This window comes from Asterias amurensis, chromosome 6, assembly GCF_032118995.1.
Source record: "Asterias amurensis chromosome 6, ASM3211899v1".
NCBI lineage: Eukaryota > Metazoa > Echinodermata > Asteroidea > Forcipulatida > Asteriidae > Asterias > Asterias amurensis.
Genome location: NC_092653.1, coordinates 1,694,278 through 1,766,049, shown reverse-complemented (window position 1 = coordinate 1,766,049; position 71,772 = coordinate 1,694,278). Strand labels below are relative to the sequence as shown.

The following is a 71,772-nucleotide window of genomic DNA, read 5'->3' as shown; positions in this document are numbered from 1 at the left end:
AGCGAGCAAACCATAATAATAGCCCAATCAAAACAAAAAGGGAAATATTCCGAGAACCAATAAAACATTAAAGACAGTACAAACTTTCTTGATGTGCAAGGGGAATTTAAAAATGTGACTTTCAAAAAAGAGGCGCTGTTCACAAAACTGTTATTTTATTTTATGCAATGTCAAGAAATATGATTGGGCCAGGGCCGGGGTGGGGCAAATTATAAGATTTAGGTCATCAACAAGTCCTGATCAATGTTTGGTAATGCACTAAACCTACAAAGTGCTTATAAAAAGCTGCCAGGTTGATGGAATTATTGCTTACTTCTTCTTGTTATAAATTCAAAATGAAGCAAATATTTCAAAATGCATTTCTCTATGTTTTCGGGGAAAAGGGTCTATTTTTGAGACAGTTCTGTTACATCAGGATACAATTGCCCGAGCTTTTCTTACCAGAAATTAAATGACAAATTATGGCCCTGATCAAAACCGAAAGGAAAATATTCTGAGACCCCTAAAAAAATGGAATTTTGAGGGCAAAAAATATGGTAAAAATGTTGATTTTGCAAGCTCTAAAAACATACTGTAATGCACGTTCTTAAAATAGAACAAGGGTGAACTTTATAGCAATATTTTTTTTGTCTCAAGTAAAGCCAAGGATGATACTTTGTAGTGATGTAAAAGGTTTTATGAAATATTTTTGTTTTTTGGTGGGGTGGAGTTGTAAATATTAGCTCAAAAAACAGTTTTTCATACCCCAAAATCGGCCCAAAGTGGCCTAAACACAAATGAACAGTTACCATGGCAACGTGTTATATTATGATTTGAAATGTTAATGTTGTTTATTTGCACCCCAAGTCCCTACCATCCACAAAGTATAAGAAAAATATTCCTTTTCTTTTACCATGGACACGTATGTCGATATTATGTGAAAAGACCCTTAAAAAGTCATTTTTCATGTTTTGGGGAAAAAAGTCTAGTTTTGAGGCAGTACTGGCCCAACAGGATACAATTGCCCAAGTTTTTGACACCAGATATGGAAAGACCAATGTTGGCCCTAATGACAGACGAAAGGAAAATTTTCTGAGACCCCTGGCAAGTTGACATTTTGGGGTCCAAAAATAGGGTAAAAATTTCGATTTTGCAAGTTCTAAAAACATACTCTAATGCATGATGCAAAAATAGCACAAGGGTGATATTTAAAGCAATAATTTTTTTTCTCAAGGAAGGCCAAGGATGATACTTTGTAGTGATATAAAAGGTTTTTTGAAATAATATTGCGTTTTGGTGGGGTGGAGTTGTAAATATGAGCTAAAAACCAGTTTTTCAGACCCCAAAATCGGCCTAAAATGGCCAAAAAACAAAATGAGCCGTAACCATGGCAACGGGCTATATATAGAATTGAAAATGCAATTTTGTTTACTTGCACCCCAAGGCCCTTCCACCAACAAAGTATAAAAAAAATTCATTTTTTGACCGTGAGCAACTATGTCAACTATTTACCTGAACTGACTCTTAATCATTGCTACTTGTGTTGGGTAACAACCTTTGCCCAACACGGTTGCCCAACGTTGGTTCAAATATCAACTGACTACATTTTTGGGTAACATTTTAACCAACATGTTTTGTCAAACTGTTTGCCCAACTATTGGATAAACGTTATTGCCCAACCACTGTTGGTTAAATTATGCCCACTTATGTAGCCAGTTGATATTTGAACCAACGTTGGGCAAAAAAGTTGGGAAATTTTTGACCAACGAGATTTGCAGTGTACTTCGTGTGACAAGGGTGTTTTTGTCGTTCATCATTATCTCGCAACTTCGACGACCAATTGAGCTCAAATTTGTACAGGTTTGTAATTTTATGCATATGTGGAGATACATTAAGTCGGAAGACTGGTCTTTGACAATTACCAATAGAGTCCAGTGTCTTTAAAGGGAGCTTTGGTAATTACTCAAAAAAGGATTGACCATAAAACATACTTGATACGAAGCACTGCAGCTATTGATGTATACTGTTTTGAGAAACGATTTACTTCTCAGTCATGTGATTTTAGAAAGGGATTCCAAAACATTTTAATCTGACAATCGTTTGCATGAAATGTTTGTTCGGATTGTCTTTTCCAATTATCGGATTATTGTTCCTGCAGAACTGTTCCAGATTGTTAGCGATACATAATACTTTCATACATAACACATAGCTTTTCTAAGTTTAACTAGAAAACTGCGAGTAACTGTTGTGAGTGACTCTACGAGTAAATGTTGTGAATGACATTGTTGGATCAACTGTTGTGGGTGACTCTGGTGAGTTTCTGTTGTGAGTGACTCTGGCGAGTATTTGTTGTGATTGAATCAATCAATCGAGTAACAGTTGTGAGAGATTCTGGCGAGTAAAATTTTGGCGATACACTTTTTTGATAGACTTTACTCTGAGTAATTGTTGTGAGTGACTCCGGTGAGTAATTGTTGTGAGTGACTCCGGCGAGTAATTGTTGTGAGTGACTCCGGTGAGTAATTGTTGCGAGTGACTCCGGCGAGTAATTGTTGTGAGTGACTCCGGTGAGTAATTGTTGTATGTGACTCTGCTGAGTAACTGTTGTATGTTACTCTGTCGGGTAACTGCTGTGAGTGACTTTGGCGAGGTTGATTAATGCTACGGCTCATGGAGTTTGTGGGGTGACTTGAAATCTGGCAGCCAGCTGAAATCAACTCCATACAATATTCTGAATTCAGCAAGTCCCCGACGAATAATCGTTTTTTTTTACCTGGATGAAATGTTATGGAGCCCTCCTGTTTGCTTCAGTTTTCTTCGCCTGTGACTTAGAAACAACCATTGACATCAATTGACATCTTGCAGACATGTGAGTAGAGATTTGAGCAGGGGCGATCGTTCTTAACCGGCCCATAAGTCAAATCATACCAAATTTCAACACAATCTTCACCTGAGCCTGCATTATTCGGTTCTCTTGGTTTCCATCCTTCGTTATAGTCCAGCGCTCTGCCGTCACTCCAGATGAAAGTTCCTTCATTGGATTGGTCGGTCAACCCAATCCAAACGTGTTTGTCGTCGGCAGAGATGAATGAAGATTTCACATACATGATCACGAAATTTTCTTCGTCAGAGCTGTGCGATGCAAGATGGCCCTGTCCGCTAATGGTAAAGAACTCCCGACAGTGGTTTTCGGCATCGGTCCACGACATTTCTTGACCCATGAAACGGTAGCAGTTGTGACGAAAGCGAGTCCATAGCGGTGGACAATCTGCACTGGTCAGCCCAATCACAGCCAGGACCATCACCGTAACTCGGAGAAAGAAAGCCATACTCTTGTTTTAGTTATCAGCCGTTTTGCAGGAGCACAATATGAAGAGAAAATAATTGACGCGTAGGTTTTAACAGTTTTCAGGACTGAGCCACTGTATACCTGTACATCTGATCGACAGATCAATGCCAGGCCCACAACAAATGCCACCACGTGATCAGATAAACGCTTTGAGGAATTGATCAGACTTTCAGCAGATCGTTTATTTCTTCATATGTTGGGGTTTCTTGGCTGAGCCGTTGAAAACAAAAATACAATAAAATGTCAGTCTGTGCAAGGACATTCCTCTTTTCGCTGAACACGAAGTTGCATGCTTGTAAATCATTGGACTTTTTCGCAGTAGTTCTACTAGGCTTTCGCGCTGTGTAAACGGGCTTTGTTAATTAACGTTCTGCGTATGCGGTTCTTAAATAACCTATGTGACTTTTATTATGTGGGATACAATTAATATCAACTCCCCCCCCCCTCCCAAAACCGGTTTACGGGCCTGTGAACATGTAAACACATTTTCCTAACAAAAAACCTAAAAATATCCCACACAATAAAAGGTCACATTCCATTTGAGATGACACCAAAATGCAAAATTGAATAAAAGCATGATCACTCATCACGAAAGTCTGGTAGGCCTACTGTGAACAAAATAATAACGCCTCCACTACCAAACTTTTCTTTTTTCTTTTCTTCCTTTCCCTTTTCCACAATGGGGCCCAAACGAGGGAAAATTAGATAAGCATATCACATATCCAAATGGGTAAATAGTTACTCACGAAATGTAAAAGAGTGAAAAACACCACTCTTTACATTTCGAGCTGTCCCCCTCACATGGTGATTATTTCATTCTTTTAGAGGGGTTTCACTCCACAGGACAGAGTGAGAAATCACTCAAAAAGATTGAAACTTCTATCTACAGAGTGGAAGGCCAGTCGAAAAAGAGTTGTCCCTCATACTCTGGGGGAGGTTTATTTATATGTATGGATAGCTTATGGAGTCAACTTTCATATGACACCAACAAGTCCGAACATAATTCATGCTTAGGCGAGCGCTGCTCACTTTTGTAAAGGGTATGAAAATTAGACTGCGCAGGAATTAGCCTTCCAATTTCTGAGAGGTAAGTCCTTTCGAGCTTACAAATTCAATCCAATATGTCGGCTACTTATTCTTCAGATCAATGGGTAACCTGAAGAATACTTAGTAAACATCTGTGACATTCCCTTTTTTTTTTTTTTTTTCAACAAACCGTATATTAATTTACAAAATCCCCATCTGGTTACTTAGTAAATCAATGAGATGTTCTAATGATCTTACAATAACTGAAATGTTGGGTGAAGGTTTTTATTCAAAGTCACAGATGGAATTACAGCTTGTAACATGGAAATTGCAACATCCTGACTCCCATGAATACACGCTGAGTCTACCAGGGAAAGTTACAAGGCTACACAAAACAATGCAATTCCTGTTCACTAATGCATACAAATTTGGTTTAATAAACCTTAAAATTCATCCAGCAAACCCAAACTGATCGCAATTTCTCATGAGTTTATCATATCCACCCTATTTGTAAGCTCCAAAGGACTTACTTCTCACAAAATTGGAAGGATAATTCCTGAGCAACACCTTTACAAAAGTGAGTAGTGCACCCAAGCATATTATTTTCGGACTTTTTGTGTCATGAAAAAATGAGAGTTGAATCCATAAGCTATTCATACAAACAAACCCGGAGTCATTTTTTATTTTTGGCAGCCATTTCAAAAGTGTGTAGTTTTTCCCGACAGTACCCTGTATGTTATATAGCATTGAAGTCTGAGTAATATTAGCCATATGCGAAATTAAAATACATATTTTGTAATGCAAGCCTCAGGCATGTCTTTTAAAATCTCTGAAACAGCCAATTAACCAACTCCATTAAAATTCAAACTAAGTTTAACAACATTAAAGTTAGTATCCGAAAGCCCAAAACGGAGACCATAAATTGATTGACTGCTTTTGCACCGTGATGTTATACAGTGTTGGTACAGGTTATTTTTCAAATCTGGCGAGTAACTGTTACGGGTAACTCTGGCGAGTAAATCTTTAGGTTGACTCTGGCGAATAAACTGACGTGAGTGATTCTACTAGTAACTTTTGTGAGTTACTCGGGCGAGTAACTGTTGTGAGTGACTCTGGCGAATAACTGTTGTCTGTGACTCTGGCGAGTAACTGCTTTCATTGACTTTGGCGAGTCACTTTTGAGAGTGGCTTTATAGGATTCTACTAGTAACTTTTGTGAGTTACTCGGGGAATAACTGTTGTGAGTGATTCTGTTGGGTAACTGTTGTGAATGACTCTGGCGAGTAACTGTTGTGAGTGTCTACAGCGAGTAACTAATAAGAGTGATTCTGGTGAGCCACTGTTGTTATGACTTTGGCGAGTAACTTTTGTGAGTGGCTTTACTCTGTGGGGAGTAACTGGTGTGAGTTACTCTGTTGGGTAACTGTTGTTGTGAGTGGCTCTGCTGAGTAATTCTTTTGAGTGCCTTTGGCGAGGTTGATCAATGCTATACGGAACGTGGAATGTGGGATGATTAATTAATAATTCTGGCAGTTAGCCGAAATCAACTTCGTACAATTCTGAATTCAGCTATGTCGCCGACGAAAGCGATTTTTTGTTTATTTGTCTGGATGAAATGTTATGGAGCCATGTTTGCTTTCATCGGCTTTCTTCGCCTGTACTCAGAAACAACACATGACACCAATCGGCATCTTGCAGACATGTGAATGAGGCTCGGAGCAGGGGCGATCATTCAAACCCGTCTGATGCTCCATACGAAACCAGATTTCACCGCAATCTTCCCCGGAGCCGTAATCATCCGGTTGTCCAGGAAGCCATTCCTCGTAGTCGAACGCTGTGCCGTCACTCCAGCTGAAAGTGCCTTCATTGGACTGGTCGGAAAACCCAATCCATACATGTTTGCCCAACGCAGAGATGAATGAAGATTCCGAATACTGGATCAGGAAATCCACTTCGTCAGAGCTGTGCACGGACGCAAGATGGGCCTGTCCGCTGATGGTAAAAAACTGCCGGCAGTGGTTTTCGGCATCGGTCCACGACATTTCATGACCCATGAAACGGTAGCAGTTGTTACGAAAGCGAGTCCATAGCGGAGGACATTCTGCACTGGTCAGCCCAATCACAGCCAGGACCATCACCGTAACTCTGAGAAAGACAGCCATACTTGTTATAGTTATCAGCCGTTTTGCAGGAGCGCAATATGACGAGAAAATAATTGGTGCTAAAGGTTTTAACTGTTTTCAAAGGCTTTCAGTTTTTGAACATCTCTTTAACACAAAGTCGCATGCCTGTAAATAACTGTTCTGTAATATTATATTTTGTCATTGTACATTTCGGCAGTAGTTCTACAGGCTTCCGTGCATGCTATGTGAACATTTCAATTGTGTGGGATATAAAAATAAGCCCACACAATACAGGTCACATGCTACATGTCACATGCCTCTACTACACATTTTTTCTTTCTTTCTTCTTTTCTTCATTTCCCTTTTCCCCAACGGGGGCCAGACAGGGGAACATTTCATAAGCATCACATATTCAAAGGGAAAAACCACTTTAGATTTACCCGAGTGGAATTGAAACTGAGAGTTAAAACAGTTCAACTTGGTTAGTTTCTACAATAAGAAAAACTGCATTACAGTCAGACTAAATTTAATAAGTTTAGTAACAGAGAAAAAGTAAGGGAACAAAAAGTACACATAACTAATACAAAATCAACCGTAGTGGAAAACTGACGGATCCAAACCATGGTCATATAGATTGAGCAAACTTGAGACAGATCCAACCAATGCCGTGAAAACCATTAAGGTTGCCCTTGCAGTTTACTCCTCAAAATCCTGACAAAGGATTAAGATTTTCTATTATATATAAAAGAACAAAACATCTAGCATAAAAGATGACAAAGGGGACACGTGGTGAAAACCATACCATTTTGTATCCTTTTAATTGTGTCAATTATAAAAAGAAGCCGTCAGTTAATCCACTCAAAAGTCCTTTTCACACTACAGGTATTTCCCGGGAATTTCCGGGAACTTTTGGTCGATCTTTTTACACTGCAAAAAAACTCCCGGGAATTTCCTGGGAAATAACTTATTCCGGAAGTTTACCCTGCTCGGGGGTAGGGTTAAGGGAGTTAACCCCGGGGTAAAACGTTTTTTTTTCCTGGAAAGGGCAGTTAGCGAAAACAAAAGCGGCTTTAACTTACCCCACCGTTTGCGTCCACTGTGTTGAGATTTCGTTAACCTCGACACGTTTCCTGGGGTTCGTTGATCGTAAGTGTGAAACGACCGTGCATATTCTTCGGAAATAGCACTCCCGGGAGTTATGAAATAGGGATAGTGAGAACGGTTGCGGGGTGGCGGTGGGGTTAAAAACTCCTGGGATGTTTTGCTGGCAAAACCAATTCTGTAAACTTCCTTTAAGGCAGCCTGGTTAAAGGGGAAGGTATACCGTTGGTGATTCCCCCCCCCCCCCCATCAAAAAAAATAAAATAAAAAAGCAATTCCTGTTCACTAATGCATACAATTTAGGTCTAACAAACCATAAAATTCACCCAGCAAACCAAAACTGATCGCTATTGCTCATGAATTTATCATATCCACCCCATTTGTAAGCTCAAAAGGACTTACCTCTCACATTGGAAGGATAATTACTGCACACCATATATACCTTTTCAAAGTGAACAGTGCTCACCCAAGCATTTATTATTTTCGGACTTTTTTGTGTAATATGAGATTGAATTTATAAGCAACTCATACAAATAAACATTTTCCCCCAGAGTCATATTTATTTTTTATTTATTTATTTATTTATTTAGTTAGTTATTTATTTATTTATTTATTTATTCATTTACTTATTTATTTATTTATTTATTTTTATTTTATTTATTTTTTTTATTTTTGGGGGGTAGCCATTTCATAAATGTGTAGTATTTTTAGACACCCTGTACGCTATGATATAATAGCATTGTGATCTGAGTACTATTAGCCATTATATGCGAATTAACTAAAATACATATTATTTGCAATGTAAGCCTCAGGTAAGTCTTGTAAAATCTAAGAAATAGCCAAATTACCATCTCCATTAAAATTCAAACTAAGTATAAAAACATTAATGTAAAGTACCCGAAAGCAAAAAAACAGAGACCATAAATTGATTGACTTCTTTTGCACCGTGTAAAGTTTATGTGCTAATTAATGTTGGTATAGTTTATTTATCTGGCGAGTAACTGTTGTGAGTAACTCTGACGAGTAACTGTTTCGGTTGACTCTGGCGAGTAACTGTTGTGAGTGACTCCGGTGAGTAACTGTTGTGAATGACTCCGATGAGTAACTGTTGTTAGTGACTCTCCAGAGTTACTGTTGTGAGTGACTCTGGTGAGTTTCTGTTGTGGGTGACTCTGGTGGATCAACTGTTTTGAATGACTCAGTTAAGTAATTGTTGTGAGTGACTCTGGTGAGTAACTGTTGTGAGTGATTCTGTTGAGTAACTGTTGTGAGTGACTCTCCAGAGTTTCTGTTGTGGGTGACTCTGGTGGATCAACTGTTGTGAGTGACTCAGCTAAGTAATTGTTGTGAGTGACTCTGGTGAGTAACTGTTGAGAGTGGTTCTGACAATTACCTATTGTGATGGACGCTGCTGAGTTATTGGTATTCTGACCCTAAAGGTTAATGATTACTTCGGATAATTCTGTGAGATGATTCAAATACCATTCTGTGCAGAGAAGAAATCAACTTTGTGCAATTCTGATATCAGGCATGTCCCCAACGAAGGAGTGATTTTTGTTTTCTCTGATGAAATGTTATGGAGGCTGCATGTTTGCTTTCATCAGGGTCTTTTTCTTCTGTACTTAGAAACAACCCTCGAAACTTCCATGTTTCATCTTGCAGACGTATGAATAGAGATTCGAGCACGGGCGATCATTCAAACCCGACCCATAAACCAAAGTTAAATGATACCAAATTACAACACAATCTTCGTTTGAGCCTGCATCATTAGGTTCTCCTGATTTCCATCCCTCATTATAGTCCAGCGCTGTGCCGTCACTCCAGATGAAAGTTCCTTCATTGGATTGGTCGGACATCCCAATCCATACTTGTCTGTCATCGACAGAGACGATCGAAGATTTCACGTACTGGATCAGGAAATCCGCTTCGTCAGAGCTGTGCACGGATGCAAAATGACCCTGTCCGCTCATGGTAAAGAACTGCCGACAGTGGTTTTCTGCATCGGTCCACGGCATTTCGTGACCCATGAAACGGTAGCAATTGTTACGAAAGCGAGTCCATAGCGGAGGACAATCTGCACTGGTCAGCCCAATCACAGCCAGGACCATCACCGTAACTCAGAGAAAGAAAGCCATACTCTTGTTTTAGTTATCAGCCGTTTTGCAGGAGCACAATATGAATAGAAAATAATTGACGCGTAGGTTTTAACAGTTTTCAGGACTGAGCGCACTGTGTACCTGTACATCTGATCGACAGATCAATGCCAGGCCCACAACAGATGCCACCACGTGATCAGATAAACGCTTTGAGGAATTGATTAGACTTTCAGCAGATCGTTTATTTCTTCATATGTTGGGGTTTCTTGGCTGAGCCGTTGAAAACAAAAATACAATAAAATGTCAGTCTGTGCAAGGACATTCCTCTTTTCGCTGAACACAAAGTTGCATGCTTGTAAATACTGTATTGTGAAATATTTTGTCATTGGACTTTTTCGCAGTAGTTCTACTAGGCTTTCGCGCGGTGTAAACGGGCTTTGTTAATTAACGTTCTGCGTATGCGGTTCTTGAATAACCTATGTGGCTTGTATTATGTGGGATACAATTAATATCAACTCCCCCCCCCCTCCCAAAACCGGTTTACGGGCCTGTGAACATGTAAACACATTTTCCTAACAAAAATCCTAAAAATATCCCACACAATAAAAGGTCACATTCTATTTGAGATGACGCCAAAATGCAAAATTGAATAAAAGCATGATCACACATCACGAAAGTCTGGTAGGCCTACTGTGAACAAAATAATAACGCCTCTACTGCCGAACTTTTCTTTCTTCTTTTCTTTCTTTCCCTTTACCTCAATGGGGCCCAACCGAGGGTTAATTAGATAAGCATAACACATATCCAAATGGGTAAATAGTTACTCACGAAATGTAAAAGAGTGAAAAACACCACTCTTTACATTTCGAGCTGTCCCTCACATGGTGATTATTTCATTCTTTTAGAGGGGTTTCACTCCAGGACAGAGTGAGAAATCACTCAAAAAGATGGAAACTTCTATCTACAGAGTGGAAGGCCACTCGAAAAGAGTTGTCCCTCATTCTCTGGGGGAGGTTTATTTATATGTATGGATAGCTTATGGAGTCAACTTTCATATGACACCAACAAGTCCGAAAATAAGTCATGCTTGGGCGAGCGCTGCTCACTTTTGTAAAGGGTATGAAAATTAGACTGCGCAGGAATTAGCCTTCCAATTTCTGAGAGGTAAGTCCTTTCGAGCTTACAAAATTCAATCCAAGATGTCGGCTACTTATTCTTCAGATCAATGGGTAACCTGAAGAACAATTAGTAAACATCTGTGACATTCCCTTTTTCTTTTCTTTTTTTCAACAAACCGTGTATAAATTTACAAAAACCCAGTCTGGTTATTTAGTAAATCAATGAGATGTTCGACTGATCTTACAATAACTGAAATGTTGGGTGAAGGTTTTTATTCAAAGTCACAGATGTAATTACAGCTTGTAACATGGAAAATGCAACATCCTGACTCCCATGAACACACGCTGAGTCTACCAGGGAAAGTTACAAGGCTACACAAAACAATTCAATTCCTGTTCACTAATGCATACAAATTTGGTTTAATAAACCTTAAAATTCATCCAGCAAACCCAAACTGATCACAATTGCTCACGAGTTTATCATATCCACCCTTCGTGTAAGCTCCAAAGGACTTACTTCTCACAAAGTTGGAAGGATAATTCCTGAGCAACACCTTTACAAAAGTGAGTAGTGCACCCGAGCATATTATTTTCGGACTTTTTTGTGTCATGAAAAAATGAGAGTTGAATCCATAAGCTATTCATACAAACAAACCTTTTCCCCAGAGTAATTTTTTATTTTTGGCAGCCATTTCAAAAGTGTGTAGTTTTTTAAGACAGTACCCTGTTTGTTATATAGCATTGTGCTCTGAGTAATATTAGCCATAATATGCGAAATTAAAATACATATTTTGTAATGCAAGCCTCAGGCATGTCTTGTAAAATCTCTGAAAGAGCCAATTAACCAACTCCATTAAAATTCAAACTAAGTTTAACAACATTAAAGTTAGTATCCGAAAACCCAAAACGGAGACCATAAATTGATTGACTGCTTTTGTACCGTGTTATACAGTGTTGGTACAGTTTATTTTTCAAATCTGGCGAGTAACTGTTACGGGTAACTCTGGCGAGTAAATCTTTAGGTTGACTCTGGCGAATAAACTGACGTGAGTGATTCTACTAGTAACTTTTGTGAGTTACTCGGGCGAGTAACTGTTGTGAGTGACTCTGGCGAATAATTTTTGTCTGTGACTCCGGCGAGTAACTGCTTTCATTGACTTTGGCGAGTCACTTTTGAGAGTGGCTTTATAGGATTCTACTAGTAACTTTTGTGAGTTACTCGGGGAATAACTGTTGTGAGTGATTCTGTTGGGTAACTGTTGTGAATGACTCTGGCGAGTAACTGTTGTGAGTGTCTACAGCGAGTAACTAATAAGAGTGATTCTGGTGAGCAACTGTTATGACTTTGGCGAGTAACTTTTGTGAGTGGCTTTACTCTGTGGGGAGTAACTGGTGTGAGTTACTCTGTTGGGTAACTGTTGTTGTGAGTGGCTCTGCTGAGTAATTCTTTTGAGTGACTTTGGCGAGGTTGATCAATGCTATACGGCACGTGGAATGTGGGATGATTAACTGATAATTTTGGCAGTTAGCCGAAATCAACTTCGTACAGTTCTGAATTCAGCTATGTCGCCGACGAAAGCGATTTTTTGTTTATTTGTCTGGATGAAATGTTATGGAGCCATGTTTGCTTTCATCGGCTTTCTTCGCTTGTACTCAGAAACAACACATGACACCAATTGGCATCTTGCAGACGTGTGAATGGGGAGTGGAGCAGATGTGATCATTCCAACCCGTCCCACTCTCCCCAAGATACCAGATGTCAACACAATCTTCCCCGCCTGAGCCTGTATCATCTGGTTGTCCCGATAGCCATCCCTCGTTGTAGTCCAGCGCTGTGCCGTCACTCCAGCTGTAAGTGCCTTCATTGGATTGGTCGGACATCCCTATCCATACTTGTGTGCCGTAGACAGAGACGAGCGAAGACTCCAAATACTGGACCAGAAAACTCGACTCGTCAGAGCTGTGCACGGATGCAAGATGACCCTGTCCGCTGATGGTAAAGAACTCCCGACAGTGGTTTTCGGCATCGGTCCACGACATTTCATGACCCATGAAACGGTAGCAGTTGTTACGATATTCAGTCCATAGCGGTGGACATCCAGCCCTGGTCAGCCCAATCACAGCCAGGACCATTACCGTAACTCGGAGAAAGAAAGCCATAATGGTTTGAGTTATCAGCCGTTTTGCAGGAGCACAGTATGAAGAGAAAATAATTGACGCGTAGGTTTTAACAGTTTTCAGGACTGAGCGCACTGTCTGATCGACAGATCAATGACACGCCCACAACAAATGTCACCACGTGACCAAGGATCAGAAAAAAAACACTTTGAGGAGTTAATAAGAACGTTCAGTTAATCATTCATTTCTTCATATTATTTGGTTTCTCGGCTGAGCCGTTGAAACCAAAATACAATTTAAAGGGATTCTGCAGTGAATTAAAATAAAACAGTTAATTTTTGCTGTCATTTATTTCTGATATATGTATTGAACATCAATAAAATGTGTTTTGTTTTTTCCCCGACATATCTCACTGGCGTAATTAGCGAATAAGTCATGCCCCCCCCCTTTTGTGGATTGTTACCGCCCCCCTACCATCGACATCACGTCGGGAATTCGAAAATATAGTGTGCAAAAAGAGTCTGACATGACATCACATGAAGGCTCCCTTTTAGGGGCGGGTGGGTTCCCCTAATCTCTTGAAAACCACTTTTAAAATACTTGCGCATTAAATAAAAAAACTAAATGAATAATTTAGGTTTAAAAAGTCATGTTTAATCGTTAAAAGTAAAAAAAAAAAAAAAAACTGCAGCCACCCTTTAATGTCAGTCTGTGCTTTGACATTCCTCTTTTCGCTTAACACAAAGTTGTATGCTTGTAAATACTGTTTTTGGACTTTTTCGGAGTAGTTCTACTAGGCTTTCGTGCTGTGTATTATACGGGCCTTTGTTAATCGTTCTGCGTAAACGGTTCTTGAATAACCTATGTGACATTTTTGGTGTGGAATACAATTAATATCAACTCCCCACTCCGAAAACCGGTTTACAGGCCTGTGAACATGTAAACACATTTTCCTAACAAAAACCTTTAAAATATCCCGCACAATAAACGGTCACATTGTATTTGAGATGACGCCAAAATGCAAGGATAATAAAAGCATGATCACACAACACGGAAGTCTGGTGAGAACTATACGTAGGCCTACTTTGAACAAAATAATAACGCCTCCACTGCCAAGCTTTTCTATTCTTTTCTTTCCTTCCCTTTTCCACAATGGGGCCCAGACGAGGGAAAATTTGATAAGCATATCACATTTCCAAATGGGTAAATAATTACTCTCTAAATGTAAAAAAGTGGAAAACACCACTCTTTACAATTCGAGTTGTCCCTCATTATGGCTCTTTAAAAAGAGTGGTGGTAATTTCACTCTTTTGTAGAGAGGTTTCACTCCAGGACAGAATGCAAAATCACAAAAAGATGCAAACTTCAATCTAAAAGAGTGGAGGACCACTTGAAAAAGAGTTGTCCCTCATATGGCTCTTTAAACAAAGTGGTGGTAATTTCAATCTTTTAGAGGGGTTTCACTCCAGGACAGAGCGCAAAATCACTCAAAAAGATGCAAACTCCAATCTAAAAGAGTGGAGGACCACTCGAAAAAGAGTTGTCCCTCATATGGCTCTTTAAAGAGTGCCTTTTCACTCTTTTGCATTTAGAAAGAGTTTTACCCGAGTGGAATTTAAAATGAGATATAAAATAGTTAAACTTGGTTAACTTGCACAATATTATTATATATAAAAACAAAACAATTGGCATACAAGATGGTAAAGGGACATAGTTCTGGTGTATTGTATTTAATAAAAAATTATCAAACAGATTTAACAATGGAAAGGTTTAAACAAAGAAATGTGTACTTTCCCTTTAAATTTGATTGCTTAATGTTGCCATGATTAAAATCCTCTAAAAAGATTTATTTTTTTCAAAGTTATTGTAGGTGACTTCTCTACTCTCTTAATGTAAAAGAGTGAAAATTTCACTCTATTGTTCGAGTGGTGTCAATTTCGCTCTTTTGAGAGTGAAAGTCAATCTGTGTCACTCTTACTGAATGAAATTGGAGCGAACTTCACTCTAAATAGAGTTGAAAGTACCCGTCTTTCACTCTAAAAAGTTTTTATATTCAAAGATAAAGATTTGAACTAATCTAACTCTTCGAAAACAATGATGTGTTTTCCTTGGCTCAACTTATTGGATCAATTAAAAATTAAAAAAGCAAAATATTGATTAAAATTGCAAGCCATTTCGTTGGCTAAATTATCGACATTTTAGCCTCTATGTTAAAATAGCATGATGCTCTGAGTAATATTAGCCATAAAATTATGCAAAATTACCTAAAATTGATATTTTGTACTGCAAGCCTGATGTATGTCGTGTAATCCCCCAAATCGCCAATTCACCATCCTCAATTAAAATTCAAACTTTAGTATAGAAACATTATTTATTTAAATTCTAAATCTGAGGTCTCGAAATCAAATTCGTTGAAAATTACTTCTTTCTCGAAAACTACGTGACTTCAGAGGGAGTCGTTTTTTTACAACCTCTCCCCATTACTCGTTACCAAATGAGGTTTTATGCTAACCATTATTTTGAGTAATTAACAATAGTGTCCACTGCCTTTAAATCTATATACAGACACACAAAAAGGTTTTTAAATAAATGTGACTTATATGCATAAACTGTGAATAATTCTGGCTAATGAGGAAAGTACTTTTCTGTAACGCTCAGTACAACATTTTGGAATGTGAAAAACAGATGCCAAAGCTGCTCTGAGTTGCATATTACATATTAATTAAGTTCTGTACAGCGGTAATGAGTGACAACATTTTTGTTGAACAACGAAGATTATTACCGAACTTAAAGGAACCGATTATGGCGTCTGGATTCTAAAGTGGGTACATGGTTGTACCCGCAAGTTATTATTACTAGGTGTTTCTAGTTTACTAGGTATTTCAAATAATACTTATCGTTATTCTTACACTATACAAGTTAGTAAGGTGAGTTTGTAGTTTTCCATATTGCCCATGCTGGACAATTTCCCCCAAAGTCAGATCATCAACGTATTTCCATCGCCTACAGCAATCTATTGAATCATCGTTGACAAGAACAAGAATGTATTAGGACCAATTGAGCTCCTTGAGGAACGCCACAAGAAATTTGGTCGACGAACAATGACCCATTAGTTAAAGGCAGTGGACAATATTGGTAATTACTCAAAATAATTATTGGCATAAAACCTTTTTTGGTAACGAGTAATGGGGAGAGGTTAATGGTATAAACCATTGTGAGAAACGACTCCCTCTGAAGTGCCATAGTTTTCGAGAAAGAAGCAGTTTTCCACGAATTTGATTTCGAGACCTCAGATTTAGAACTTGAGGTCTCGAAATCAACCATCTTAGTGCACGCAACTTTGTGTGACAAGGGATATTTTTCTTTTATTATTATCTCGCAACTTCGATGACCGATTGAGCTCAATTTTTCACAGGTTTGTTATTTTATGTATATGTTGAGATACACCAACTGTGAAGGCTAGTCTTTGACAATTACCAATAGTGTCCACTGCCTTTAAGTGATGTGTGTGCAACCATTGAGAAAGCTGCAGATGATGGGAACTATAATGGATTGTCTGACTCTGGGATTCAATAGTTTCTAAACAACTGTGTGGTTATTACGGTCTAAGGCCTTAGTAAAATAAATTGTGCAAAGTTGTGCATGATGGCCGGGTTTATCCAGTCCTTCAATAATAAAATGTAACTTTTCAACAAGAAAGTGTGTAGTGGAACAGTCCTTAATGTCTCCATGTGTTTAGCATCAAATGTTTTAAACTAAAAGTGTCTTCCATTTAGCTTTATAGGTTGTTCTAAAAAAATACTCATGCTACTGACTGGGCCCAATTTCATAGAGCTGCTAAGCACAATTTGCTAAGCATGAAATGTCTTCCTTTGTAAAAACAGGATTACCGAATTAGTTGCACATTGCTTGTTACTGTTATTCAGCTGTTGTTTGCTTATCCTGAAAATCACGTGGGAATTTGGTTGGTATCCTGTTTTTACCAAGGCAAAAAGTTCATGCTAAGCAAATTTGGGGCTTAGCAGCTCTATAAAATTGGGCCCAGGTAAGTTCAGAGCGGGGTGCTAGCGTAAAAGAGCCTTGGGCAATGCTAATGTCAGGTAAGACTGCTATTGTCATTGCGGACCGCAGGATTTGACAAGAAAAAATTGCAAGCACATTCCATTTGATTCAAAGAAAGAAGTTCAATAAGCGCAGACATTAATAAATTCATTTTTCCAAAGCAACTTATTCTATGACCTAATTAAACGCACTGGTTTTATGTACAAAAAATGTATAGATGCTTTTGAAAACCCATCGGCGCTTCCGATGAACCTTACCTTTCACATTCACTCGAAAAAAATAGTTATCCCTTTACTACCTTGAAAACTATCAGTTTAAAGATATAATAATAATAACAATATCGAAGTATGTATGTGATGAATAAATATATACATATATATATTTTTTATTTATTTATTTATTTATTTTTTTTTTTTTTTTGGGGGGGGGGGCTAATCATCCTTACTCACAGCTAGCTAAGAGCTGAATTGCGAAGGACGCGGCTACAACGTGTTCGAGAAGCTGGCATGCAAGGGCGCCTTTGGCTGCCAGCCAAATCAACCCATTATAACCACGGAGCACGGCCAGAGATCGAAAGTTTTTGATTTTTTTTCTCCCGAGGGAGAAAAACCGGATGGTTTGGGAAACCCTCATGGCACATCAGAGAACCAACGCACAACTTAACTCACATATGGCCCTGGCCGGGAATCGAACCGGGGTCACCTGTGTGAGAGGCGAGCGCTTTGCGCAAAAGCCAACCATGCAACATTATAAGGGTTTACAAGGTGCTACGGTGCATTAAAGTCACCTGGGGTATAATTTGTTTTTCTTCAAACATTAGAGTATGTTAATGAACAATCAAATTGAATTTTTTGAGTAATTGTTTGTAACGATTTTTATGTCTAAAAAATAGATAAAGTTGTTTGGGGGTGACTCCGCCTACCCCTTTTGTGACGTCAATCGAGGCAGACTTTGCCTCGATCGAACATCGAACACACGTACGTGCAAGTACATGCAAGTCCTAGTCGTGAGTTTGTACGTTTCGAAAAAATGTTTATTTCTTGCAGTTTTCCGGCAATGTCGACCACGTGTATTGCTGCTGATGTATTGCTGCTTGAGGCAGCAAATTTGTTAATAAAATGGAAACTAAATTTGTAGAACCTTAGTTAACTGTTTATTCATATTCTACTCATCAAAACACATATTTTAGTGACACAAATTTTATCTTGACAAAATACCACTTCCAGGTGACTTTAAGCAGCCACAGACAGAAACACCGGGCTAACCCCTTCTCTTTTCGATAAATGCACTGGGTTCTGTTCTTTTTCATGGCTTACACAACACAACGGCTTCACGTCCCATCCGAAAGACGAAGCAATGGTTAGAAGTCTTGCTTAAGGACACAATGTGTCATGGCTGTGGATTCGAACCCACACTCTGCTGATCAGAAACACCAGAGTTTGAATTCGGTGTTCTTAACCGCTCGGCCACGACACTTCCACGGTTTAAGTTTGAGTTGTTAAGGCATCAGTTTGCATCCTCTGCTATTTTAAAGAGTTCATTACAGAAATATTTTTTCGAACAAAATAACGTTTACAGTAATTTCGGGTGTTCCTTTTTTTGGTGGTGGGGGGGGGGCTGGGCGTTGAAAGTCTATGAGAAACCGCCTTACTCAATACGCTGACATGGGCCTTGCTCTAGGGATGTGCAATGATCCGACAGACGCCAAATCTCGCAGGTAGTCTTGATCTGATGGAGGCCTTGGGGACAACGGGGTGGTGGGCATCGTCTTGTGGTTGCTGATGGAAAAGGGTGCAGAGAGCGGTCTGGGTGCGACGTGGGAAGACACGGTGGCCAGCCTCGGTTGACGGTCGACTGGAACCACAACCATTGCAGTACCTTTCGCGTCGTTCGTTGGGGGACTCATCTTCACGTTGATTTCGGACGTAGACACTTTCCTGCAAACGTTCACGGGAATTGTGAGCCGGAGGAAAACGGGGAGGAAAACAAGTCCATGCAAGGCACCGATGAAGATAACAAGAAACATCGTCTTGAAGAAGGTTCTGAAGATGTACGAATCTGTGAAGGCGAGGACTACGACGCCGAGTATGGTAGAGAGGGAACCCTGTACGATGGGCATGCCGACGGAGTACAGAGCATGGATGATGTTGGCCTGACGTGAACCTTTGTCTGCTGTGACGTAGGCGTAGCTGATGTGTGCTGAGAAATCCACACTGAACCCTATGCAGATAATGAGGTTCGTCATGGCGATGGAATCGAGGTTGACTTGCCAAAAGGTCATGTACCCAACCACCCCTGTAACGATAGAGGCTACAGCCAGAGTAACGATGAAAGGACAGATTGGGTTCGGGATCATGAGTAAAGCTATAATAAACATAGCTCCGACCGCGATGCCTAAGTTTTGAAGCGTGTTTGGCAAGATTGATATGTATTGATCATAGAAGATGAAGGCTGGATGGTAGACTATTGCAGGTAGCTCTGAATCCTTTGCAATTTGTCTAAGCTCAGTCGTCATGAATCTTTCTTTTTCGGTGGTGTTCAGGTCTTTCGTTGTGACAAAGAATCTCGAGGCCTTAATGTTGGTGCCGTTATCGCAGAAAACAATATCAAGGGAGTACTGTTTATAGGCTGGATGTTTGAGGAAATCGTCTCGGAGTATGTTGATGAACTGGGCCTGGTTTGGTTCTTTGAAGTTGGTAGAGTTCAGGAAATCAAGATAGTCCCGTAGCCATGAAGCAGACAGATTGTGGTCTCTACTGAACGTATACTCGTTGTCTTCCATCTTTGTTAAAGTCTGTTCCATGATGTCTTGTACTTTTGGATTCCAGACGTCTCTTCTCTCGGTGAACACCAATGCAACCTGCGGACCATACTGCTTGAAGTAGGCACTTTCCATATCTAGGAAGTCAGCTGCGTATGAGTTATCTCGGGCGAGGTTGCGCAGACTCAGACCTTCTTGTACCTGAGTACATCCATAGATGGCGGCAACCAAGTAGCCAACGTATACCACTGAAATGAGTAATGTCATCCACCATCTTGTGGTGAAGGGACCGTAATACTTCTTAAAGAATATCATCAATGCATGATCGTTGAATTCCCCATCTTGGTCGGCTGGAGGCTGCGACCCACCTGCGCAGAATATCTTGTACGCTGTAGATTCGGTCTCCTCCTTAGGTTTGACTTTAAGACATGACATGCAGTGTCTGTTCGCCGCCTCACGTCTACCAAATAGAGCCATGCAGGCACCGAAGAAAGTAATCTGGTATACGTAGTCAAAGATGACAGCCACGCCGGTATACATGCAGAATATACGCACCGATCTGAAGTACGTTATAGCGCCAATACCGAAAGCCAAGGCATCTGTGATGGATGTGATGGTTATCGACATGGCAGCCTCGGAGAAGGCATAGCGCATGCGCTCTTCCACGGGCAGTCTGACGTCAGTCTGTCGCCAGGCAGCAACCATGATGAACATGTCGTCGACTCCAATACCTGAGATATTGAGAGAAAAAAATCACGATGTTGCGTATATATTTTGTCTGAGCCTGCAGCGAGGGGCCCGTTTGGTCACAACACTCCCGTAGTACATTGTCAGCTAGTGTTTTTCCCCATAAAGTTTAGAACTCGTATTAAAGTTACTGAGGTTTGAGCGAGCTCACGCGCCGTGGATTTTGCGTTGTGCGCGGCGTGAAGGGGGAGATCGCGAAGTTGTCCGATTCATAACCACACATTCTTGCACAACACATGACATCGTGTGAACATTCTCTTGTAATTCCCTACAAGTGGAACTGTTACTGGCATTGTTCAGCCACCGGTAAGGTCTCATGTTATAAACTCCGGAATATTCTTAAATGATGTCGAAAGTTAGTCTTTTTTGAGCCAAAAATTACAACAGTTATCATGTCTTTTTAATGCACGTTTATATGCAGTACGCCGTGTTTGTTTACCTCTAATACCCACTAAAGGTCATACGTGACGCACGGAGCGCAATCGGTCTAAGCTGTATCTCGTTTGTAGCCCCATAGCAAAAAAGAAAGAAAAGGTTTTTGTCACGCACTTTACCCTGCCAGCAATGATTTTTCATTGTGTGCACATTCTTTGTATTGTTGATTTATCTTGCTACTTTATATTCTACCGTTGATTTGAGGAACTTAGGGGACTTCTTTACTGACGCCCAGTAGATATTTTCCTAGTTCGGGATGGGAGACTTTTCATGTCTAAAAACAACTGGGAGTAAATCGACAGCGACCATTTTGTTTGCTTAGCGAATGCACGGTAGTTCTCGTATTGGTAAGAAACGAAATTGTGAAGATCAAAGATTTACACCAAACTTAAAAGGCCTAATGATGATGATAGTATAAAACATCCCTTGAAATATTTCTCTAGTTTCGCGGTTGGAGTTTATCGCTCAGTGAGCGTTTTATTCATTTGTTTTGCACCGATGTCATGCAAAATGTGTAATCGTTTTTTCACTATTTTCTCGTGACCGAGTTGGCTGATCGCTCTCAAACTTCTCCAGGTTTGTCAGTTTATGTATGTGATGGATTACATGAAGTGCTTACACTGCCAGCAAATGCTTTGAAGCAAAAACAATTCTGTGGTGTTCCTTTAACTTCACTGCCGTGGAGTGAGTTCTTCATTTATTGGTCTAAACATTTCGACATTGCGACTCGCCATCGTCAGGAGACTTCTTATTTTAGGTTGTATTATTGTTTACAAGGGTCAAACTTCTGGCAATCCCGGCCCTTTCTCCACCCCCCCCCCCTTCCTGGCCCGTTCAAATTTCGGTCCTCGTTGCGCAGTCTGCACTCCAGCTGTGGTATACGACATTAAGCGCGGGAACGAGAGGAAGGGTGGGTATGTTTAGTTTCACATGGCCCAAACATTTTGGCCGGCCTTTAATTGGGTTTTTAAAACAAGATCAATTTAAGATTGATTAAATATTGTTTGCTTACCAATAATAAGAAAAGGTGCCGATCCCACCACATTGATGTAAGGTACTCCGATGTAACCCATCAGACCGAACGATGAGAGCACAGCTAGGCCGGCAGATATCACCCCACACCCGGCCAACCAAGGCTTGCTCCGTACCCAGTCCAACATCACACAGGAACAAATGCTGAAGGTAATCAACAGCGTAAAAGTGATACTAAAGTCTTTGATGACATTGGAGCTGGCTTTATCTAACTCTGTCTCAAGAGTACTGGATACCTGGCGAGTGACTCTTATCTCGGTTGAATTGAAGGCTTCAACAACTTGAAGAAACTCGTCCTCCCATAGAGCACTTCGTTGGTCGTCCATGCTGTCTTGATGCCGTAAGATGTAAGACAACTGCATGACCTCTGCTGAAAGAACTTCATCCGATAAATTAGATTTGAACTTCACTCCTCCCAGCTCTCCACCAAAAAACACAGTTTTTTTGTTTGAACTGTAGACAGGATAAGTCAGATTGATCGCCTGTAACATGCTTGAGTTGTAATCGTATACAGACAGTATTGCATTTTCATTACAAGTATTGTTCCATTTGACACAGATATCAACAAAATAAAATGTATCCACCGAATCGTTGTGTAGCATCGTCCCATGAAGATTAAGAATTTCTTCATGAAGATTAAGAATTTCTTCAAAGACAGTCTCCGTCAGAACGTTTCCACCATCTTGTCTTTGTATGATTACTTTCCCCGATCGACCAAGCCTTGTCAGACGAGAGACTAAGGTGTCATTGTCGCCATGTTGTGTATAAAGCTCTTCCACTGTTTTCCGGTCTGTTTTCGCCTGCCCATTCTCCGGTGTGTATAAATTCTCTACGCTCTGCTCACTTGTAATGAACGAAATTCCAACACCGAGTACTCCAGCCAGCAACATCGGTGAGAATAGGAACCACAACGGGTGCCTGGCGATGAAACCGCCATAGTTGAAGAAGAGTTTCTTAATATTCTTCTCGATGCAATCGAATCTCATGTTGTTGTTGCTGTTGTTGTTTTGGTTGTGCTTGGTTTTTTTTTTGGTGTTTTTTTTGGGGTGGGGGGGGGGGTCGAAAACTTGAATTTGATAGCCAAGACCTTGCTGGATCTTTCCTCGTTCACAACACACAATTATAGTTTTATTGGTTTGACAATTATGATGAGATATGCAACAACGATTGTTTTTTTCTCTAGTTAGCAACAACGATCACTTCATCGTTTTGGAAACCGCTGTTTGTCTGGGAAAACCAATCCAATGTTCATGCATATATTAACGACACACTCCTGTTTTTGGTTAATAATTGATAAAGTGTGTTTACTCAGGTACGCCTGCCAATGAAACTGATCAAGCCGTACCAAGCGCTGGTTGATGTATGTAAAGGGTGGGAGGTCAACACTTAGACGTTAGATTAATGTCTGGTGATTATTTTGTCAGTCAAATTTTGAGTCATGTGCTAACAACGAAGTGCTTGTTATTTTCGAAACACATTATGTAAAGGAAATCACACGCACTTTTTAATGGTTTTGTGGTTGTTTCCTTAACACATTAATACAACAAACCGAAAACGAACAAACAAGCATTCAACACACAAACAAAATACCCAATTCAAAAACACAAACAAACAAATAAATAATTACCACAACAAACAAAAAGTCAAGAACAACATTATTGGTTGATGTTTGGTCGTGTTTTTTTAAATGGCCCCATGAACCAGCCCGGTATCGAGTGCACTACAGAAAAACGCAAGTGAAAACAATCTTTGGGAAAAAAAAACAGTAACGAACACAGTGCCATTAGGTATTTCAACTGAGCAAAAAACGTGTGTATGGAAACTTAAATAAATCCAGAGAGGTTATAATATAAGGATAACACGGCAATTTTGTTTTTTAACCGACTTGAGATTTTTAAAGAAACATGAACCAGTTCTTGAACCTAGCGGAAGGGTAATGTACAAATAACGATCGTCACAACTATAGAGATGCTGCTTTACAGATGTAGGGCGATTAAACATGGAGACTAATATAACATTTTTGAGCGGAAAAAACATCGTTTGGTAAACTACATGATATTAAAACACCGAAGAAATGCAAACCTTGAATTCCGAAAAAAATCTTATATTTCAAACAAACTCTTGAACCGAAAGAACGAACGAACGAACGAACGTCAGTGCCTCAGGTGGGCGCACATCCAACATTGATCGCGCACAATGGTGGACATGGCTCCTTATATAGGAATCAATTTCAGAAGCTGCGGGAAATGTACTGACATGTTTGGAAACTTGTACTGCATGGCTTAGAACTTCGTGGCAAATTGTGTTCAAAATCCACGTAAAGAAACATATGGCTCTGTTTGTTGGAGTTCCATTTCATCATTAAGTAAAAAATGATCAATTGTTGTGTACATTTTGACTTATTTTGTAGAATCTTGTGTTTGTTTCAAACTGTCATTGCGCATGTATGTTGCTTTAAGACTGCTCCCAGTACACTGTGAACTAAATATTATAACTACGATTGAATCAAAATGGCGCAGTAGACTGTCATATTGGCTACACTGTAAACAAATTGGGTAAAAAATGCCCAACTTTTTACCCAATTAAGGGCGAATAGTGAACTCTTCCAACTTTTGGGCAAAATATTACCCATCAAAGTTAGGCACTCTGATTGCCAAATAATTGGGTAATATTTCCTCATCAATAGTTGGGTATATTTTGGTAACCAACAGTTGGGTAATTTTTTGTTTACCCATTTTCTGGGTATTTAATAAATTATCAATAACCCACCTATTGGGCGATGATTTTATTAATGATTTAACCCTTTTCGGTGTTATCCAACAAATGGTGAATGTATTTAACCCTTTGATTTACAGTTTCTTCTGTGATACGTCATACAACCAGGCGTAGAAAATATCTTTTCCACGATGGCAAACGGTGGTGAGCTGTGACCTTCCAAGGCCTTGGCATCTCACTCAAAATTGAGAGGGTGCTCAGTGGTTTGTAGATGATTTGGAAGGTTAGTTTTCAACTAAATACAGTTTGTTTCCTGTTCAGTTGTTGTACACAGTCGTGACAGTTGCAGCGCAAGCACACGCATACATGCCACAACCGGCGTTGCACATAATGGCATGATAAAACTGAAACTAAAAACTGAAACTAATTCAATAGTAGTGTCGCTGTGTTGCTCGCTCTGCAACTGCCACGACTATGTACGACTGAATAGAAAACACAACTTCATATTTAGTTAAAAACTAACCTTCAAATTTGATCTATATCTACTGGAAAACCCCGCTCGTCACAGCCACTCCTCCACTCGCCATGTTGGAAAATATCGTTATGTTTTTTCATACCTTGCCCAACTTTTGGGCAACTCTTTGATCGTAGTGCGCATGATCGGATGATTTTGACCAATTAATGTGCATCATTTTAACCAACAATCAAAATTAACTAAAATTACCCAAAAAGTTCCTCCAATAAATAAGCAAAAGTGTAACCAACAGTTATGATAAATTCAGATTACGAATTATTTGCCCAACACTTGCCCAAATTTTTTTCCGCTTTTTAAACAAAAAATTGGCAAACAAAATGTTTGTCCAACACCAATTATTGGTTTTGTTGGGCAATTATCGACCAATAATTGTTGAAGTTACTTTGCCCAACAAATGATTTGACCAACGTTTTTGCAGTGTAGGAAATAGTAGTAGAAATTTTGAAAAGTTATGCTAATTTAAAATGACTATCATCACTAGAAAGACGTATAAACATAAGTGAAACCTATGAGGTAATCGGAAAATGTTAGCCTAAACCTTTATTTCGTACATGCCACGGTCGAATCACATACTATGAAATGACTATAGGCTGTTGGATGTGAATTAATTTTGTCTTTATTCAAGTCCAGTTCTCAAGCGAGAGATTCATATGCCGTCGATACGAAGCTATTAATGGTGGTCCCGGCACAGGTTGGGGATTTTTTCTGATGTGGACTTAAAATAAAAGGACTACCACGGGATTGGGACTTGAGTCAAGTCTAGGATTATTTTTGTGATATTGACACTAATTCATTCAGGTATTAGCTCAAATTTACATGAAACTTTGTCTAACTGTTCCACTATGGCTAAAATGAACACATACAAAAATTAAATCCATACTCCATATCGTTTTCGAGCTACAGCCTCTTAAAATATGCTAAAATCTCCCCCTTTTGGAGCTCCGCCCATCGTCTTGGTGGTATTCTTTTCAAACGTTAAGAGCCCGTAATTTAATAACGACACAAGCTGTGTGGCTGAAAGGTGTATGCTATTTAAGTTGTGGCCCTTCATTCATAATTTGGCTGCATTGGGCCTGCCAGACACCCCTTACCTCGGGGTTAAACATCGGAGGAACGACCTAAAACCAAATTGAAATGACCGATAACAATATTTTTAATACAAGTATCAACTGCCGCCAGACGAAAGTTTTGCTGCATTGGGCCCGGCAGACACCTCCCCTCCCCTGGGTTAAACATCAGAGGAACCCCCTGAAACCAAGTTGAAATGACCGATAACAATATTTTTAATACAAGTATCAACTGCCAGACGAAAGTTTTGCTGCATTACCCACGGGACATTTTTTTTTTTTTTTTTTTTTTTGGGGGGGGGGAACTCCACACTGTCAGACTGAGACTAAACGATATGTAAATGAGACAGATGTGTGTGTCCAATACCAAAATGCCGGTTTGGTCACGTGATTCATTTGATGTTAGCTGGGAAAAGCTGAAGTTTCGATGACGAAGCCAGAAAGGTTTCACACAACCATGGCCTCAGAGGTATGTACAAACATTGAGCAATAAACTTCTGAACTTGAGGTAAGATTTTCATTTCTTTTTTGAGGACTGTTTATCAAGGCCACTACGGGTAAAACTTTTGAGGCACTGGCGGTGGCAGACACACAGTTTTTATCGTTATATTAATAATTTGTGATATTTGTTTGTTTTTATTATTTCTTTCACAGATGACATCATGCTCACTTTCGAACGAAATCTTGGGTGCAGAACATGGGGAGATGAAGCAGCAATGAGGCAGGCGTCCCATCATTGCCGCCAAGTCGAGGTAACTGCAGAAAAAACTTAACCTTGAAAGCCCCATCATGCTGTTAAAATTAGGCATGCCCTTGAGGTACGTTCTTCATCCTCTTTAGTAATTTGATCTCTACGAAACAATTAATTAAATTTGCATTTGATTGGTCAATACAAGGCAACAAGAGTGTGATATATTAGGGGAATGAGTATGAGCTTGGTCAGTTTTAAACTCTCAGTTTTAGACTCGGAAGTTTTTCCTCCTGATTTTGCCGTCTTAAGAAAGATCATCCAGATAGCAATGAGAACTTATGTAAGCTGTTTATATCTTAAACTGGTTTAGGCTTGAGAGACTGACAGAAGATGATGGCAAGCTGTTCCAATTAACGAGCAATGTTTGAAAGAAACTAGTACAAATAACTTTGGTTAAAGAATTGGTGATGAGGTCTGCAGTTTTTCTTGGTGATGATGTTACCAACCAACCCTTGAGTGATTTTGTACATCTCGCATTTTTTTTTTCTGTGGGTTTTTCTCGAGTTGGTTTGTTTCCTTCTTATTTCAACCTTCTCATATCCGTCTGGATGAGTTTTTCTAAAGGCAAAATTTGGAGGGAAAAGTTCTGTACGAGTCAAAAACCTAACTGATGTGTAACCTTGTAACCAAGTCTGATGAGGTCCTCCAATGATAATATCTGGTTTTAATCAGATGCAAGTAGAGATCAATGACTGATCGGAATTCTGTGGAAGTTTGCACCATCATGACCATCCCCAAACATGATGTAGTTGTGTGTGTACAGTATAAAACCGATAATTTGACGGGATACACAAAACCTCATGGTGACACAGGTCGGTGATGGAGTAGACTAGACGTTGCAAAAATCCAATGTGAATTACTGTAGCAAAGATGGTTGTCACATGTAAATTTCACACACATAAGACTCAAATCAAAAAGAAAATTGTAGGCATCCACTGAAGAACAAGGTTGAATAATTTAAAAAAAGAAAACAAGCATTTTCGGGATATTTTAAATTTTCTGAGTCATGTCTCATTGTTTTCATTAAATTATTCCACAAGTGCAATAATTTTCAGTTTTGTACATATGCTGTTGATTTAACAAATAATGTTTTTATTTTGCAGACTGTTGGCAGTTCTGCAAAGTCAATCCAGAGCCCCAAAGACCCAAGTCCTATTGCCAGAAGATATGGCATTTCCAACAGAGCCATTGCTGAGGCATCGGCGGCTTGCAGGGACTACTCTAAGAGCCTTGCCTAGAAAGTCGCAGAACATGAACAACAAATTTAGGCGACCATTGGAGGTAAGCCTGTTTTCTGATTACACTTTTTAATTGCATTCTCCTAGAGATAGTTTCTTAGATATTCCTGTGTGCTGAAACGTCATAGAGATATACATGCTACATTAAGCAGTCGCTCTGATTCTCTTCTGATCTCCAGAAGACTTCCTGTTTATAACCGCTAAGTACATTTATGTAATAAAAAAAACATTGTAATGGTGTTTGCACACTGAACATGCGTTCTGATATAAACAATAAGTTGTAAGGAAAACTAACAATAGCAAACACATTTGAAGATGAAAGTTTGACATTTCAGAATTTCATAAATTTAATTTTTAACTTAAAGGAACGTTACAGAATTGGTGAGAAAAAAAACACGTTTATGTCACAGATTTACATAAAACTTACACAGTTTAATGATGATGATAAGTTGAAAACATCCCTTGAAATGTCATATTTGATTAGAAATAAATAATCTAACTTCGCAAATGGAGTTTATTGCTCAGTTTATTGCTCATTTTTATTTTTGCATCGATGCATTGCAAAATTTGTAATCGGTTTTTTACTATTCTCTCGTCAACAAGATGGCCGATCGATCTCAAACTTCTACAATTTCAAAAACAAATTGCCTTTTTTGAAATTTTGACCTTAAAATGAGTAGTTAAGACCCCACATGAAGGTGGTATTTGAATTATTTTTTTTCTCAAAAACTGCCTGGCTATATTTACCTTTCAAAAAAAGTTGTTTGAAACCAGTTTATGCACCAATGAGGATGGGGAGTGCAAAAACAATGGGTGTACTCCAAATGTACCCTTTTCAAGACAATCACACTTTTACCTTCGTTTTCCTATACATTTGTGTACAAGGTCAAAGTTTATACGTTAATTACATAGATTTGTAGTATCAATATAAAGTTAAAAATACATTTTATAGATAGATCTATCGAATGTGATTAAAGTTGACACAAATTTTGAAAATACTGATTTTTGACCTTTTTTGACCTTTTGACCCCAAAGTGACCTTAAAATTCAAAATCAAGCTGGGCATCCACCCTAATCGTCTTCCCGAGCCCATGATCCATACATCTAGCATGGATGCCAGCCATTAACAAACTATGCGTTTTTTTTTTTTTTCTAGAGCACTTTTTAAAGTTTGGCTGGTCTACATGGCTACAGGTTAATTTGGGCCTGGTCGTGGTGCGCCCTTCGGACCGCCTCTCGGACAATAAAGATTTGCGTACGTTCCAGTAATAAGGGGACAGGCAGTGCTGCTGGTGCAAGAGTATCGAGTGACCAATCAAAATTCTGGTTACACGCCCGAGTATTTACCATATGTCCTATTTAGGTTTCCTTACGTCCTTTCGTTTACGTTCTGGTGCATCCCTCCTGAGACGACAATTATTTTGTGACTTGTTGTCCAATTTCTCAAAAACTACAGAACCTCAGTTTGTAATATTTGAAGGGAAGCTTTCCACTATCATTATCTTCAAACCATGTAAGTTTAATGTAAATCTGTGAACATTTTGAAAAAATGACCGAATCCTTTAAAGGGAAGCTACACGTTTGGTAATTGTCGTTACATTTTGCTCGCTGGGTGGGAATTTGTTATTAATAATATTATTACTATTAATATATATGGTATATTTAATCTGACTTAAAAAAACAACCAAAAGGTTGCCAACATTCAAAATTTACAAACTTTGTACGGAGTTAGGAAAAAAATGATTTAACAATAAACATGTTAAAGACAGTGGACACTATTGGTAATTGTCAAAGACCAGTCTTCTCACTTGGTGTATCTTAGCATATGCATAAAACAACAAACCTGTGAAAATTTTAGCTCAATCGGTCGTCGAAGTTGCGATATAATAATGAAAGAAAAACATCTTTGTCACACGAAGTTGTGTGCTTTCAAATGCTTGATTTCGAGACCTCAAATTATAAATCTGAGGTTTCGAACTCAAATTCGTGGAAAGTTACTTCTATCTCGAAAACTACATCACGTCAGAGGGAGCTGTTTCTCACAATGTTTTATACCATCAACCTCTCCCCATTACTCATTATCAAGAAAGGTTTTATGCCAATAATTAGTTTGAGTAATTACCAATACTTATCGTTATTCTTACACTATACAAGTTGATAAGGTGAGTTTGTAGATTTCCATATTGCCCATGCTGGACAATTTCCCCCAAAGTCAGATCATCAACGTATTTCCATCGCCCACAGCAATCTATTGAATCATCGTTGACAAGAACAAGAATGTATTAGGACCAATTGAGCTCCTTGAGGAACGCCACAAGAAATGGATTTGGTCGACGAAAAATGACCCATTAGTTAAAGGAACACGTTGCCTTGGATCGGACGAGTTGGTCAAAACAAAAGCGTTTGTAACCGTTTTTTATAAAATGCATATGGTTGGAAAGATGTTTTAAAAGTAGAATACAATGATCCACACAAGTTTGCCTCGAAATTGCGTGGTTTTCCTTCTACTGTGCGAACTAACATGGTCGGCCATTTATGGGAGTCAAAATTTTGACCCCTATAAATGGCCGACGTGTTAGTCGACATGGTAAAAGGAAAACCACGCAATTTCGAGGCATGTTTGTGTGGATCATTGTATTCTACTTTTACAACATCTTTCTACCCATATGCATTTTATAAAAAACGGTTACAAACGCTTTTAAAAGACCAACTCGACCGATCCAAGGCAACGTGTTCCTTTAAAGGCAGTGGACACTATTGGTAATTACTCAAAATAATTATTGGCATAAAACCTTTCTTGGTAACGAGTAATGGGGAGAGGTTGATGATATAAAACATTGTGAGAAACGGCTCCCTCTGAAGTGCCATAGTTTTCGAGAAAGAAGCAATTTTCCACGAATTTGATTTCGAGACCTCAGATTTAGAACTTGAGGTCTCGAAATCAACCATCTTAGTGCACGCAACTTTGTGTAACAAGGGATATTTTTCTTTCATTATTATCTCGCAACTTCGTTGATCAATTGAGCTCAACTGTGAAGGCTATAGTCTTTGACAATTACCAATAGTGTCCACTGCCTTTAAGTGATGTGTGTGCAACCATTGAGAAAGCTGCAGATGATGGGAACTATGGACTGTCTGACTCCGAGGTTCAATAGTTTCTAAATAACAACTGTGTGGTTATTATTACGGTCAAGGGCCTAAGTAAAATAAATTGTGCAAAGTTGGGCATAATGGCCGGGTTTATCCAGTCCTTCAATAATAAAATGTAACTTCTCAACAAGAAAGTGTGATGTGGAACAGTCATTAATAGGAACCTTTAGATTCGAGTGAACGTGGACCTCGTTCACGTCGACCACGGTTGTGGTTTTTCCAAGTGATGTCATAACCATAGTTTTTGGGGTCGCGGCTCTATGGGGCGCCAAATGTAAAACATTTATTAAACGCAATTATTTACTTATAAGTCATTTTACAACACATAGTTCATTATTCATCGATTATTAATTTTGACTTATATTTACAAATAATAAATTTTAAACCACACAATTATACATAAGCTTTGCAAGGGTGATGACACACACCGCAAGCATAGAGAATCACACCGGATTCACCAACTCAAGACAGTCCAAGAACCAAACATAAACACTGGTTTTGAATAGCTTAACATTACCCTCCATTTTACTTCAGCTAAAGAATTTATATTTATTTTCTGTAAATAAAGTGTAAAATAATACGTTTTAATATATATAGGCCCTGGCTACAAAAACTGTCTCCATTTGCAGTGGTATGTGGTAACCCGTTGTCTCCACATTAACAGCCCCCCCCCCCCCCCCACACACATGTTTTGAAAACACCCTACCTTTGATCTTGTTTTTCTTTAATTTGTCCATTATAGTTGCATCATGCAAATTGCTCTCTAATCCAACCCTTTCACGTTTCCCGGCATTGTTATACATACAATGCATTACGCCCCACTATAGGTCCAGTAATCCATTCTTTCATACGACCATCCTTTGTACTCATACTCCTATTGGGGTTCGTAGCATAGTGCCTGCCCCTATATACATCCACGATCTTAGGTTAAAGTCACCCGGGCCAAATTTCATAGAGCTGCTCAGCACAAAACTTTTACTTGGCAAAAAGTCTTCCTTGATAAAAGAGGATTAGTAGGCCTACCAACAAAATGTCCACGTGGTTTTCAGGATAGGCAAGCAAACAGCTGACTTCGTAACAAGCAATATGCAACTGTGACTGGTAAGCCTATTTTTATCAAGGCAGAAATGTAATGCTAAACAAATTGTTGTGCCTAGCAGCTCTATGAAATTGGGCCCAGTGGTTTTTCAAATTAATAGAAACTTTGATTGGCTATAATGTGCCCAATTGTATGGATCCTTCCCTTAATCCATTCCCCCATTGTCTATAATAGGAAATGTATTTTTTCCGCCTCGCAAGAAGGTTCAGTTTGGATCGAAAGCTAATTATAAATAAAAGGCCATCTACCCACTCATTGTTGCAAGAAGCTTGGTATATGTAATTCTACACGCAATTTTTTTTTTTTTTTTTACAAACAATGATGATTGTTAATTTTGCTCATGCAGTTATTTTGATATACATATCGGACAACTTTCATTTTATAGGGCAACGAAAGCGTTCTTTCAGTTATACACATAGATTTGTTCGTTGTAAAATTTATTATTTTTAAATACAAGTAAAATAGTGGATAAAATTATTTATGTTATGTGAATAACATCGTTAAATAACTAGTTTACAATTGGCGCCTCATACGACACAACGTGCAGACAACATTAGATTTCGCGTCCAAGACGTCGACTGACACGTGACTACATCTTGCTGTGACTTTGCGCATGCGTCAAGTCGTCACCAATGTTGTCTGCACGAGTTGAGGACCCAAAAACTGTGGTTTTGACGTACGTTCGGAAATAACACAGCCGTGCTGGACGTGAACGTAGCCTTTATAAAGGCGCACGCGGCACCTAGATGTCACTCATGCCACTCAAGAAAAGAGAAGAGCGAGAGTAGCGACGCAGCAAAGCGCCTTGAATAAAGGCTAGCGTTACAACGTGAACGAAGTCCGCGTTCACTTAAATCTAAAGGTCCCTAATATCTCCATATGTTTAGCATCAAATGTTTAGTGTCTTCCATTTAGCTTTATAGGTTGTTCTAAAAAAATACTCATGCTACCGCATGTGCCCAATTTCATAGAGCTGCTAAGCACAATTTGCTAAGCATGAAATGTCTTCCTTTGTAAAAACAGGATTACCAAATGATCATTATGTTGCATATTGCTTGTTACTGTTATTCAGCTGTTGTTTGCTTAGCCTGAAAATCACGTTGTAATTTGGTTGGTATCCTGTTTTGACCAAGTCAAAAAGTTAATGCTAAGCAAATTTTGGGCTTAGCAGCTCTATGAAATTGGGCCCAGGTAAGTTCAGAGCGGGGTGCTAGCGTAAAAGAGCCTTGGGCAATGCTAATGTCAGGTTAGACTGCTATTGTCATTGTGGACTCACAGCTAAGAGCTGAAGTGCGAAGGACGCGGCTACAACGTGTTCGAGAAGCTGGCATGCAAGGGCGCCTTTGGCTGCCAGCCACATCAACTCATTATGATTTTTATGACCACGGAGTACAGCCAAAGATCGAAAGTGCTTGATTTTTTTCCCGAGGGAGAAAAACCGGATGGTTTGGGAAACCCTCATGGCACAGCAGAGAACCAACGCACAACTCAACTCACATATGGTGGCCCTGGCCGGGAATCGAACCAGGGTCACCTTGGTGAGAGGCGAGCGTTTTACGCACAAGCCAATCATGCCACATTATAAGGGTTTACAAGGTGCTACGGAAGCAGCCACAGCCAGAAACTTAGGGGCGAAATCCTTCTCTTTTCGATAAGTGCACTGGGTTCTTTTTCATGGGTTACACAACACATGGGACCAACGGCTTCACGTCCCATCCGAAAGACGGAGGCAATGGTTAAGAGTCTTGCTTAAGGACACAATGTGTCATGGCTGTGGATTCGAACCCACACTCTGCTGATCAGAAACACCAGAGTTTGAATTTGGTGTTCTTAACCGCTCGGCCACGACACTTCCACGGTTGAGTTAAGTTTGAGTTGTTAAGGCATCAGTTTGCATCCTATCTGCTATTTTATAGAGTTCCATTATAAAAATATTTTTCGAACAAAATAACGTTTACAGTAATTTCGGATGTTCCTTTTTTTTTTTTTTTTTTTTTTTTTTTTGGGGGGGGGGGAGGGGGTGGGACTGGGCGTTGGAGGTCTATGAGAAACCGCCCTACGCTGACATGGGCTTAGCTCTAGGGATGTGCAATGATCCGACAGACGCCAAATCTCGCAGGTAGTCTTGATCTGATGGAGGCCTTGGGGACAACGGGGTGGTGGGCATCGTCTTGTGGTTGCTGATGGAAAAGGGTGCAGAGAACGGTCTGGGTGCGACGTGGGAGGACACGGTGGCCAGCCTCGGTTGACGGTCGACTGGAACCACAACCATTGCAGTACCGTTCGCGACGTTCGTTGGGGGACTCGTCTTCACGTTGATTTCGGACGTAAACACTTTGTCGCAAACTTTCACGGGAATTGTGAGCCGGAGGAAAACGGGGAGGAAAACAAGTCCATGCAAGGCACCGATGAAGATAACAAGAAACATCGTCTTGAAGAAGGTTCTGAAGATGTACGAATCTGTGAAGGCGAGGACTACGGCGCCGAGTATGGTAGAGAGGGAACCCTGTACGATGGGCATGCCGACGGAGTACAGAGCATGGATGATGTTGGCCTGACGAGAACCTTTGTCTGCTGTGACGTAGGCGTAGCTGATGTGTGCTGAGAAATCCACACTGAAACCTACGGAGAGAATGAGGCTAGTCATGGCGATGGCATCGAGGTTGACTTGCCAAAAGGTCATGTACCCAACCACCCCTGTAACGATGGAGGCTACAGCCAGAGTAACGATGATAGAACAGATTGGGTTCGGGATCATGAGTAAAGCTACAATCAACATAGCTCCGACCGCGATGCCTAAGTTTTGAAGCGTGTTTGGCAAGATTGATATGTATTGATCATAGAAGATGAAGGCTGGATGGTAGACTATTGCAGGTAGCTCTGAATCCTTTGCAATTTGTCTCAGCTCGGTCGTCATGAATCTTTCTTTTTCGGTGGTGTTCAGGTCTTTCGTTGTGACAAAGAATCTCGAGGCCTTAATGTTGGTGCCGTTATCGCAGAAAACAATATCAAGGGAGTACTGTTTATAGGCTGGATGTTTGAGGAAATCGTCTCGGAGTATGTTGATGAATTCGGCCTGGTTTGGTTCTTTGAGGTTGGTAGAGTTTAGGAAATCAAGATAGTCCCGAAGCCATGAAGCAGACAGATTGTGGTCTCTACTGAACGTATACTCGTTGTTTTCCACCTTTGCTAAACTCTGTTCCATGATGTCTTGTACTTTTGGATTCCAGACGTCTCTTTTCTCGGTGAACACCAATGCAACCTGCGGACCATACTGCTTGAAGTAGGCACTTTCCATATCTAGGAAGTCAGCTGCGTATGAGTTATCTCGGGCGAGGTTGCGCAGACTCAGACCTTCTTGTACCTGAGTACATCCATAGATGGCGGCAACCAAGTAGCCAACGTATACCACTGAAATGAGTAATGTCATCCACCATCTTGTGGTGAAGGGACCGTAATACTTCTTAAAGAATATCATCAATGCATGATCGTTGAATTCCCCATCTTGGCCGGCTGGAGGCTGCGACCCACCTGCGCAGAATATCTTGTACGCTGTAGATTCGGTCTCCTCCTTAGGTTTGACTTTAAGACATGACATACAGTGTCTGTTCGCCGCCTCACGTCTACCAAATAAAGCCATGCAGGCACCGAAGAAAGTAATCTGGTATACGTAGTCAAAGATGACAGCCACGCCGGTATACATGCAGAATATACGCACCGATCTGAAGTACGTTATAGCGCCAATACCGAAAGCCAAGGCATCTGTGATGGATGTGATGGTTATCGACATGGCAGCCTCGGAGAAGGCATAGCGCATGCGCTCTTCCACGGGCAGTCTGACGTCAGTCTGTCGCCAGGCAGCAACCATGATGAACATGTCGTCGACTCCAATACCTGTAGATATTGAGAGAAAAAAATCACGATGTTGCGTATATATTTTGCCTTAGCCTGCAGCGAAGGGCCCGTTTGGTCACAACACTCCCGTAGTACGTTTTCAGCTAGTGTTTTTTCCCCATAAAGTTTAGACCTCGTACTAAAGTTACTAAGGTTTGAGCGAGCTCACGCGCCGTGGATTTTGCGTTGTGCGCGGCGTGAAGTTGGGCTGTGAAGGGGGAGATCGCGAAGTTGTCCGATTCATAGCTGACAGCTATCCCTTCTAAGAATAATTTTGAGGGTGAAAATAAAGGGATTTGCAGCTTCTCAATGAGATTTTTTTTGAAAACATTGGTAGCAAAATCATAACAATGAGGGTAATGCAAAACCACACTTTCCGTGCACAAACACATGACATCGTGTGAACATTCTCTTGGAATTTCCTTCAAGTGGAACTGTTACTGGCATTGTTTAGCCACCGGTAAGGTGTTATGTTACAAACTCCGGAATATTCTTAAATGATTTCGAGAATTTAGTCTTTTTTGAGCCAAAAATTACAACAGTTATCATGTCTTTTTAACGCACGTTTATATGCAGTACGCCGTGTTTGTTTACCTCTAATACCCACTATAGGTCATACGTGACGCACGGAGCGCAATTGGTCTATTAAAATGGTCATATCGGCCCAAAATGGGACCTACAGTAGTCTTGGTTCCAAGACCATTGGTGTTGCCTGGTCACACACAACCAACGTTCCGATTATGCACAGCAAAAACTGTACACGCTTGTAATGAACGAACGCTAGCGGGCGCTCTGTTTCTCTGATTTAGATCTCACCATGGTCTTGGATATTTGCAACGACGGGTCTTAACTTTTTTATTGTTTTTCGTCAAATCTCCCCCGACATTCCGGTGGAGCCAATCAGAGGCTGCGTAGCGGTTGGCTCATGAATAATAATCATCAGTGTTGTGCATGCAGTGTACAGTGCATGCAGTTTACAATGCATGCAGTAAGTACGTTGCATGACTTTTGCTATACTCTGCATGTGTGTGTGGGTATACGTTTTTATCGGAGTATAATAATATCCAGATCAGCAGGATTTGAAACTTTGCACGGTGGAAATACGATATAGAATAAAGGTTTGCGGTAACACCACAAACCTTTCTATTAATATCCAGATACACACTTCTGCATTGCCATGATGCAGTTTGAAATGCGATCGTGGGGTTATGCTCCCGACGTGACAGGGCCCAATTTCATGAAGCCTGTATTGGCACAACAATTTGCTTAGCACAAAATAGTATTGCTTAGCAGAAACTGGTTACTGAACCAATTTTTAATTAAATTTGAAATGTTGTAGACTTGTGGCTAGTGCCCAACTAAATTGTTGGATAGTAAAGAAACTGTGTACAGTATTTTCTGCCAAACAGATAACTGGTGGGCCCTGTAGTGTTATTCACAGTGAAAATTGTTTAATCTTGGGGGAAGGAAATCTTGAGGGTATCAAAAGCGTCCTTTTGAGAACGTATTTTGATACGTAAGCGTCGCTGCAGATCTTGGAACGTAAGCATAGCTTGACACGGGATTGAAAGCGTACCTTTTGATATTATAGCGTAACCTAAACGTATCTTGGACTGTATAATAAGCGTAGCTGAGTAGCTGCGCAGCTTGGAACAAAACAATATCTTTTGGAGCGTAAGCATATCTTGAAACGTAAACGTAGCTGCGTATCTTGAAACGTAAGCGTAACCTCACATGGGATTGAAAGCGTACCTTTTGATACTATAGCGTAACTTGAAGGAAAGTAAGCAGATCTAGGAATGTAAGCACAGCTGAGTAGCTGCGTAGCTTGGAACGTTGACATATCTTTTGGAGCGTAAGCATATCTTGGAACGTAAGCGTAGCATCGTGGAACGTAAACGTAGCTGCGTATCTTGGAACGTAAGCGTAGCTTGACTCGGACTTGAAAACGTACCTTTTGATATTATAGTGTAACTTGAAGGAACGTAGACTTAAGTGTATCTTGGAACGTAAACGTAGCTGAGTAGCTGCGTAGCTTGGAACGTAACCATATAATATCTTTTGGAATGTAGTCGTAACCATATCTTTTGGAACAACTCATGAGAAATTGTGAATTTTGATTGTTTGTCGAGTGGCGACTACTGCTATTCAACTCACTTAGTTAATTGTGCGGCTAAGACTACGTACTATAAAAGTAGTTGTGATCAAATTCCTGCTTGGTTAACCACTTTTGTCGCTCATGACTATTCACAAAAACTTTTTACAAAACACATGCAGACGTCAGTGACACAATCTTTCAATCATTTCAGATGCCTCTTCGGCAAACAATATGTCACGATGCATCTGGGGCAGCGGGAGTAAGTTTCGCGACTAATATCGAAGTCGCAGTTATTTGAGACGACTATAGTCAGGTCATAAATTCCACTAGTTGCCCAATTTAATCATTACCTCAAAAATAGCTCTTCGTTCACAGAATTAAAAAATAATACTTTGTTTGACAAAATTATGCTTTGAGGGAAGTTTGTTTTATCATTATTCTTATTTCAACCTTTTATAAAAAACTCTCATAATTTTGTTAAGCTACTCACACAATAACACTGTCAATATAACAAAATGCGGTATGTGACGTTTCGACATCATCAACATTACCTGAAAACTCATAACAAAAAGAAATTAGGGGGCCATGAAACAAAATGGAGCATATTGGAACGTTGCGATCATAAGAAACAACAGATTCGACACCCGCAAGCTTGGAGTTCATAGCACCCGGGATTTAACACCTTCAACCCCCACGAGACACGGCATGGGTGGTACGTGATATTCCACAAGGCTTACGTTCCGATTGCTCCACGCCGTGGGGCCATACAAGCGTCCGTTGGTTACACGGACTCTCTGAATGCTAATCTTACATTCGATTTTTGACCATTATTTACTATTTCAAATCGTCACGTATCCATAATCTGAATAGGTAGTCTATACTTAAAATTTCACCGTTTTCCTTTTAATAGGCCTAATGACCACGGAATCACTTTGAGCAAAGATTATTAAAAATATAGCGCCGATCATATTGACCTTTGACTCGATCTAGTTTGAATACTCATCTTCAATTCGTCACGTGATATGAATATTGCATACATTAAAAGTCATTTACATAGTCTGGCCACGCCTTCAATTTGCAAATATCCAAGACTTGGTGAGCACAGACATGGTGAGATCCGGAAATCAGAGAAACAGAGCGCCCGCTAGCGTTCGTTCATTACAAGCGTGTACAGTTTTTGCTCTGCATAATCGGAACGTTGGTTGTGTGTGACCGCGCAACACCAATGGTCTTGGAACCAAGACTAGACCTACAGTCCTAGCTGTATCTCGTTTGTAGCCCCATAGCAAAAAAAGAAAGAAAAGGTTTTGTCACGCACTACCCTGCCAGCAATGATTTTTCATTGTGTGCACATTCTTTGTATTGTTGATTTGTGTTGCTACATTATATTCTACCGTTGATTTGAGGAACTTAGGGGACTTCTTTACTGACGCCCAGTAGATATTTCCCTAATTCGGGATGGGAAACTTCTCATGTCTAAAAACAACTGGGAGTATACGACATTGAGCGGGGGAACGAGGGGAAGGGTGGGTATGTTTAGTTTCACATGGCCCAAACATTTTGGCCGGCCTTTAATTGGGTTTTTAAAACAAGATCAATTTAAGATTGATTAAATATTGTTTGCTTACCAATAATAAGAAATGGTGCCGTTCCCACCACATTGATGTAAGGTACTCCGATGTAACCCATCAGACCGAACGATGAGAGCACAGCTAGGCCGGCAGATATCACCCCACAACCGGCCAACCAAGGCTTGCTCCGTACCCAGTCCAACATCACACAGGAACAAATGCTGAAGGTAATCAACAGCGTAAAAGTGATACTAAAGTCTTTGATGACATTGGAGCTGGCTTTATCTAACTCTGTCTCAAGAGTACTGGATACCTGGCGAGTGATTCTTATCTCGGTTGAATTGAAGGCTTCAACAACTTGAAGAAACTCGTCCTCCCATAGAGCACTTCGTTGGTCGTCCATGCTGTCTTGATGCCGTAAGATGTAAGACAACTGCATGACCTCTGCTGAAAGAACTTCATCCGATAAATTAGATTTGAACTTCACTCCTCCCAGCTCTCCACCAGAAAATACAAACTTTTTGTTTGAATTGTAGACAGGATAAGTCAGATTGATCGCCTGTAACATGCTTGAGTTGTAATCGTATAAAGACAGTATTGCGTTTTCATTACAAGTATTGTTCCATTTGACACAGAGTTCAACATAATAAAATGGATCCACCGAATCGTTGTGTCGCATCGTCCCATGAAGATTAAGAATTTCTTCATGAAGATTAAGAATTTCTTCAAAGACAGTCTCCGTCAGAACGTTTCCACCATCTTGTCTTTGTATGATTACTTTCCCCGATCGACCAAGCCTTGTCAGACGAGTCACTAAGGTGTCGTTGTCGCCATGTTGTGTAAAAAGCTCTTCCACTGTTTTCCGGTCTGTTTTCGCCTGCCCATTCTCCGGTGTGTATAAATTCTCTACGCTCTGCTCACTTGTAATGAACGAAATTCCAATACCGAGTACTCCAGCCAGCAACATCGGTGATAATAGGAACCACAACGGGTGCCTGGCGATGAAACCGCCATAGTTGAAGAAGAATTTCTTAATATTCTTCTCGATGCAATCGAATCTCATGTTGTTGTTGCTGTTGTTGTTTCGGTTTTTTGGCGGTGTTTTTTTTTTTTTTTTTTTTTTTGGGGGGGGGGGGGTCGAAAACTTGAATTTGATAGCCAAGACCTTGCTGGATCTTTCCTAGTTCACAACACACAAATATAATTTTATTGTTTTGACAACTATGATGAGATATGCAACAACGATTGTTTTTTCTCTAGTTAGCAACAACGATCACTTTATCGTTTTGGAAACCGCTGTTTTTCTGGGAAAACCAATCCAATGTTCATGCACATAATATTAACGACACACTCCTGTATTTCGTTAATAATTGATGAATAAAATGTTTATTCAGGTACGCCTGCCAATGAAACTGATCCAAGCCGTACCAAGCCCTGGTTGATGTATGTAAAGGGTGGGAGTTCAACGCTTAGACGTTAGATTAATGTCTGGTGATTATTTTGTCAGTCAAATTTTGAGTCATGTGCTAACAACGAAGTGCTTGTTATTTTCGAAACACATAATGTAAAGGAAATCACAAGCACTTTTTAATGGTTTTGTGGTTGTTTCCTTAACACATTAATACAACAAACTAAAAACCACAATACAAAACAAGCAAACAAAACCGAAAACGAACAAACAAGCATTCAACACACAAACAAAATACCCAATTCAAAAACGCAAACAAACAAATAAATAATTACCACAACAAACAAAAAGTCAAGAACAACATTATTGGTTGATGTTTGGTCGTGTTTTTTTAAATGGCCCATGAACCAGCCCGGTATCGAGTGCACTACAGAAAAACGCAAGTGAAAACAATCTTTGGGAAAAAAAACAGTAACGAACACAGTGCCATTAGGTATTTCAACTGAGCAAAAAACGTGTGTATGGAAACTTAAATAAATCCAGAGAGGTTATATAAGGATAACACGGCAATTTTGTTTTTTAACCGACTTGAGATTTTTAAAGAAACACGAACCAGTTCTTGAACCTAGCGGAAGGGTAATGTACAAATAACGATCGTCACAACTATAGAGATGCTGCTTTACAGATGTAGGGCGATTAAACATGCAGACTAATATCAAATTTTTGAGCGGAAAAAACATCGTTTTATAAACTAAAACACCAAGAAATGCAAACATTGAATTCCGAAAAAAAATCTTATATTTCAAACAAACTCTTGAACCGAACGCACGAACGAACGAACGAACGTCAGTGCCTCAGGTGGGAAGGGTCTATTGCTTGCAGTTAGTCGTCAATGTTTGCCGCTGCATGAATCCACACTTAACGCGTTGGAAAAGCTGCGGAACCCATTTTATTATAAGCAACTGTAGAATGTATGCGGTATAAGGTGCATTGCACTGCACAGCGTGTTACTCAGTTCCCGATACTGACGTCATAGTAGACAAATCCCTAGTGCGATGGTTTATAGGGTCGTAGAGATGAGAATGGTAAATGAACGAAAACCCGTGAGAATTTGCCGCTATCGTACAACGAGTGCGTTGAGTTCATGCTGCGATGACAACCGACCGTGGTAACTTTTGAATGTTTTTGTTGTTTACTTCTCTTGTGCGGAAAATGTCGGACTTTCCCCTTGTTATTCCCGAATTTGTTAATTCAAGCACTTAGCCAATCATTGTCAATCTAGGTAAAACATTAACTGAACTTGGCGTACATCCAATATGGCTCTGTTTGTTGGAGTTCATTAAGTACAACATGATCAATTGTTGTGTCTTTGACTTATTTTGTAGAATCTTGCGTTTGTTTCAAACTGTCATTGCGCATGTATGTTGCTTTAAGACTGCTCCCAGTACACTGTGAAATAAATATTATAACTACGATTGAATCAAAATGGCGCAGTAGACTGTCATATTGGCTAGGAAATAGCAGTACAAATTTTACAAAGTTTTGCTAATTTAAAATGACTATCATCACTACAAAGACGTATAAACATAAGTGAAACCTATGAGGTAATCGGAAAATGTTAGCCTAAACCTTTATTTCGTACATGCCACGGTCAAATCACATACTATGAAATGACATAGACTGTAGAATTTGAATTAATTTTGTCTTTATTCAAGTCCAGTTCTCAAGCGAGAGATTCATATGCCGTCGATATGAAGCTATTAATGGTGGTCCCGGCACAGGTTGGGGATTTTTCTGATGTGGACTTAAAATAAAAGGACTACCACGGGATTGGGACTTGAGACAAGTCTAAGATTAATTTTGTGACCTTGACAATAATTCATTCAGGTATTAGCTCAGATTTACATGAAACTTTGTCTAACTGTTCCACTATGGCTAAAATGAACACAAACAAAAAATTAAATCCATACTCCATATCGTGAGGTGTCTGTCGGGGCCCAATGCAGCAAAACCTTTGTCTGGCGGCGGTATGTTGACTAAAATATACGAACTCTGCCCTGACAAACAACAAGTTCATGTTCGTACTGCAAGCCAGTTATTGGAAATACCCAAGTTATTTATTAATATTATTATTATTATTATTATTATTATTTTTTTTTTTTTTTTTTTGGGGGGAGGGGGGAATTCCACAGTGTCAGACTGAGATTAAACGATATGTAAATGGGGCAGATGTGTGTGTCCAATACCAAAAAGCCGGTTTGGTCACGTGTGTCATTTGATGCTAGCTGGGAAAAGCTGAAGTTTCGATGACGAAGCCAGAAAGGTTTCAGACAACCACGGCCTCAGAGGTATGTCCAAACATTGAGCAATAAACTTCTGAACTTGAGGTAAGATTTTCATTTCTTTGTTGAGGACTGTTTATCAAGGCCACTACGGGTACTAAAAATGAAATGTTAAAATACAAAATGTTTATCTCCAGACCTACAGTGTTATTGACTGCCGTTTTTTCCTTTCAATTAAAGTTTTAGTAATTATGTGATACAATCAATGCTTAGCAAAACTTTTGCAGGATAGCAATGGACGACACGATGTAATTGTGGTGCTTTTAAATTAAACTCATTTGTTCCTCAATTTGTCGAGCTTTGTCTCCCTGAGAGAAGGTTGCAAAGTTAATGTTTTTTCTTTATTATTTCCAGGAATTTAGGGAATGTGCTAATGTTTTTTATTGTAAATGAAAAATATTAGAGTGATTGCGGGCGAAATCAGTACAATTTTATTCAGAACAAACATTGATCTTCCGAGAGAAGGCAACGATTTTAAGAGAGATAGAGCTGAGGCCCGCGATGTGAGTCTGTAGCAGACACACCAGTAGCAGAAGGCTATCTTTGGGTGAATGGGGTGAAAAATATTCGTATATTTTCTAAGTTTGGCAAAATTCAGTACCAAATACCAGCCTACAATCAATGTCCAACGGTCTTTGAAGACCCACAATCTAAAAACAAGTGTTTAGGTTTTAAACACATAAATAAACACCCATCTGTGACACTTTTAAAATACCTATAAACGCCGTTTATTATGTGTACACGTTTAAATTATAATCATTTTCTGTGTTCAAATTCAACACACCGACGGTGTTTAAAATTAAAACAGAACAGTGTGTTATCTTGTACACACGTCAAGTGTTTAAAATTTAAATACCAACAATGTTAAAACAATAAACACGTATTAAACAAGTAAACACGTCAATCCGTTTAAATAATAAACACAATAACACGTTTATTGCCTGTGACACTTCAACGTCAAACGCCATTTATTATTATTTCAAGTGTTTAAATTCTCAACATGTGTTTAATTATAACATCAAAATTCAGTTCCTCTTGTTACATCACCAAAGTTAAAGGCACTGGAAATAGGATTGTTTTTTTCTTTTAAACATAAGAGTATATGTTTATTAACAATAAAACAGTTTTTTGAGTAATGGTTTGTCACGATTTATATGTTAAAAAAATTAATTAAGTGACTGGAGGGTTGACTCCGCCTACCCCTTTTGTGACGTAGGAAAAGGAAGACTTTGCCTCGATCAAACATAGACCCCCCTCGATGCGTATATAAACACACGTGCAAAAGTACATGTAATTCTAAGACGTGACTGAGTTTGTACGTTGCGAAAAAGGTTTTTTTTCTGGCATTTTTCCGGCAATGCCGACCAGGTGTATTGCTGCTGGATGCAGCAAAACAACTAAAGATGGGGTCAGTCTTCATCTGTTTCCTGTAGATCCCAAGTATAGGCGGTTGTGGGCTGCGAAAGTCAGATTAACTAGAGCAAAGTGGTCCGGTCCGACGTCTTTTTCAGCGCTGCAGCGAACACTTAAGAGCCGTCGTGCTTCGAATCCTGGATACACAACTCATTTGACATGACGAGAAGAGCCATTCTTAAAGCCATTGTACACTTTCGGTAAACAGTATTGTCCAAGTCCCACACTTCGTGTATCACAACTTATATATAAAATAACAATCCTGTGGAAATTTAGGCTCAATCGGACATCGGAGTCGGGAGAAAATAACGGGAAAACCCACTCCTGTTTTCGCGCGTTTCGCCGTGTCATGACATGTGTTTATAACAAATCCGTAATTCTCGTTAACGAGAATTTATATTGTTTTACCGTTTTCTCAAAAAGTAAAGCATTTCATGGACTAATATTTCAAGAGAAGTCTTTCATCATTACCTTCTATAAACCCTGTAAATTATTTGTAAATCTGTGAACTTTTTTTTTTCTGTACCGAAAGGGTCCAATGGCTTTAAACACGACGCCGTCCCAACAATTTTTTCTAGCTAGTGGGAAGTCGAAGAAGGTATCTAAAAGACGTGACGAACTCAGAGGAGCATTTGCTAAACGTGAAAAAATTCGGGTTAAAGTTTGAACTTTGAGGGTATGTTTTTAGCTTTTGCCAAGTGACACGATTTTTTGTTGGTACCGCATGCGATTCACCGTGCGTGCAGGTCCTACGTGACCGTCCGCACATTATACAGCAGCCATAGTGCGTGCGTGCAGTCTGCTCCGTGGCTGTATTTCTATAATAATACGTAGGCAGACCCACATCTTACAACCCATTTGGTCACTAAAAAGTCGCATAGTTAAATAAAAATAGCAGCAATAGCTTTTGTAAAAACCACTAGGCGTTCAACATGTTAAAGTTTCAATGTACGTATGTGTGTAAAATCGTGTCTAAATTTGTTTTGATGTGCCATGTTCCCAGACGTAATGTACGGGGGCCCGACTACAAATTGTCTCTCCAAATATCGCGCCTTGAAATACGTCACGAACAGCGCCCTCTCGGGTCGGGGCCTACTCGTAAATTTGTAAATACAATCAAAACTAAGATTTTTAAACCTTAGTTATTTTTTTATTCACATTCCTCTCATAAAAACACATGTTTTAGTGACAAAAGCTTTATTTAAAAAAAGTACCACTTCAAGGTGACTTTAAATGGAACAAACAGTTTTATTCTTGTTTAGTACTTCTGAGAAACCACAAAACTTCACAAAATCTCTGCCTAAATACTGACAAACATCTTTGAGTAACCAGTGCTAAAATTGAAAAAATAAATAGCACTATACACGATTTTTTTTTGTAATTGTTTTTTTTTTGCTTCTTATAATATCCTTCTATAACAACTAAAACTCTGCCCTACTGACAAAAAAATTGTGTTCCTCAACTTGCTGGAAAGACCCATTTATATTTTGTTAACTTATTATAATCACTTAATAATATGGTCATTTAGCCTTCGAGAAAGACTCTGCTAGGGTCGAAACGTCAGGCCTTTAACTATTTTTTGCATTATTATAATCACCTTTAAATGTTTTTCTTAAGAGATTAGTATCTTCTTTTCGCTAAGTTTTGCTCCAAATTAAAGTCCAAATTTCAGATCCACTGAGTTTTTGTAATCTTTGATATATCTACTACATACATTTCATAGAAACATCATTAAAGTTGTGGGGTGTATTTTTGCAATTATTTTAAAACAGTATGCACTAAGGACTACAAAACAGTCCCGAACTTAAAAGCCCCCTTTTCAGCATTTTCCTTTTTTTGGACATGCCGAATTTTCAAACTTCAAAAAGCCACATCTTGTCAATGAAATGTCCGATTCAAATTCAATAAACAGCATTGTAAGGATAATTTTGTTCTCTGCCATAAAAGCCTGAAACCTAAAATTTGACATCTGCCCAGTTTTGTCTCATTTGCCAGAACGCCTCACGTATTGGTTTCAGTTCATTTTGGGGGAGGGGGATCTTATCGCGACAGTATGTGAACATATTATTTTGTTAAACTCCTGATTAACAACTGCGAAACTTTTATCCATAACCTAATGTTTAATTTTTCAGGAAACTATTTTAAACGAATATAGACCGAATTGTGACAAGATGATGTTTGACTTATTTAATAATAATAATAATAAGACTTGTAATGCGCACATATCCACCCTGCTGGGTGTTCAAGGCGCAGTAAAACCAAAAACAAAACAAAAACAAAACACAACACAAAGAAAAACAGACACAACAAAATTAGTCATTGAAAACCTGTGACATAAGATAAGTTTTGAGAAGAGACTTGAATTTTGCAGTACAAACACAAGATCGAAGATTAAGTGGTAGAGAGTTCCAGATGCGTGGCGCGGCTACAGAAAAAGACCTGTCACCCCATGAGTGTCGAGACTTGGGTTCAATGAGGAGAAGCATAGAACTTGATCGAAGATTCCTTGATGGAGTGTAAACGTGAAGCAGTTCAGAAATATAGTGGGGAGCCTTGCCATTAAGAGCTTTGTGGACAATGAGCATCAGCTTGAAGATGATTCGTTGAGAGATAGGCAGCCAGTGTAGTTGTTTCAGAATGGGGGTGATAGAACAGGATTTTCTAGACAGTGTCACAATGCGGGCAGCAGTATTTTGGAGCCGTTGAAGTCGGGAAATCTGGTTGTTAGGAAGACTGTAGAGAAGAGCATTGCCGTTGTCAAGACGAGAAGTAACAAATGCGTGAATGACCTTTTCAGTGGCACTTTTGTCCAAGTACTTGCGAATCTTACCTATATTCCTGATGTGATATGATGATAAACGAACAATGTTGTTGATGTGTGGCTGAAGTGTCATCGATGAATCAAAAATAACCCCTAAGTTCCGAGCTTTCAGCGAGGGAGCTATCCGAGCATCACCGATGGAGATGTATGGCACTGAAACCTTAGTTAACTGTTGACGTGACCCAAATAGAAGGAACTCTGTCTTATCATCATTTAACTTCAGGAAGTTTTGTTGTGTCCAACGTCGAATCTCTTGGATGCATTTCTCAAGTCTTGCAATAGATGCATTGGCGTTTTCTTGAGAAGATTTAAACGTGATGTATAGCTGAGTGTCGTCTGCGTACACATGGTAATTCAGATTAAATTTCAGGATGATGTCACGAATCGGTAAAGTGTATAGCGTAAACCACTGCGGGCCGAGTACCGACCCCTGTGGCACAGAGTAGTTCAAAACAACAGGGTCGGATATCGCGGTGCCAATACATACATGCTGAGTTCTATTGTAGAGATACGATTTGCACCATGCTAGGGCTGTGTCCTCTATGCCAAGGTGATTCTGGAGCCGAGAGAGAAGGATGTTGTGATCGACAGTGTCAAAAGCAGCACTCAAGTCTAGCAGGACTAGTGCTGTTGGTTACCATTGTCCATTGCAGAGAGAATATCGTTGCTCACACGGACTAGTGCAGCCTCGGTCCCATGGAAAGGCTTGTATGCTGACTGGAACACGTCGGACAGGTTTAAAGTATGAATGTGATCAGAAATACGTGATGAAACTACTCGTTCGATGACTTTTCCAAGATATTTTAAGTTTGCAACCGGTCTGTAGTTTTTGAATATCTCCTTGTCCAGGTTTGGTTTCTTGATGAGCGGCCTGATGTAGGAAACTTTGAGGCTATCGGGGAAACAACCGGAACTGAGGGATTCGTTTACAAGCTTAGTGATGTAGGGTACAAAAATATCGATGTTTTGCTTTATCATGGATGTTGACACTGGATCCAGCTCACAGGATTTTGAAGATTTCATAATAACCCTTTGAATCTCAGCAACAGTCGCAGGCTCAAACACAGATAGTCTACACTCTGGTTGAAGTTGTGGCAATGTCTGCGGCACGTTGTAAGGGACTGATGAAAATGATGAGCGGATGTCTGAAATCTTGGTGACAAAGAATTTCTGGAACTCATTTGCTAAGTCCTGGTCATTGTAAGTGGATGGAAGGACAGGGGTTTTGGGTTTGAGCAACAACTTACCAACTATCTTGAAAAGCTTCTTTTGATCTCCTGAGGATTCTTGTACTTGAGATGAATAATGGATGATCTTTGCCTGGTTGATCAAATTCCTAACTACTTTACATTGGTTGCGATATTCTTGTCGTTGAATTGCCAATTTGCCATTTTTCCGCCACTTCCGCTCCAGTTGACGACAGATCTTTCTCGCTGTACGAATATCATCATTGAACCAGGAGACTTCAGTTCGGACCTTGACTGATCTCGTTTTCCAAGGTGCGTATTTATCCAAGATGTCACTGACTGTACTCTCATATTGGCTGACATAGGAATCCAAGCAGTCGTGATCAACTTCTAGATTTGCTAAATGGGAGCCTATGTCGCGGAACACTTCGGTAGGATTAACATGTTTCCATTGTCGGCTCTTTATAGTAACGGTTGGGACTTTGGGCTTGCACAGACTCAATTACACATGACTGCATAATGGTCTGATAATCCAGGTAGAATAACAAAGTTTGAGACAATTGGTGGGGAGATTTCACGAGTTATGACAAGGTCTAGGCAATGACCGAGACGATGAGTCGGCTCCTTGATATGCTGGGTAAGACCAAAAGCCTGAAGTAGATGCTTAAACTGGTTTGCATTGGTGTTGTGGATGTCATCAACATGAATGTTAAAGTCGCCTGTGATGATGATTTCCGATGGATGAAGCAGATATTCCAAAATCAAATTCTCAAACTCCCTTAGAAAACTTGAGAAAGTCACATGTTGGCCGTTTGAATCCCTCTCAGGTCTGTATACAATAACAAGGCGAACAGATTTAGAGTTTCCGGAAACTTCAGCATGAAGAGATTCAAAAGTTGTGTACTGGACGTCATTACTTTTCACAGAGACGGATAAAGTAGATCTGTACAGTATTGCAACTCCTCCACCAGTCTTGTGAGGTCTTGGGATGTGATGAAAGTAGTAGCCAGCAGGGGTACACTGACGACATGTTAAGTTGTCGTCTGGTCTCAGCCATGTTTCTGAAACGGCAACAAGGTCCAGATCTTTTTGCAGAACAAAATCAGCAAAATCGTCATACTTGTTACAGATGGACTGTGTGTTTATAACACAAAGGCTGAGTTGAGATTTGGCTGGAGTCACTGGTACTGGAACAGATGGGAGTGTAACTTCGGGTACGGGGGGTTTATGAACAGTTCTACGGCGACCAGCTTTTTTACCACGATGTGTAGGTCGGTAAACAGTGCTGGGATTTACAAAAAGGCCAAGGTTCTGTAATGATAATTTAAGTACTTGCCAAGGCTTGAAACTTTGTGCAGAATTTACTTAAACCTGCTTGACCAGTGTATTTGTCTCCAACAATGAACCGTTGGAGAAAGCCTAATATCCCTGGGAGAAAATCTTTGGGTTATCCAAATCAAACGTATAATAAACACCAAGTAGAAGAATGACGCAATCTACCGCAGTCTTGGGTTTAGAGACCACTCTAATGGTGTCCCCACAATCTGCTGAACTTCGTTGTTATGTACATAAATTACAAGGCTGGGCGAGTCCAGGGGTTTTGTCATTGTTAGTTTATCAGTTTCAGCAGCATCCTGTTGGGAAAATACAAATTAGAACAAGGTAAAAACTAACTGCATTAACATCAACACTAAAACTTGTTTCATTGTCTCCTCTCCACACATCTCTGGGCCCTGAGAGAGAACATTGCTAATGCACTGATCAGGCTTTTAGGATGGCATTGATAAACCTCGAAATACTCCATATAGTTTAGTTGGCTTATGTGGATACTGAATGTCTTTCTCTTGGTTTACCATTACCACCTGATAAATATACACACAGACACAAGGATTTGTTGTTGTAGTGAACTCTGCCAAGAGTTAATTTATTCCGTTCTCTGAATTCCGTGGTAAAACGCAAATTCATAATAATATAAGGGATTCCCCTTTATTTAATTCCATCCAGTGATATCCACTCATAAAGAAGTATACCAGTTCCAATTATAAATACACTTTGCGGCCAATTCGCAAAGGTTCCCAATTCCTCACTTTGCGAACGGTAAATTTCCAATCCGCAAAGGTTCCCACTTCTCGGCGATTTGCCAAAGAAGGTACCAGACCAATTACAATTATTATAATTATAAATGCACTCATTGACTGGAGAAAACTCCGGGTCAATGAGGTTCCCACTTCCAGCGAGTTGCCAAGAAGGTACCAAATTAATTTACTTCTTAATATACAATCACATCAATTTATTACCACCACATTTATCCATCTCAATTCACATAAATTAATTTACCACTTCCTCACAGGCTACCATGCCTATTAGCTTCTTGTTTATAGGAACAACCTAAACTTACCGCCAAAGCAAATTTTGATATAGAAATTTGCCCAAACACCCCCCCCCCTTTTTTTTTTTTTTTAATTTTGTCCGAGTGTGTAGTGGAGAACCTCAACCCGTCTGATACATTTTGATGGAACCAATGAATCATGTCTTGCCAGTACGCACCTTCCGGGAAGGGTTAATGAGATGGGGGTGTTTTATAACAGGTGCGTTTTGCATCTCCCGAAGCATCTTCTTTGCATACATATTTAAATCCCAAGTACAGCGTTTGTCTGCCCTCTTTTAACTTTACCTTGATACTTCGCCCTTAACAAAATGTCTGACCAAATTAACCGTGTGTTGGGTAGGATATTCCTAATTACCTTTAGGCTCTCTTTACCCTATGTCTACTCTGTCCCGAATTTTACTTCAAGATATCTTTGGTCCCTAGATATAACACTATTGTCGTTGGGGCCTCGCCTTTTGCCAGGTATCTCCTGAGCCTAGTACCAGCCGTCCAGGCGTGCCCCAGACACGCCTTTCCATGTCACTGTACCACCACCGTGCCGCTGCTGTGGCGAATGATACTGTCCCGGTACCCAGGTTCTTGCTTCGGATTGATGAACATCTTTAGGCTCCCTGTTACCCTATGTCTTATCTGTCCCGAATTTTCCTTCAAGATATCTTTGGTCCTTAGATGTAACACTATTGTCGTCGGGACCTCGCCTTTTGCCAGGTATCTCCTGAGCCTAGTCCCAGCCGTCCAGCTAACCCCTTTTAGACAATTGAAAACATTAAGTCTGGCCTAATGTAGGATTCAAGTGCTCCAGACTTCCATCTCCCCATACTTTTGATTTGTTCCTTCCGAACCCCAAACATATCGTGCAACTATGAACTGAAAAAGGGTGTGGGGTTTACCTGATGGCCTTAATCCATTTAAGATGTGATTAACTTGTCTGGCTGACATAGGGTCCCCCCTCAATGTACAAACAGTGAAGTATTGGCATTCCTGTCAATAGAAATGATTGAACTTTACCCACTTGATCCGTTTTTGAATATCTTAGAACTACTTGCAAATTCCCTTCCTGATTAAAGGAGATATCACCAATACGCAACGCCCGGGAATTTGCCAGCATGAGTTGTAAACTCACCCACCCTCAGAATAACCGAAAAGGGCAACCAAGAATGCTGCTTTTAATAGCAGAGCTTCATCTGCTGATTATACTTTAAACATTAATTATGCTACTTTAATAAAGGTCATATATGTCAAATATGGTATGTCTGCAAGCTATGCTGCAACCGGATGAAGATGTGTGCAAGATATGCTGCAACCGGATCAACTGATCCCTTTTTAATCATTCATCTTCTCTTTTCATCTTCACACTCTTCTACGTTTGCATCGTACATTTTTGTCTTCACTGTAAAAATTACACCCTGTAATTGAACCTATTTTTAATCATGCATCTTGTCATTTCATGTGTATGCTCTGTTACATTATAATCCAACATTATGTTTGTTACTTTTTGTAACCACTTTACGAATTGTTGTCTTCACTGCCAATAATTACACATGTAACGTGAAAACACCGGATCAACTGATAATTTTTAATCATGCGTCTTCTCATCTCATGTACATACTCACTTACGTTTTAGTCCAACATAATGATGTTTGTTATTTTTTGTATAGCCACTTTACGAATGTTTGTCTTCACTGACAATAATTACACCCTGTAACTTGAATAACCGGATTACTCGATCATTTTTAATCATGCGTCTTCTCATCTCATGTACATACTCTATTACGTTTAGTCCCACATTATAATTTTTGTTACTTTTTGTAACCACCGAAATTTTGTCTTCACTGACAATAATTACACCCTGTAACTTGAATAACCGGATCAACTGATAATTTTTAATCATGCGACTTTGTTTTTCATATACGTAAGCTTTACGGTTTAGCCCGCACACATTGTCCGTTACATGTTGTACCGACATTTTTACGACACAACGTGTCATTGCCATGGAACATCAGTGCTGTGTTGACCGCCAGATACGAAAAACCAACCGATATTGGAAACGTACACCTGATCTATGCAAATCAACGCTTTCAGGCTCAAGCTAGTACTGACCTCCCTGCTAAGCTATGGTAGCTGCTACTGTTACCGACGATACTTAAACTATATAACGACTAAGAACAGACTAAATTAACAAAACTTTAACGTGTGTATTGATAGCATAGCCAGATAAGCCTTACCCTGGGTACCGCACCCAGTCCTATTCAATTTTCCCGCCGAACCATTGAACCGTGTAACTCTTTATACATACAAGATAAAGCAGATTTATTCTAATTCGCCCCAGGACCCAATAATTCAATGTTTTGCAGACTGGCGGTAAAATACTCACCAGACTGCTCAGCACTGGAAATGTAATGGAACATCTTGAATCTTGCCGAGGGTCCAAGCGTCTACAATCCTCTTTCATCTTAGAAACAATGAAACTACCCGTGGGATCCTCCCAATTGTGCAATTTATGAACATATGAAATATAACTGCAAGCATAGAGAATCACACTGGATTCACCAACTCAAGACAGTCAAACCCTTTGGACTAAACATAAACACTGGTGTTAAATAACTTCCCATTACCCCCACTTCACTTCTGCCTGAGAACTATAATGTTGTTTATATTCTGTAACTCAAGTATAAATTATTTTTTTTCAAAGTTGTTCCTATTTATTTGTTACTATAACTATCTCATGTAAGTAACCCCCCTTCTTTTTTCCACAGGTCCCTCATACCTATTTTTAATACCATCGTACCTTTGATCTTGCTTTTCTCTATTAATTGACCATTGTTAGTTGCATCATGATGCAACTTGTTCTCTAATTCTACCCTTTCATGTTTCCCTGCATTGTTAACGAACAATGCATTTACAACTTTTATGGTCCAGTACCAGTAATCCATCCTTTCATACGAAACATCCTTTGGCCTTGCCACTTTACTCGTATTGGTTCATAGCCACCAAATGTTTCTGAGATAGAAACTTTGATTGGCTGTTATTTTCCCGCTTCTTTCTTTCCCGCTTCTTTCTTCCTTTAACCCATTTCCCCTCTCTTTTTCTATAAATGGATATGTATTTGTTTGTACTTGTTTTATGCCTCTGAACTAGGTCCGGTTTGGATCGAAAGCTAAAGCCATCTATACCCTATTCATTAAACATATGGAATACCAGATACGTATGTACCAATGGAAGAAGATACAAAGGTCTTTAATTTTAATATTATGCAATAGGCTACCACTTGATTTATGGAAGCTGGCCATTTAGTGCCTAATAATGATCAATCATTCCGAAAGGTCATAATGAAACTTGCTATTACCCTTCTATTCTTTATGTACACTTTGTTCTAGAGCTTGATTAACACATGGTGCTGTGACGTGCAATGCCCATAATTCATCGTAAATTATTGATGCCCATGATCTAACTGGTGTTAATTGCTGCCTCATTCTAAAAGTGCGCCATCCCTCCTTATTGGACGAGCTGCTGCTCTCTGTGCGTACAATCTGACAATATTTCAATAATTCTGTGCGTTCTATGGAGATGAGCTCGCAAATACACTGCTGCATAAGTCAAAAATGCAGAGGTCCATGTATGTATAGAAGTAATTGGACGCCTGTGTTTATTATCTTTCCATATTATAGAACCCCCCTCGTTTACAGCCAGCAAAAATTATTGTGTCTTGACCGCTATTTGTACTACTATAGGGTCACTCTTCTTTATAAGATCACAGCGAAATCCACAAACTCGCTATGAATAATCTTAAACATTTTAAGGTTAGCGGTAGGCCCTCGCCCAATTCGCTACAAACCGATATTAATGGATTAAAGGGAGTTGGTGGCTGATTCATATGCTGCATGTTAGTCACCATCGGTATGCTTCAAGAGCTCACAGGTTTAAAATAAGTATCGTCCAGGAATAACTACCTCATGTACTGTAACAAAGCTTCTGGACTTGGTGCCTTTCCCGCGGCCAAACTTTGTGTTACCATCACATCAAGCATCTGCAGAGGGCCCTTATAGTTCCGCAAAACAAATAACAACAAAATATTAGTTTATTTTACATTGGAATAAATGTATGTCCCCTCAATTGGATTTAAAGGATGATGGACACGCTGGTTTATCTTTTTGCTGATTAACAGTTATGTTTAACAGTTTATAATTAATAAACAATGATTCAGAGGAAAACAATATTTTGTATCTTTCTGTGTATTTATAAAAACAAATCTTTCTTAAAAACATAATAGTCTTCAGAAATGCCCACTTGCTGACATTGCTAGATTCAACCACCGAAGTCACACGCATGACATAATAATCATGAGCACATCTGCTCTATTAAATATAATTGTAATTTTGCCATACATTGATGCAAAAGTACATCTATTTAATTGTTTGAAGTACCCACTGTTATTTTTCACATGACTCGGGAAAGCACCGAGTACATATACGGTGCTATCACACATAGGTGTAGGGTAAACCAAATTAATACTCACTATACCCTGATGCAAAATTACATCTATATAATCTTAGTACTTACAAGACCAGCTGATAGGAGATTTGTCAAGTGATGAAGTTAACGCACTGCTTTCAGAATGAGACGTAATAATCTGGCAGTCCCCCTCATTGAGTTTGCAAGAATCAAATTGTTGAGATGCCACTGAAGTACATTCCTCACCACCTCAGGAGAATCAGCGTTTGTGACTGGACGGCCATAAGTACCTGATCATCATCTATCCTGGTACCATCCTCCTCAAGAACAGCACTGCACGCTGTTCAGTTTAACTCCTCCTAAAAACACACCCCAAAAGGTTGGACATTAAATTATGAATATCCCAACTCTATACCATGAAAAAATAATATATAATATTTAGTGTCAGTCAGATGGTTTAGCTGTGTATTCTCTAAATGTAAAACTTTTGTCCGCCATACCACTCTTACAAAGAGCCATAATTAAGGCAAGCAACTCTTTTTATAGTGAAATGTGGTATTGTCCACTTGAATCATAGTGAAGTTTGCTGATACTTCACACTCAAAAAGACCTTGAACTTGATTCAAAGATGAGGAGAGTATTGATTAATCACTGCAGTCTGGCCTGAATATAGGTCGTATACACAGTGTACACGGCACACATAGAGAGCCATGCTATGGCGATCGTTGGCACGCTGCCATGTTTTTAATTCAGTGGAATGTTTATCGAAGTTCGAAAAACAGTGTCTGATTTTCATCAATATTTCGGGGTTTTTCAAGGTTGAATTACTCAAAACCCAAATAATTCTGAATGCTGATGGAATAATCTTTCAGTTATACTTGTAGTGGGGTGAGAAGTATCACTAAAATCATGAAAAACATGCGCGGGAAAATTGCGAATGAAATCTGTCAATGTACATGTACGGCCGGATGCGACGCGGGTGATGTAGCTGTATAGTCACCGGGGAATACGTGATGCGTTGCACACACTGCCATGAGGGAACGACCTCGCATTTACATTTCAAGTGGGAAATAACAACGCAAATTGCTCTAATATTTCAGGTAAAAAATGTCAAATTTATTGTTGAAACTGTCTACACATTATAATTAAACTTATCATTGGTTGTTTGTACATTTTGGTCCTACTGTTGGTCCGACTACGCCGGGGTTAAAAATCACTGTTTTCATTTCGTAAAAAATATTATTTTAAATGTACGGAGTGCACACTAGGGTATCGTTTCATACAGTGTACGTGTATCGTACAAACAAGGCTGAACTATTTCAGTATTGTAGGCCTAAATGTAAAAAGAAAAATTGCACAAAACGTTCGTTAGTAACACCAGACTGCCATGAGTTTTTAAGTATAATTTTAATAGCCTACCATGAGTCTAAATTAGTTTTGTTCTGGGCCTCAGAATTGTTGACTTACCTGAATTTGTCTACCGCAGTCGGGGGTCTAAGTTACGAGCTCGCTGATCCTCGACGGAAAATGCAGTACAAAGGATGACCGCCTTTTCCATTCCTGCCGCCGCGCGGCTATTTTTCTTTGGTGAAATCTCATTGGTTGACAGTTTTCTTGACGCTTCTACGTCACGGTGCCTTAAACACACCGTCGTGTTTAGTCCATGTTTATTATGCAGCATTGTGTTTATTCGGCGTTTACATGTGTTCTCACAAAATTATCAGCAGCCTAATTAACGCTACTAATTTAGGATATTTAGCACTGTCAACCTTTTGACGACTTTTAAAATACATTCGTGCTGAATTACTTAGATGTTGAGATCAGGAATTTAAAAATAGTTGATGATAAAAACATCATATTTTTAAACACATTCAGCGAAGCAGCAAATAAACACACCTGTTTAATTTATTATCACTTGATGTGTTTAGGTTGATCACACAATGTTTTGGTTTTAAACACAGTGTTTATTTCATAAACGCGTTACGCGTTAGCATTTTTTACAGTGCATTCGTTTGCAACGGTTATTATTTGATATGTTTAGATGGTCGTAGAGACCGAGTGAAATAACCACCACTCTTTTTAAAGAGCCATATGAGGGTCAACTCTTTTTCAAGTGGTCTTCCACTCTTTTAGATTGAAGTTTGCATGTTTTTTTAGTGATTTTTCACTCTGTCTTGGAGTGAAACTCCTTTAAAAGAGTGAAATAACCACCACTGTTTTTAAAGAGCCATATGAGGGACAACTTCTCGAAATGTAAAGAGTGGTGCTTTTCACTCTATTACATTTAGAGAGTAAACGTACATTAACAAAATTGAATAAGTACATTGGATTACCGTTCACTTGGGATTACCATTCAAAATAATCTCAAATGGGACCAACAAGTTCAACAGATAGTCAGTATGGCTTCACGACGACTTTACATACTAAGTAAATTAAAGAAAGATAAAGTTCAAGCCAATGACCTCATTGTTATTTATAAACTATACATTCGCCCATTACTCGAATCCCGTGTTGCTTTGTGATCGTCAGGAATCACTGAACTACAAGCTTATAACATTGAAAAAGTTCAAAAAAGGGCTTTGCGTATTATTGCTTATCCGAATTTTTTGTCTTATCTAGATCACTTGAATTTTTTTTTAGACTTGAATTATTGAACGAAATGCGTAACCACCTAGTTCTGAAATTTGCCAAGTCACTGCTCACTTCTGATAATCATCGCGCCCACCTCCTCCCCCAGAACGTCAATCTAACTATTTATCAGAGCATACTTTAAGAAACACCAGGCAATTGGAACACCTTCAGATACAAAACTCCAAGATACAAAAACTCGCCTGTCCCCTCAATGCTCCAGATGCTTAACTCAATCAGTTCATGATAACAGCTCCATGTTATTTCTTTTGTGCTCCTGTTGTGTCCAAATCTCCCTTGCCTATAACTGAATGTTGCTGTTTTGTTTAGAACTCCCTGCTGTTTTGTTTTAATTTTGTGTCCACAAATCCCCCCATCCTGTCTATGGCTGTTTTCCCAATTCCTGTTTGTCTGTTTAACTCTTACTAGTAATATTTTTAATACTATTGTATTAACATATCTACTTGTACATGTATTTTTGATGTAATTTTATTGTTAACCAAATGCCATTAGTCTGTGACTTATTATTTGGTGTTGTATTTTTATATGAAAATAAATTAACCAATTTTGAAAAAAAAAATTGAATTGAATTGTGTACATACACGATAAAAGCGAGATTCTTATGTCGTAGTGGCACTACGCTTCCGTATGTGGCACAGATCATATATACGCTGTGTGAAAAAAAAAAAAATCCCCAGCCCATAACCACAAACCTGGTAACTGACCCCGCCCCTTTCCAACCCCCTTAAATGTGACCCGCTTTGTGAAAACGAGTCAGATGTTGACTAGTTAAAGAATTGAGTTATATGGATGGCTGGAAAGAACACACCAGCAACATTTATTTGGTATAATTGTCTAAGCTTTGGGGTGTATCGCGTTGCTGAGTTACTCCCGTTTGAATTTAGCCAGTATATCAATTTTTTTTTTAAACGACTAAAGTATGATCACAAAATTGTTGTATTCATAGCTTTATTGCCTACAAATAATGTTCTAAAGTTTCTAAATTTGTCTATATTTTCCACATTAAAACGCCCATTACACAATAATGCATTTGGGCGACATCTGACTTATTTTCACAGAGTGGGTCACAAATTATGTGGAATGGTCCAGTCTAAGGCATCAATGAGATTGTAAACTCACTATAGGCTTTGCAAAGTTAAACAAAACCCAGAAATAATAGTACGTCAAATGTGAATCCTTTTGGACGTGACACTTGGCTCATTGCACTGGCTGAAAAGCAGTGGACACTATTGGTAATTACTCAAAATAAGTATTAGCATAAAACCTTACTTGGTAACGAGTAATGGGGAGAGGTTGATAGTATAGAACATTGTGAGAAACAGCTCCCTCTGAAGTAATGTTGTTTTCGAGAAAGAGGTAATTTTCATCGAATTTGATTTTAAGACCTCAGATTTAAAGCTTGAGGTCTCGAAGTCAAGCATCTGAAAGCGCAAAACTTCGTGTGACAAGGGTGTTTTTTCTTTCATTATTATTTCGCAACTTCGACGACCGATTGAGCTCAAAATTTCACAGGTTTGTTTTATATTATGTAATGTTGAGATACACCAAGTGCGAAGACTGGTCTTTGACAAGTACCAATAGTGTCCAGGTCTTTAAGACAGGTTATACTTCCGTCAATATGTATAACATGTTTTACATTTCCTTCAGACCAAAAGGCCTGGAACCACAGAGTGATGCAAATATGGAAGCACAATGTCAAATCACAAACGCAAATCAAAAAGTGGCCATAGTGGGCATCGGATGTCGCTATGGCAATGGAGTCGACAGCGTCAAACATTTCTGGAGGATGTTGGTGGAAGGCCTGGATTGCACAACACCGACACCACCTGAACGTTTCGACACCAGCTACTTCCTGAGTCCGGGAGAGAAAACAGCAGGAAAAATGTACATTCAAAATGGTGGATATATCTCGCAGGATCCATACATGTTTGACAGACAGTTCTTTAAGATGCCACCAGGTAAGTTTAGAAATATACATTTTGCCAAACTCAGTGTCACCGAAACAACTACGGTACTTTTAAAAGCCATTATGTGATTTAGATCGTTACGTTGTTGCTTATTATTTGATGCATTAGATGAAGCAGCCCATCTCGACCCTCAAGTCAGATTGCTTCTTGAAGTCACGTGGGAGGCTTTGGAGAATGCTGGGATACCCGCTTCAGCATTACGAGGATCTCAGACCGGTGTGTACATGGGCGTCACAGCACAGGAGTACACCTCATTAACAGGTACACCGTACCACAACGTGAACCAGTACAGCAACTCAGGCACTAACTCATGCATGGTGTCCAACCGTATCTCCTATGAGTTCGATCTGCGTGGACCAAGTTTCTCAGTGGACACTGCTTGTTCGTCCTCTCTCTACTCGATCTACTTAGCATGCGATGCATTGAAGCAAAAGTCGATTCCTATTGCATTAGCTGGTGGGGTCAATTTGATACTGATGCCTACGGCTACAATTGGCTTTTGTCAGGCGGGAATGCTCTCAGGAGATGGGAAATGCAAAAGTTTTGATCAATCAGCTGACGGTTATTCTCGAAGCGAAGGGGCTGGTGTGGTTGTCCTGAAACTCTTGAGTGACGCCTTGAGGGACGGAGATCGTGTTTACGCAGTCATACGAGGAGGTACACTCAGTAACGATGGACGTACTCCGGGAATTGCAAACCCCAGTTACGAAGCACAAGTTCACCTGGTGAAGAGTGCTTGCCGCAACGCCAGAGTGCACCCCTCAGAGATAGTGTATGCAGAGGCCCATGGTACTGGAACAAGAGTTGGTGATAAGACAGAGGCTGGTGCGTTGGGTGAGGTCATGGGAAGCCATCGTGGTCCTCAACATCCTCCACTCTACATCGGTTCTGTTAAATCCAATCTGGGTCATACAGAGGGTGCAGCAGGAGTGGCTGGAATAATCAAAGTAGCACTGAGTCTACATCAGAGACAGATCCCGCGTGTTGTCCATTTTCAAACCCTAAACGAAAACTTGGACCTCGAAACTCTTCAGATTCATATTCCAAAGACGTTGACCTGTTGGCCGAAAGAAGGGAAACGAACCCTTGCCTGCTGCAGCTCCTTTGGTTTCGGTGGAGCCAACGCAAACATTGTACTGGAGAGGTCACAATCTGCACCAAATGACTTCAAGAGCTTGACAGATCACGATGACCTGATGAGCTGTCTTCTTCTATCTGCAGCTAACCAAGAAGCTGTTCACCAGAAAATACGAGACTGGACTAAGTACTTGTTGGAAGACACAGATATCAACGAAAACGAGAACGTTTTCAAAGCTGCACTTTACACTGCAGCTGTTCGATCCCATCACCACACCAACCGTATTGGATTCATTGTTCGATCGAGGGAGGATGCTCTTGAACAACTACAGCACAAACTGGACAACGTTCCTCAAGACAAAGCTCGATACGTGGAAGGCATAGCTTCAGCAACTTCAGACACCAAGCAGCAGATTGTATTCGTGTTCTCTGGTATGGGAACACAGTGGTGGGGCGTGGCCAGGGAACTCATGCACACGCAGCCTGTCTTCGCATCAAAGATTCAGGTAACTTTGAGAACACGTTATGGAAACCGTTTTTGGAACTGATAATGCTTTTCTCCAAATAAACAATTCGATCTTTGCATTTGTTTTCATTGTAGAGTATCGATGACATACTTCGAAAGTGTGGAACTAAGTGGTCGTTGGTTGCCATGCTCACAACGGAAACGAGCCAAGAACAGATTAACAAAACAGGTGGATATATATTTCGTTTATTTTATCGCCAATTTGACTCCATGCTGAACAATTTCGTCTGATTGTTCTTGTTTCGATCTCTGAAATGGACAACAATTACAAGAATCTATACTTCTTGCAAAGTGTTGCATTCGGTTTTCTCCGACATGAATCATGAATTGCAGAAATCTTCGTTGATTCAATAATTCACTGTAATAACCCTGCATGCTTTCTATAAAAGAGTTTTTACGATGTTTTACCCAAACAGAAATCAGCCAGCCATGTCTTTGCGCAGTAGCCATCGGACTTGTGGATCTTTGGAGGCAGCGTGGTCTGGTACCCAACGTAGTGGTTGGACACAGTGTTGGAGAGGTTGCAGCTGCCTATGCAGCAGGATTACTCAGCTTGGAGCAGGCAGTAAAGCTCATCTACCGTAGAGGGAGGGAACTACAGAAGACCAGCGGTTCAGGCAAGATGGTAGCCGTCTTGCACCGTGTTGAAGACACCCTACAGCTAGCTAAGAACAACAAGTATGGAAAGCTGCTGGATGTAGCAGCTGTTAATAGCCCAACTCAGGTTGTATTTTCTGGCGACGGCTCGTCTGTCGAGGGTTTTGTTAATGATCTTCAGTCTGATAATGTAAAATGTGTTGTACTTAAAGTCAATAATGCATTCCACAGCAGACAGCAAGATGTGGTCAAGAAGCCATTCATCCATAAAGTTGGTAAATTGCTCATCACTAAAAAAGTAGTGGGTGAGAGTACAACATTGCCCATGATGTCGACCGTTACTGGTCGCTACCTAACGGTCGAAGAAGCCAACTCACCAGAGTACTGGTTTCAAAATGTACGTCAACAAGTCTCGTTCATGGAAGCCACTCAGAAACTCGCAAGAGATGGCTACCGTGTTTTCGTCGAAGTCGGTCCCCACCCATCGCTGCTTCCTGCTCTTCGAGAGACATTCACAGAGATGCAGAATGCAGATGGCAAGTTTATCTCTACCGGGTCATTAGTGAGACCACGAGATACCAGTAAGATAGCGGCAGGTTCAGAGAACCTTCTAATGTCTCAGATGAAGCTTCATGTTAACGGTATAAAGGTTGACTTTCGACATTTGTTCAAACCACCCTATCGCCGCGTTGTATCGATTCCACACTACCCCTGGCAACGAGAGAAATGCTCATGTATGACGCAAGAGGCAATAAAGAGCTATTTGTTTCCGATAGAAGCAGGTGAACATGTTCTACTTGGTAAGCAAAGCAAGACATTCTACTTGAAGGACTCCCTGGTGAAGATATGGCGGGCTAACCTGAATGCGTCTAGAGTTCCTTGGGTGAAAGACCATGTACTGCAAGGTGCAGTAGTTGTCCCAGCTGCTGCCTACACAGAGACGGCCCTTGCAGCAGCTAGATCGTTGTTTAACAACTGTTATCCAATGGTACTGTCTGATTTGTCGTTTGACCGTTTCATGTTCTCACAGGATTGCGAAGGTTGTTTGGAGACAACTGTAGAGGAGAAGACATCAGATGAGTATTTGTTCACACTCAGAAGTCACGAAGAATCAACCAAGAAGTGGATACAGCATTGCCATCTCAACATTACTCGGCATGTAGATGATAATAGTGCACAACTAGCCTCTGCAGATAGCATAGATGTTGATAGTCTCTCCAAAAAGTGTATTCATACTCTTCCACTTAAAGATTTCTATAGTTTGGCTCTTAAGTGTGGCTTTCAGCTTGGACCGACATTCAGAGGAATGGTAGCTTTTTCCCATTCAGAGGATTGCCAAGAGGCTTTAGTAATTGCTGAAGCTCCTTCCAGTGTGCAAAGAGAGTTTCATCGTTACGTATACCATCCAGCCTTTATGGACAGCATTTTACAGTCTTTCGCTGTTCTTCTCTTGAAAATAGCTCAAATGAAACAACATTTGTCCGGCGAAACATGGCAATCCATATACCACGTTCCCAAAAGTATAACTCGGTTCGTTCTCCATTCAGAAACGCCACCACGTGTCATCATCCACATGAGGGTGAATCACACTAACCAACAGTCTTTTTGTGACATTGATGTGGCAGACAGCGAAACGAGGAAGGTCTTTTGCTCAGTGAAGGAGCTTGTGTTTGAAACAATTCAAGCCAAAAAGACACAGCATCAGGTGTGGAGTACATCCTTTAAAAACCTCGGGTTTCTGAAAACCACTTCAACGGAACCAACGGCTTCCCTCAACAAGAAGATAGTCATATTTTCTGACGGCACGAATACAAGTTTATCCTTGATACGCCTGTTGGAAGAAGACGGCATCGATCTTACCGTCATTGCAGGTAAAACGGAAATAACAAAGAAGGTACTGGAAGCCCTCTCTAAATATCAAGACTCTGACACAATCTTCATTCTTATGAGAACCTCATCAGAAGCTCTTGGCATCGACTTGAATACAAAGTATGTTATGTCGCAGAACCAATTTGAGAAGTTGCAAGAGATTCCGTTGACTTGGTGTGATGTTTTTAATGGCATCAGGCAGACAAATGAAAGAATGCAATTGCAATTACTGTTGGTGACAAGGGGAGCATACTACAATGAAGGAGATGATGTTTATCCTTTTGCTTCAGTTACTACAGCTCTTTTGATGACCTTGGCACACGAGGAACCCTCTCTATGTGGAAGTTTAATCGACTTACCGATCACAGGAGATAGTGAAGACTGTGCTAATATTTCAAGGGAAATAATCCAGCGTGCTGATTCTCTTCTATGTGACGAAAACATCCTAGTTGTCCGAAGTATTACATCTCGAGAGAAAGAAACAGGAAGTGCAAGGGAAACGTCATGTCAAATTCTATTCCCCCGGATTCATATGGAAAACATCTCAGATAGTCCAAGCATTGTCTCGACACCTGACTGGTCCTTAGAGGCCAAAACATTCTCTGGTAACAGCCACATCTTCGTCAAAAATTCTCCATCGAAGGCTAATAAAATTGACGAAGAATCACTCACCGTTAAGGTTGAAGCCTTTACTGTTTACTCTGCTCAAGAGTCGGACGTCACAAGTGGTTCTCCGTCGTTTGTGTGCGTATATGCAGGAAAAGTGGTGAACACGTCAGATATTGCCCAAAATGGTACCATCTTCGTAAGGCTGACCACTTGTCAAAAGATGTTGTCAAAAATGAAATCAAAGTTCTCTGATGTGACAGAAGTTCCAAGTTTCTTGACTAGCAGTGAAGCTGTCAGTGTTGTTAAAGATTTTCTACCGTATGCTCTCTTGTTCAATCAGCTTGTACCAGTGTCTTCTAGCTTGCGAATGGGTTTCAAGATAGATGTAATTTACGGTAGTATTTTAGCTGCAGAGCGTTTAGCACGTGCATTAGGAGGTGAAACGGTTATTCTAAGTGATGACCATGACACAAAACACCCAAGTGCCATAGCGAGAGGCTCCAACAGCGTAAACGAGTCGTCGATCGATGTACTGTTTCTGTGTACTAGTTCATCAAGACTGGACAGATCCCTGAAGTCGTTGTTACCGAAGCTCAAACGAAACGCCACTGTTGTGATAATAGAAGGGACTCAACAGAGAAAACTACCCCATCTTCCAACTCTCCCACCACAAATGAAAATGATGATGTTTGATCCCAAAGTCCAGGCGGTAGTTGAGGGTTTATCAGCCGATGAGATGTCACAAGCTTTGTCTGATCTTTGGAAGATGTTTGATCCAACCACCGTGGGTCATTTGTCATGTAACCTTGAAAACGTCAAAGACTTTTCATCTCTTGCTGCATCAAACACACCCATTCCAGAAGAAGAAATATTTGAAGTAAGAGAAAATGAAGTTCTTCTTCCCCTGTCTCTTGAGCAAGATGGTTTCATTGCTGATGAAGGATCTGCATACTTCATTACTGGAGGTACCAGTGGGTTTGGTCTCAAGTTGTTGGAGTGGTTGGTGGCCAGAGGAGCTCGATATATCTACATTGGTTCCAGGCGACCAATGAATGATGAGATCAAGGAAGTTATCCAACAAGCTGCTGCAGCAGGTGCTAATGTTCAGCACATCCAAATGGATATTTCCAACGCCACTGATGTCGAGAGGGAGTTGAAGAAAATGCAAGAAGGGTCTGATAACTGGCCAACCTTAAAATGTATATTTCACTGTGCTGCTGTATTCAGTGATAGTTTTCTTTATAATCTCACCACTGAATCGTGGAACAGTGTGATGGCGCCAAAAGCCTATGGAGCTTTGCTTTTACACCAGGTGACTGAAAAGTTAGGCATAAAGCTTGATAGATTTCTTATGATCTCCTCGATTGTATCTCTCATATGTAATGCCGGCCAAGCAAGCTACTGCTCGGCCAATGTCTTCCTGAATGCATTGTCACATTATCGGCACACACGAGGTTTACCAGCAACTGCAATACAAGCAGGAGTCATCAGCAATGTTGGCTTTGCAGTGCGGGAGAATCTGGTTCAGTTTTGGGCAAAGAACGGTATGGACAGCATGACTCCGAATGATGTCCTTGGTGCTATTGGTTGTGCGTTATTATCCAAGGTATCCCAACTCGGTGTTTCAGGCTACTTTGATCGCAAGTTGTACGCCAAGAGACATCGTGGTCTCATGCTGAAGCACTTCAAGGAAACACAAGGAACAGTGTCTATGATGAAAGATATCTTTCATGATCGAGATGTTTATCTGACAGTGGCCGAAAGCACACTACGACAAGTTGTTCTGAAGCTCCCGGTTCCTAAAGCTCGCGAGAAGGTTACGAATAAGTTGGCCGAGCTCTTGAGCCAACATCTTGGGCTAACAGATACTGTACCATATGACGCGTCGCCCATCTCTTTAGGTCTGGACTCACTTCAGGCTTCAGAGTTCAGCCAACTGGTCAACCAACAGTTTGAGGTCAACGTGGGAGTGGTCGACTTCCTGAATGATAAGAACACAATCGAAAAACTTGCAAAGAACATAACACAATGTATTTTCACAAAGGCCGCAGATGGAATTGATGAAAGTGTGAAAAGTGACGTCAGAGAACCAGCATCTACCCCGAGGATTGTAGTCGTTGAGGGCAAAGCACCCTCATCTGTTGCAGTAAAGCTTGTCTGTTTCCCGTCAAATGGTGCAGGACCATCGCTGTACGCTTCCTGGGTTGGACACTTGATTCGATATGGCATTCAGGTATTAATGATTCAGCTACCAGGTTGGGAAGGTCGAGAAGACGAGCAACCTTTAAACAACCTGAGTGAGATCACACGACTGATACGTGACAACTTAGTGACTAAACTACGTGGTACGCCTTTTGTATTTTTCGGTCATAGTATGGGTAGCTTGATCGCCTTCGAAGTTGCACATCTTCTTGTGGCCGAAGACAGATTGAGCCCCAAACATTTGTTCATCAGTTCATGGTACGCACCAACAGTGCCATACCCTCACCCAGAAGAGCTGCAAATATCTCCCGGAACATTTGAAAGAATCAAGAAGACGTTGCAGTCGAGTCCACTAATTGTTCTGAAAGTGCTGAAGGAAGAGAATGTGAAATTTAGTTTTCTGGACAGCACTACTCTCTCCAACCTACCTCTTATGCGTAGGTTGATACCCTGCATAGAAGCTGCAATTGGCATGTGTAAGGCATACCCAACCAAGCTGCGGAAACCATTGGAGTGCAGCATTACAGTTTTTGGCGGGAAAGAGGACACGTTTGTATCTCCAGGATTGCTTGATGGTTGGGAAATGTTGAGAACGAGAGATTTTCGATTCAAGAAAGTTGTGCTTCAAGGTAACCACATGTACATTCTGACCAGATCTGTAGAGGTCTTAAAGGAGATCTGTATCGTATGTACATCTATCGCGAAGAGATGAGGGGCCGATTTCACAAAGAGTTAGGACTAGTCCTAACTTAGAACTAGTCCTATGAGTTATACAAATTGCATGGATAGTCCTTAGTTTAGGACGAGTAATGGTCGACGCGGCGTTAATACACGTAAATCTAACTTACCCAACATAGACCTTATTTAAGATAGCAATTTTGAACAATTGCGCATGTGCGAGCAAAGGACTGTGGGAAAAATTTGGCACCTCGCTCACAAAAGTAAACAACGTTCAACGTTCGTACACGATCGATCGGTTTGCAAAATGAATGTGGCAGGAGTGACCGAGAAAGAGCTGCTTGATAGAATAAATAGTTCTGGCATAGACGAATTAACGTAATCTTTAGCTAAAGTGAATGTGCCAAGACACAGTAGTTAAAGACAAACTCCAAAGGCGACATTTTTTCGCGATAAAATTACTGTTTTTTTTTAGGTTTGCCCGTCTAACTCTGTAGGGCCGGCGTCGGAAGACTGACATTGACAAGGTCAGTGTCGAGAAGTTGCAACACGGATCAGTGACCCTCCCGCATCCATCAGTCACCCTCGAGGGATCGGAAATAACAACCAAAACTTCCCACCAGTGACTCCGATTTGTGCTGATAAATACTTCGACAAAAGCATGGAGGACCTCCATGACAAAAGTAAGACAATTTTTTCTGTTACAAAACAGAGAAACATTGCCAAGGTCATGATGATCGAGGACTGTCATGACTGTTTTACAAAAAATACAATCATTTCTTATTCCTGGTCTAGACTGGAGTCTAGATGTAGCTCTATGGATAAAGCCCATCAATGGTTACATTGTCTTGATTCGATTGTGTCTGTAATTGTATGCCACTAATCAGCAATGACGTGGACGTAAATAGAATAGCTTACAATCATACATGGTAGTTGTACATTTTTAAAACTTTATGTGGCAGATGCTACTTTTTTCTTGTTTCTCACACCATCAACTTTTTAGGTCTACCACTGATATGGTTCAAAATTAAAGTGACCAAAAGTGACTAAGTAATTGTGGTTTATACTTATATTGATTAATATAAATCTATTTCTACCTCCATGGTTATACCGTAGATCATGACATGACAAGTATGACAAGGTTCTGGTGTATGACCTAACATACTTCTAGTTTCTAGAACTTAGAAGAAGTCCTAGCATAAACATTTTTTTATCAAGGGTTCAGTTTATACAAGTTTGATGTACACGTATTGTACGAACATGATTCTGTGCATAATATAATTGCATACTTTGTGCTTTGTTTTGTACATGTATTACAAAAATGATACTTTAGTACACTGTACCATAAAGCATCAAGTTGTAAGCTTCATTGTTAGACCCTACTGGTACTGTAATAATGGTACGTTTGTTATGTCTATAATTTTATTTTATCATATGATATGAGACTATGAGTTTTTATAGGTTTGTAATTCGAAAAGCAAGGACTAGGTCACATGAGCGAAACTCTTCTTAAGGTAGGAATTTGAAAAAGAATATAACTTTTTTTAAATTTTTGTTTTCGAATAAGTTTGATTTATTCAATAAAACAAAATAGATTCTGCATTGGGCATCCTCAACAAATAAATCCTTTTGGTTTTACTTGGATATTGTTACCATTTAACTTTATTATTTTAGGGGCAACTATCCCAATTAATACATTTTTGGTTATGATAGACTAATAAAAACCCATGTTGAGAGAACTATTTATACAGTACCTCGCTTTTATATTCTTTATAAATAACAGGCTACATTTTGTACATCTGTTAAACCTGATTCTAAACTTATATACTGATAGGTCTAATTTTGTAGTTTAAGTGGGTGAAAAGTCATTTCAAACCTTGCCATCAAAGAAGAAGTATTGTAAGCACTTAAATGTGATTCTCTGCAAACTCTGCATCTTCAAAATCTGGATTTAAATTAACAAGTACACTGGCACTGTGGTCACGTGGTTCAGGGCCCACTAACAATGGGTTCAGTACTGCCAGAGGCAACTTTATTAAGCTGTCTCATGACTTCACAAAGCCAACATTTAAAACAATTGATATTTATTAAGCTGCAACCAGCTTTGGCAAACATGTCATGCATGTCAGAGTCCTTGTTTACAAAAAGACTCTAGAAGAGGGGTCAGACTATCTGCTACACCCACAGGTTGGAATGGAATCTAAAGATGACTGCGCCATGATAACACTGCAGCTATGTATAAAACCTGTAACAAATTCTAGTTTGTGAATGCTATATCATGCATGTTGTGAATTTAACTCTCGGGGTTGGTGTGAAAACAATTGTTCACAATCTAACCAGCATCTGTAATTATTTGACCCATTTTATGGTGAGAGTTTAAAGGTTTCATTGATAACTGTGGGTACACATAATTTAACTCTTGCTGAAAATAAATCCAAACCTGTCACACTTTTTGTTCCATATATTTGTTTACAAACAATTTTTTATTTACAATTTCCATCCTTTAATTTTTTTTCCTCAAATATTTAAATTGGTTAATATTAACTTTATAACACACTTGGTATTTTCATGGCCCCTTAAAAACACTTACATTGCAGTTTACTTCACTCAATTATCATCTACCCTTGTTAGCCTCAGGTATTGTTCATGTTGACTGTACTGAGGCGACAACCCTCTATATCTTTGCAATTGCAACCCTTGGTATTATTTAAATCTTTGCATTATGAAGTATTATTGTATGATTTAAGTGACCAAAATAAATGAAGCTTTAAACTCTTCAAGACAGTGGAAATGGACGTTTGGACAGTGTTATTGTTTGTATTGTACACTTCTACTTTCTCTGAGAATTGTAGCCTACAACCGCAGGACGCCACGCACAGGCATATTTAGAAGCACTTGCGATACCTTTAGGTGTTTTCAAAGCCCAACAGCGGACAGAACGCTTGCGTCACAGTTCACTCTGCAATTAACATTTATCTCTTCGTTGCCAATTTACGTGTCATCAGTCAAAAATGGCCTCAAGAGCATGAAGACACACACACACAGTCACACACAGCCTTTAGATGGCCAATGAGCTCTCCTGCAGCAAAAGAAGTAGGATGTGGTTGGTCGAGCCCACATAACAACAGTACAGATCACATCTTTGGAGTGAACACAGAACTGGGAAAATAACTGCTTCCAATATGAGTGTTGTGACGAAGCATGTTGATGCACAAGTAATTATCTGAAAGATAAAGCAGACAAAAACTAAGGGAATAAATGAGTGGTTACAAGTTCTTAAAAAGGCGTTTAAAACAGGCAGGGTCGTGGTCGTTCAGCCTTTGTTTCCTCTTTTACGTATCTTATTTGATGACCTGACATGTGTTGCATTTTAATGACTGAGACAGTTTTCGGATGCATTGTATGGTGTATGCGTAGTTAGTCTTGGTGCAAGATGTTTCTTGTTTTGCTTTCACACCCAGCGCGGCCAACTCACCAACATCACCCGTAACGGTGAAACCTCTAGAACCAAGACCAGCGCA

At 39.9% G+C, this 71,772-nt stretch overlaps 6 protein-coding genes, 1 long non-coding RNA gene and 1 pseudogene across 8 annotated transcripts in view; 2 read left to right on the top strand and 6 right to left on the bottom strand.

Annotated features, from left to right (window-relative positions):
* Window positions 1–3,323, bottom strand: part of LOC139938959 (alpha-N-acetylgalactosamine-specific lectin-like) — a 5,173-nt gene extending 1,850 nt beyond the window's left edge. Inside the window, exon 1 of the mRNA XM_071934644.1 lies at window positions 1–3,323. This exon is cut by the window's left edge and continues 1,850 nt beyond it. Within this exon, the coding sequence (XP_071790745.1) occupies window positions 2,808–3,308 (501 nt within the window). The 5' untranslated portion in view covers window positions 3,309–3,323 and the 3' untranslated portion in view covers window positions 1–2,807.
* Window positions 3,324–6,010: 2,687 nt separating this feature from the next.
* LOC139938960 (echinoidin-like) lies at window positions 6,011–6,696 on the bottom strand. The gene has a single exon (XM_071934645.1). The coding sequence runs from the start codon at window positions 6,514–6,516 to the stop codon at window positions 6,016–6,018; it is 501 nt and encodes a 166-aa protein (XP_071790746.1). The 5' UTR covers window positions 6,517–6,696; the 3' UTR covers window positions 6,011–6,015.
* Window positions 6,697–8,262: 1,566 nt separating this feature from the next.
* LOC139938687 (echinoidin-like) lies at window positions 8,263–9,713 on the bottom strand (annotated as a pseudogene).
* Window positions 9,714–10,882: 1,169 nt separating this feature from the next.
* Window positions 10,883–14,473, bottom strand: LOC139939159 (echinoidin-like). Its single transcript, XM_071934922.1, has one exon. The coding sequence runs from the start codon at window positions 12,950–12,952 to the stop codon at window positions 12,446–12,448; it is 507 nt and encodes a 168-aa protein (XP_071791023.1). The 5' UTR covers window positions 12,953–14,473; the 3' UTR covers window positions 10,883–12,445.
* A 138-nt stretch (window positions 14,474–14,611) lies between these two features.
* On the bottom strand, window positions 14,612–22,958 carry LOC139939157 (patched domain-containing protein 3-like). 2 transcript variants are annotated; one of them, XR_011786268.1, is made up of 3 exons: window positions 21,928–22,958; window positions 17,491–20,464; window positions 14,612–16,846 (listed from the first exon to the last, which is right to left on the bottom strand). XR_011786268.1 is itself a non-coding variant. In XM_071934920.1 (2 exons), exons 1-2 carry the CDS (start codon window positions 22,931–22,933, stop codon window positions 18,624–18,626), a joined length of 2,847 nt encoding a protein of 948 aa, XP_071791021.1. In that variant the 5' UTR covers window positions 22,934–22,958; the 3' UTR covers window positions 14,612–18,623. The 2 variants fall into 2 exon arrangements, 1 of the variants encoding a protein (XP_071791021.1); XM_071934920.1 differs by having other exon boundaries at window positions 14,612–20,464.
* Window positions 22,959–26,708: 3,750 nt separating this feature from the next.
* On the top strand, window positions 26,709–30,649 carry LOC139938712 (uncharacterized). The gene is made up of 4 exons (XR_011786191.1): window positions 26,709–26,772; window positions 26,919–27,082; window positions 28,119–28,296; window positions 29,410–30,649. It is a non-coding gene; the product is annotated as an uncharacterized lncRNA (long non-coding RNA).
* Window positions 30,650–34,558: 3,909 nt separating this feature from the next.
* LOC139939158 (patched domain-containing protein 3-like) lies at window positions 34,559–41,147 on the bottom strand. Its single transcript, XM_071934921.1, has 2 exons — window positions 40,123–41,147; window positions 34,559–36,396 (listed from the first exon to the last, which is right to left on the bottom strand). Exons 1-2 carry the CDS (start codon window positions 41,126–41,128, stop codon window positions 34,559–34,561), a joined length of 2,844 nt encoding a protein of 947 aa, XP_071791022.1. The 5' UTR covers window positions 41,129–41,147.
* A 2,661-nt stretch (window positions 41,148–43,808) lies between these two features.
* Window positions 43,809–70,653, top strand: LOC139938750 (uncharacterized). The gene is made up of 5 exons (XM_071934369.1): window positions 43,809–43,860; window positions 60,374–60,684; window positions 60,802–62,276; window positions 62,372–62,465; window positions 62,713–70,653. Exons 2-5 carry the CDS (start codon window positions 60,408–60,410, stop codon window positions 68,283–68,285), a joined length of 7,419 nt encoding a protein of 2,472 aa, XP_071790470.1. The 5' UTR covers window positions 43,809–43,860; window positions 60,374–60,407; the 3' UTR covers window positions 68,286–70,653.
* The last annotated feature ends 1,119 nt before the right edge of the window (window positions 70,654–71,772 follow it).

What these genes read in the sequence shown, in the direction of transcription:
- LOC139938960 (XM_071934645.1), bottom strand. Translation starts at nt 6,516, where the DNA reads ATGGCTGTCTTTCTCAGAGTTACGGTGATGGTCCTGGCTGTGATTGGG.
- LOC139939159 (XM_071934922.1), bottom strand. Translation starts at nt 12,952, where the DNA reads ATGGCTTTCTTTCTCCGAGTTACGGTAATGGTCCTGGCTGTGATTGGG.
- LOC139939157 (XM_071934920.1), bottom strand. Translation starts at nt 22,933, where the DNA reads ATGAGATTCGATTGCATCGAGAAGAATATTAAGAAACTCTTCTTCAAC. An exon ending in GGCACCTTTTCTTATTATTG is followed by an intron (nt 20,465 to 21,927) that starts GTAAGCAAACAA and finishes TCAATATCTCAG; the next exon opens with GTATTGGAGTCGACGACATG.
- LOC139939158 (XM_071934921.1), bottom strand. Translation starts at nt 41,128, where the DNA reads ATGAGATTCGATTGCATCGAGAAGAATATTAAGAAATTCTTCTTCAAC. An exon ending in GGCACCATTTCTTATTATTG is followed by an intron (nt 36,397 to 40,122) that starts GTAAGCAAACAA and finishes CAATATCTACAG; the next exon opens with GTATTGGAGTCGACGACATG.
- LOC139938750 (XM_071934369.1), top strand. Translation starts at nt 60,408, where the DNA reads ATGGAAGCACAATGTCAAATCACAAACGCAAATCAAAAAGTGGCCATA. An exon ending in GTTCTTTAAGATGCCACCAG is followed by an intron (nt 60,685 to 60,801) that starts GTAAGTTTAGAA and finishes TTGATGCATTAG; the next exon opens with ATGAAGCAGCCCATCTCGAC. An exon ending in TCTTCGCATCAAAGATTCAG is followed by an intron (nt 62,277 to 62,371) that starts GTAACTTTGAGA and finishes TTTTCATTGTAG; the next exon opens with AGTATCGATGACATACTTCG.